At 41.3% G+C, this 72,089-nt stretch overlaps 1 protein-coding gene and 1 gene segment (V, D, J or C); one reads left to right on the plus strand and one right to left on the minus strand.

Moving 5' to 3' along the window:
* Positions 1 to 6,118, plus strand: part of LOC123364510 — a 14,870-nt gene extending 8,752 nt beyond the window's left edge. The window contains 3 exon segments of the C gene segment in view: positions 2,700 to 3,005; positions 4,549 to 4,602; positions 5,434 to 6,118. Coding sequence covers positions 2,700 to 3,005; positions 4,549 to 4,602; positions 5,434 to 5,567 — 494 coding nt within the window.
* A 3,537-nt stretch (positions 6,119 to 9,655) lies between these two features.
* STARD3NL (STARD3 N-terminal like) lies at positions 9,656 to 59,163 on the minus strand. Its single transcript, XM_045005807.1, has 9 exons — positions 59,036 to 59,163; positions 39,564 to 39,861; positions 29,345 to 29,422; positions 26,559 to 26,636; positions 23,578 to 23,631; positions 23,376 to 23,493; positions 20,144 to 20,242; positions 11,360 to 11,431; positions 9,656 to 10,164 (listed from the first exon to the last, which is right to left on the minus strand). Exons 2-8 carry the CDS (start codon positions 39,786 to 39,788, stop codon positions 11,379 to 11,381), a joined length of 705 nt encoding a protein of 234 aa, XP_044861742.1. The 5' UTR covers positions 39,789 to 39,861; positions 59,036 to 59,163; the 3' UTR covers positions 9,656 to 10,164; positions 11,360 to 11,378.
* Positions 59,164 to 72,089: the final 12,926 nt, after the last annotated feature.

A 72,089-nucleotide genomic window follows, 5' to 3' on the forward strand; every position in this document is an offset into this window, starting at 1 on the left:
TACAAGACTTGAGTAAGTAAATCATTTGGTAAACCTACTGTTCAAGCCCAATCCTGTATTCCTGGGTGCTTATGGTGCATATGGAATGTAAGATTGAGCCCCAAAGGTTGAACTAATTGTGCTGGAGCATGAGGATCTAAATTGGAAAGAACAGAAAAATCAATTCCCTTTTTGGTGACAATTTCCAAAATGAGGGAAAGTTCTTTAATGAAGAGATTTTTCTTGGTTAGGTAGTCTTACATCTCAACTATCTTTATTTGCTTCTAATTTCAAGATATTTTAAATACTTTTTGACACAACCCGAATTACAGGGTTATAGTCTGGTTCAGTTCCAAATAGTTTCAGAAAACTCTAGAATAGCCAGACAGCACAAAAATAAGCTGAAACCATTTTAGTAGAACCTTCACAAGCTTTGACGTCAGTGGGACTACTCTCAATGCATAAAATTAAGCACATGTGTAAGACTTTGCAGGAGCAGGGCCTTAGTATTAATCTATTTGTGTCTCAGTTGACTAAAGACAATGACTGACATTATCAAAGGAGCCTGAATTTGAAAGAGATTTGGGCACCTAAATCCCTTCTTACTGCCTTTAAAAATTCCAACTAAATGTTTTGTAGAGTATAGGCCAACTATTTTGTTAAATGGCCTCTCATTTTTCACCTGCAATTAAGTGTTGGAACAAATAGAGAACGCACAGAATACATAGTGCTCATTTGGGGTCCTTTGACACTACTGAAATATCAACAACCTTCCGTTTCTTCTTTGTGATGCACATTTATAACATGAGAACACAGTCGTTTTGTAGAGAATACTTCTTTGGCAGTTAGCTGAGTTGGCAACCTTCTCTCTTGGTTGTATCCCACAGTGACAAACAGGAGACAGAAATTAGCAGCAGTAAAAGTGTTTTGAACCTGCTCACTTCTTGTGATAACTAGTAAAATCAATATGCTGTTTAAAAAAAATGTGTCGTTTACTGTCAGCCATATGAAATGAGCAGACAGATAATGATTTTAGTAGGGAAGTCTTTTCTGGCCTGGTTCAGTGTTATTTCATGCACTTACACAAACTCGGGGATGAAATAAAATCTTCATCCTTTCTAGTTCAAACTTTTAATAAAAAATATTTTTGGTTGTGTTTTATCCAATCCTATAGCAGGCCGCAATCTTTTAAAATTTTTACGACATGACAAAAAATTGATTTTTTTTTTGCAATTTTTAATCTGTATTTCTAGAGTGACAACATTAATACTGTGGCAGAATTATTTTAAAATAATGTAGGAGATAGAGCAGAAATTCACTAATTGGCACTTTGCTAATTCACTCCAGGATTTGGACACAAGCAGCAACATTCCCTCTCTTCCTCAGCAAAGATTTGATAGCTAAGTTCTGTTGAGAGCTCCATTATTAGTAATGCTTCATAATCAAGATTTTCAAAAGTGGATGACTAAAGTTAGGCTCCTAAATACTTTTTGCAGCATTTAAGTGACTTGATTTTCAGAAGCGTTGAGCATTATGCATAACACTCCATTACATTTGCCAAATACATGAACAAAGTCATTTCAGGATGTATCATCCTTGCTAATTTCGTAATTGATATTTGTCATTGAAGGATACATGTTAATGTATTTACTGTAATTTCCCAAAATGGCGGTCAGCAACAGTTCCCCCAAAGTTGTATCATCTGGGTCTGCAATAGCACATATCTTGTATGTTCTTATATCATTATAAGGTGAATAATTGATAAAAAAATGTTTTTACAAAGGTTAAATTTCTTAGTGTGGAAAAGGCTTAAAGATTACTTTTCTAACTCTCTTTTTAAAGGTGCAAACCAAGGTTCTTAAATAGTATATACAGTTAGTCTAGGGCAAATTTATCTCCTGATAAAATAGTCTAGTGATATTTAGAGAGAGGTCATATTAAAAGGTTTGTGGAATCTTTAATACTCTTCCCTTCAGGTACGTCTACACTGTAATAAAAATCCTGTGGCACCAAGTCTCTGAGACTGGGTCAATTGACTTGGGCTCGTGGGGCTCAGGCTTTGGTGCTATACAACTGCAGTGTAGTCATTCAGGCTCTGACTGGAGCCTGGGCTCTTAGACCACCTCTGTCATTGGGTTTCAGAGCTGCGCCACCCTAGCCCTGCAAGTCAGAATCAGGAGACTTGGCCCAGTCGTGGTTGTGCTGCGGGTCTTTTATTTCAGTGTAGATGTACCCTTCCTCTCACTATCACAGTGTCTTTTATACACCCATTTTGGGTAAATAAAGGGGAGATTTTCAAATTCACAAATGTTTTGAAATGAACCAGAACATAAATCTGTACTCAGCATTCATTCAAAAAGTGTTTAATATATTTTGAGTTTGTAAATTTCTGCAATTCCAACGCCCTATAACTGTAACTCATAAGTGGTCAATTTACTCCCATCTTCAGAATTTAATAGGCAGTAACAATATATTACAGACTTAAATAGTTAAAATACATTTGGCAACAGGATATCGTTCTCATGCTCAACTCAGAGTTAAGATTGTGTGCGGGAGTGCAATTTGGAGGAATTGGATGCAAGAAATGAAATTGTCTCTCTCTTCCACTTTCAAATCTTTGAATTCTTTATTGTTACGAGAGCACAGCATACCATGTATACTGCAATTCTGAATGTACTTAATTTCTAACAAATTCATTTCTCTCTCTAAAATGAATCCAGAGACAGAAGCAAAACTCGATCCCAACAAGATCCAGGTTCTGCCTTCCATTACTGAAAAAGATGGGCAAGTAACACACATATGCCTCATTGAGGATTTTTACCCAAATATTATTAAAGTGACTTGGGAAGACGACAAGAAGAATGCAGAGAAAAATGCAGTGCTTGGGGAAATTTGGCCCCCCGATGACAATCGACAATCATACTCAGTGAGCAGCTGGCTGACCCTAAATAAACCTAGCAACAAGAATTATCGCTGCAACTATCAACATGAAAAAGAATCAGGTTCTGTCCTTACCAAATCTCAAGGTATATACACTATATTATTAGAACTAGTTCTATATATATTTAGAGAGTTCCCTGTTTCTTTACAAGAAAACAATAAAATGTATTACTGTTCCTAAAAGGGTTTGCGCTCTCCAGGCCAATATTAGTTTCCATCTCTCCATAAGTTGGCGATCACTGAATCTTGCTTCTCCATCAAAAGCTCAGTTTTGGCTTCTCTCCCCCAGTTTAAAATCTTTCTAGAATGAAAGAAAATGTTGGCTGAGATCCTCAGCTAGTGTAAAACAGCATAACTCCACTGAAGTCAATGGAGCTCTGTAGATTTACACCAGCCACAGACCTGGCCTGCAGTGTTTGGTTTTGGACAAGTGCTATATATTGCAACAAAAGTAATAACACACACAGCATCTAACTTATTAAAACAGACCAGAAGAATTACACAAACTAAAATAAAAGAGATAATGCAAGAGAAAGAGAAAATAAATTAAGAGAATTATCGTACTTTCTATTTGATTCTTATTTGAGATCAGGTGTAGATCTTTAAGAACAAAACCTTTCTCCGTTCTTTTGATTGAATAGGTATTTTTCCAACTTCTATTCACACACAGCTAGATTCTCAGATGGTGTAAACTTGTATAGCTCTAGTCAAGTTAATAGAGCCAGGCCAATGGACACTAGCTCAGAATTGGCCCATAATCCTTACGTTTCAGTTCTCAAAGTGCCTTCTGATAAAAATATATTTTAAGGTTATTTATTGATTTGCAGTATGTATCTTACCCCCAGGTCTCAGTCAGCATGGAGGCAATTAATAAGAGAATATATCTATTTCAAATACAATAGAAAAATAGCCTTATTGACTTTCTCCCTTTTGCACATCCAAAAGGCCTAAGAGATGGGCCTAAGAGATGGGCCTGTATCCTCATCAGGATTATTTACTTCTGTCTCTTGTACAGCTATTAAACAACATTACCCTGAATGCCAACAATCTCAGGCTCCCTCTGACTAGAGACAAAATTAGACGGCCAGGTTTTTATCTGTAGATTATACATAGACATTGCGAAGGGGCAAACACAACTGAGTAATTTGGTGGGACAAAATGCATCTGGCATTACATGAACAGAAACTTGCATACACAGAAGGGCCAACATCCAGACCCTGCAATCAGATCTGCTAGTCCAGGCCCCGGCACCCATGTAAATGCAAAGACTTCAACTGAGCTCCTAACAGGTCAGAGGTCTGCACTGACTGATCTGATTGCAACATCAGTACCTCAATCTCGATATAAGACATACAAGTTCTCACTTGCAGGAGCATATGCATTTTTCCCACTTTTATCTCTACTTGGTTTTGCACATAAATTACATGCTACTGAGCATTTACTCTGGATGGAATCTAGGCACTTATTTTTTAAAATATTAACTTTACAAATTTGAGTCGCTGTAGTTATAATACTTCTACCATTTTTTTCCCTTTAAACTTCTGTCAAGAAAGGGGTGTGTTAATTTTCAACAAGAATCCCATTTGACAATTAAATCCCTCTTTACATGTTATGCTTCTATCCTTTCAGACACCACCATAGTGCCTCAAACCACAGCAGACTGTACCAACAGACTTTTCACAGGTAATTGGGTCCAATTCTCATTTTCTCTACAATATAGTTAAGAATTAAGCACTATTTCATATGCTTAAGACAAGAATGAAAATATTCTTTGTAAATAGTCCACACATAATTATTCTAGATGTGGAACACTGCTGTAAGTTAACATTTGCAGTGTGTCCAGTACCTAATGCCCATGGATAGCTCAGGTTAAACACTGCAGAGGTTCTGCTGAAATACATGCTTTGGTGATATTTGTTATGCTCTGTTAACATGCCATGTGTGTCATTGTTCTTTAGCCTACACATGCAACTGTTCTTTAATCTAATACTTAACATGTTAAATTATAAAAAGCATCCAAGGCCAAACTTTTCAAATGGTGAGTAAAGGTGCTGAATGCTTGATGACCCAACTTATTTCAGTATAATTTGTGGGTGATCAGGAAGTCTTAAAATCAAACCACTTTTATTTAGCGGCTTGAATATGGACTTAGAAGAAACTTGGGCATCCAGGTCTGAAAATTTTGGCCTAAAATCATGGCAACACCCTATTATAAGCTGTCAATGCCAGAAGCATGAGCAACGTGCTTACTCCTTAGCAGATAGTAGCAATACCAGCACTCAGAGTGCCTCCTTTCTATCAGCTCTGCTAGATGGGCAGGTATATTCAGAATGTAGACCTGGTTAGCAAACACAATCATTTATGCATAGTCCATTAGCCACTATAGTTACTGCAACTGAATACCATATAGATCTTCCACTATCAGACACATGGTTTTATACTTATTTTTCATTGAGGTTGTAAAATATGCACCATTAACTGATTATTTCTTTTAATTTTGTGTTGCTATTACAGTGAGTTTCATACACAGGACAGCATATTTAATATACATTGCCCTTCTCCTGAAAAGCACCATGTACTACGTCATCGTACTCTTCTTCATATACAGGCTGCAAAGTCCAATCAAGCGCCAGGGAGAGAAACCTTAAACTTCTTGCACCTTCCAAACTCAGCATTTTTGTCTGAAATTTACTTTGCTTTGCCATAAGCCTGATCATATGAAACACTTTGCTCTAAATATCAAGACATGCATTTCAATTTGATTTTGTTGGTTTATTCTCTAGTTAGCACAGATGGCTTCTTCTGCTTGAGAGCGAACAGTTTTACATGTGTTCATTTTTTCTATTTTATTGTTTTAATTTTGTAACTGTGGAACTTAAAGGCCTCCTTGATTTCAATGAGAATTTTGCATCACAAAGCAGTGCAGGATCAGTCTCTTAGGCTCTTATCCTGCAAAAACACTTGTGCACACAAACAACTTTTTGGATGTAGATAAGCCAACTGCATTCAGGGAAGTCAATGGAAAAAAACTCACCGCTGTAATCATTAGCGGGCATGGAGTCCTAATCTATAATTTAAAATGATTTGTTGTTTCACTTCTATTAATTTCATTTATTTCCTTTATCAAACAAAAACAGGCTTTGAAATATGAGTAATTGTTTTTAAAAATTGAAGGATTAATGTATTTTAAATAAAATTCTGCATTACAAAATATTCTGTCCAGTTTATTTATTTAAAGGAAATCTAAACACTTTTAAAAAAGATTTTTCAAGGCAGACAGACACAAGTCTGAAAGAGAATAGTAAAGCTAAACATCTACACTTTCTTCATACATGGCAAACTTCCATATTATATCTTTTAACAACATACAAGTTATACTGACTGAAATACAATCTTAACTGGATATACCCTCTTCAGAATATGCCTAAAGAATTTCAAAAAAGTGAAATACTCTCTTTAATGCATACTGTACGCTCAAACAGTTCATTTTAAACCAATAAAGGCAAGAGATCTCGGGTATCACTCTGAACTCGTCTCCAAACTCTGCAAGTCCTTATTTTGATAAAATCATTAATATTCATCTTTCTAAAAATGTTGTCCAAGTCTGGGCAAATTATTGGCATAAGTACAAGCACATTGGGCCCTGAATGCTTGCAGTATCCATATAGGAAAAATCATATTAGCTGTATTTTACATATACACAATTACCAGTATATCTTTTACTTTAATAGCTTGTGCAGCTATGTTCTTAGTATTCCCACATCCTGTATAAAGATTAGACGGGTTCTGCATACTTATATTTACTTCTCAAGAGGTTAAAATTCTTTAAAGCAAACAACTGTGTTATTTCCTGAATCATATATAGGATGTGTTTTCCATTACTTAACCAACAAAACAATTTAATAAAAAAGTTTTCTATGGAACAGGGAAGTGGGAAACACATATTGTAAATAAAATAATTCTGTTTTCAAAGGATTACACATTTGCAGGAAAACAAAGTACTTTGTACCAAATTCTGCCATTCCCACTCATTTTTGAGACATTTGCCCAATGAAATCAACAGGGTTAGTCATAGATTAGGATACTATGTACTGTTCAATGTAAGGGTGGAGAGCCTGGCCCTTATTCAGTAGGTAATGTCTTAGCCTTGAAACTTTTCAAACATACTGGCATTTAAATTGGCTAGCTTGGTCTGTTTAAGTGAAAATAAATACCTGCAAAGCTATCTTTGGACCAAATACTTTATATACAATTACAATGGATTCTAGTGCACATTTATATTTTGGAGAAAAACAAAACAAAACACACCTCTATTGCTGCTGTTGCAGTCCAGAACACAAGACGACACAGCACAATCCACTAATGTTAATAAACCAAGTTTGTTCTGATCAGGCCAGACCCTCAGCTGATGTAAATCATCATAGCTCTGCAGCTGAGACTCAGGCCTGAGTTTGAAAGAAAAATATTTGTTTGATGTTGTATTAAAGCACCTACCACTTACCATTGAGACTTATTTTGTACTATGATTTCATTTTGTTTGCACAACACCCTGACCATGATAGCAAGAGGGGAAACTTTTAAAAATGAATTAAATTGCAGTAATTAGATTTGTAGTGCCAATTCTGCCCCCTCCATTCGTTTTTTATGGGAGCTGTGTGCATCGCCACGAGCAGAACAGGTTTTTATGTTTTAAAGCTTCTTGTGGAAAGGCCTTTGTTTACCTCCAGCCCTAAGTGAAGTCACCATGTAGCAATTACTGAGGTTTATCAAGTGTGTGGTAGCAAATTTCACAGCTGCAATGGCTCATGAGCACCTAAGGTGACCTCCTGCTGCACTTTTACATGCTGAACATGGGAGCCGGGGGTTGTTTTAAGTATTATTTTTGAGGCTTGAGTTATTTGTTTGCTGGAAGATGTGGTTATTTAGTGGAAAATTCTATAAACTAAGCTAGTCACTGCTGTTGCAGAAAAGGTAGCTTGTGATTGGTGTGTGTGATAACATGAGGACAGTTAAACCACAGCCAGTCCTGCGCCCCACCACATACGTATTTATAAGCCACAGCTAATGGAAATACAATGTAATACAAAAACATGCGTGAGCTGCATGTAGAGAGTACAGTAACACTTCATAGTCTATCACCATGGTATTTGTAGAAATAGTGCAGTTTACTCTACAGTGTGTTCGAAGCACATTAATACACACAGGCTACCATTGCAAGACTAGGAGGACTGAAGGAAAGCTACATGCACTGATGTTCCTCCTTCCTACCATGAAGTTAGATTTTGTCTAGTGAGTTTAATACCATTCAAGAGTTAACAATCTTCTCAACTGTGAAGGCAAGCATCCTATCATACTGTATCCCCACACATGGTTGAATACATATTTTCTACCAGTTATGATTTCATAGGTCACAGTGCCAGAATGACAATCCACATTCAATTAGGGCAACAGTTACTAAGAATTGTGAATAATGTACAAATTCCACCCACCATACATTGATTATAGAACAGCAATTGTTGACAAAAATGCGAGAAAAATGTCAAGGGAGTCTCAGTCTGAAGGAAACACGTGGTACTTCTAGAGATAAACACCATACAGTCACTTCCTCCAGTAGAGCACAAGTAAGATTCTTACACAGAAAGCCTGAATAATGTAAAAAAGCCTGTGGATTATTTTCCCCCTCAAGTAAGTGCTTCATACACCAACGGAGGTATAGCACATTGGTCTGCTAAACCCAGGGTTGTGAGTTCAATCCTTGAGGGGGCCATTTAGGGAATTGGGGTAAAAATCTGTCTGGGGATTGGTTGGACTAGATGACCTACTGAGGTCCCTTCCAAACCTGATATTCTATGATTCTACCTCTGGATGAAATCTGATCAGCTAATGGCTATTATAGAGCTGTGAAAAAAGCTACTATTTCACTTTGTTTTTCTACTTGGTAATGTGTGGCTAGGTTTTGAAATTACTGCTATCATATCACAGGTCACCTGCTATTCATTAAACCTTGAATAAAGCATGGGCACCCACACAACAAGGCATAGGAGGATGGTTGTTATGCACCTGGGTGTTAAAATTAACAAACAAATGGCACAAGATTTTGAAGTAACTAGTAATTTGGGGGTAGCCAATTTGTGATGCCTTAAGTGCAGGTGCTCAGCACTTTCTGAAAATCAGGGCCCCTTTGAGGTGTCCCATGTTGAGCACCCAAAAACTGAGACTCCCAAAAATCACACCAGTAGGTTTAAATTTTCCTGTTTTCTCGGGCTAATGCTATTTAAAAAGAAGACTATCAATAAAAACTCAATAGATTTTCTGTTTGTGAGTAGTTGCTGGCCTTAATTTCATTTTAAAGTAGATTACAGTTTCAACCCTCCCACAATCCACATAATTATTGCAGAAGCTCATTTCCTGAAACTCTTCACCAAAACAGAGTTGTTTACTATTTGCACTGAAAAACTTTGCCCAAAACATTTATTAGAATAAATTCCACATTTACCTCCTGCTTAAACAAACAGGATTCTACTGTCACACAGGCTATATTTATAAATTATACTCCACCACACTAGTCAGTCACAATAGGCAGCAATAAATTAACTTTACATGTATGTCCCATAAAATCTATACAAAAATTAAAGTCAATGTAGACCCTTTGATTCCCAGTGAGAGACAAGGAGGTTGGAAAGGCAGATCTTCATACTATGTGAAGGGATGGACAAACATGTCACAATATGTCACATTGTTTTTATTAACATTTTTCTTTATTTTACAAAGAGTGCATAAGTCCATTAAAAAAATGCATGGAGTTTAAAAAAAAAGAAAATGTAAAAATTAACAGGACAAATATTTAACAAAGTAAAATAATTTTATCTGGTGAATTCAAACAATCATTAAATATACTTCCATCACACAGAAGTGTTACTTCAATATATTACCAGGTCTACTGATTAGTTACACAAGCACAACACTTTCTAGTAGCTACCTAGCTGTTAGAAGATCAACTTCAAGAATCACTGAATACAATATGAGTAATTGAGTAATTTTTCATAACAGCCATGAGGCAGGCTAATATATATATGTGAACAGAACAAGTTTGTGAGGTATTACAGTACACGGGAATCACTCTTTTTTGCTCTCTAATAAATAAATTCTTTTGTTAGCAGTTCCACCAAAAAGGCAACTGCAGACATTGTCGTTACAGTTTCAATATAAGCAATTCCCTAATGGCCTTTGATTCAGATTTTCACTCTGTAAGAGATAAAACAAGTCAAGATGAATAAATAGAGTTTGATCCAAGACAATGGACATTAAGATAGAGAGAGAGGCATTAAGACAGAGAGAGGCTCAAAGAGAGAGAGAGCAATATCCCACTACTATTCATATAAAAATCAGAAATGAGCTATGAAAAAAAAGACAGGTAGGAACTTAAGCCTCTTAAGAGGATTAATTCCCCATCAAATAGAAACAATATCAGTTTTAACAGAGTGAGCACATTTGAGGGAAAGACTACTGTGAAATAATATAGAAAGAATTCTGTTTCTTCAATAGTTAATAAAATTGATATGTAAGAAAATATTTTGTACTAAGTATTAAGAGAGGGTAACATATAAAACATAAGGAATACACCAAGTAGCCAAGCCCTTCCCTGACTCTGATATGTTCTCCTGTCCCTCTTCTTTCTGTTGTTTAAAGCACTTTAACACGCAGATCCCTCAATGTTCTACACTTGTCATGTCTACACTACAGACACAGCACCATAGCTATACCACTGTAGCACCACAGCATAGATACTACAGCAATGGAAAGGGTTTTTCCCCTGGCTGTAGGAACTTGACCTCCCCAGGGGACAGCAGCATTCTTTTATTGACCTGTGTCTACAGTGTGGTGAGGAGAGCATAGGTGCCACAACTACAGCACTCTAGTGTGTGGATTTTTTCATAGCAATTACATTGACCAAACTTTTAAGTGTAGGCCAGACCTAAGAGAAAGGACTCAAGTAACTTCTGCTCCTTTCTCTCTTCCACACAAAATCCTCTAACTTCTTGTCCTTCCCCATCCTCTAAAGCAAGAAAGAGGAGGAATGTCAGGGGGCCAACAGATGCATGCATGCTGCTAGCCCACTTCCTTTCATATGCTCAATGATAGTTCATCTCAGACCCAACCAGAGTACCCAGTGTGCCTTGCCCTCATCTGTTGCTGTCACCAGGAAGAGAAAAACTGGGATAGTCAGACCTCATTGTAGGTGGGTCCTAATTCACCCTTTCAGCAGTCAAATATATTTGCCTGTGCTCCATAACAGCTAGCTCAGACATTAGAAACAGGCCAGTTCCAACAGTGTTAACCATTTGGATTGTGGCTAATTCCTGGGTGATTAAATGGAAGGAAATTAAAAAGAAACATTAACTTTTTATGCAAGAGACATCTTCCCTAAAGAAGGACTTGCCTGTTATCTCTCATAGTTGCTATACAATTGGTTTTTCACTATCCTGCTTTTCTTCAGATTCTTCATCAGATCCTAAACAGGAAAAAAAGAGTAAAATTATTAGTTTGGTAAGAGAAACTCAGAGTCCTTATTAAAAAATCTGTTCAAATTGTCAAGATAAGGTTTTCCTAATGTAACCCACACACCTGGGCGTGGTGCTCTGTCCCATCTAGTGGCACTGAGGCCACTTAGAGATTAATGAGCTAACAGCCATATGGCTTTTAGCTTATGCAGTAGAGACTCAGATACTAAGCTACAGAAGTCCCAGGTTTGATCCTGCCCGCTGATGACTGGGGTCTGTTGGCATTACAAGTGGGGGCTCATTCAGGATTTCAACTGGGAAGTCTCTGAAGCGCGGGACGCGCTTTCTCAGCTAAGGGAAGTATGTAACCCACACACCACTTGGGTGTGGTGTTCTGTCCCAGCTAGTGGCACCAAGATCATTTAGAAAGAGAGATTAATGAGTCTGCTCTGCAGCCTTAGCTAAGAGGCATATGGCTTCTGGCTCATGCACTAAGCTCCAGAGGTCCTGGGTTCGATCCCGCCCACAGACGACCGGGGTCTGTCGGTGTTTAATCTAAAATCAGAGATTTTAGTGTAAAATGGAAATGCTAGTAAAGGCCTAAGTAAAGTATTTTATAAGCATCAAGTCATTAGTAATCCAAACACCATTAGTGAAATAATGGTATTCATTTATATGACATGTGAAGACTGAACTAATCAGAATTATCATAGCACAGTTGTGACCACCAATGGTAAATTATTAACCCTATTTTAGAGACAGGAATACAAAGAGGTTAAATTACTTACTAATGCATTCTGTGATCTTAGTATCAGAGATGGGGTTAGAATTCTGGAGATCTTTGCTCCCAGTCTGAAGCTCAAACCACTGTACTACACACATCTATAATCAGTAAACCCTTTAGAGTGGTGGTGGGCCCTTTCTATATCCCCACCTAGAACCTCAACCTACTGTGCCATATTGGAGGGAGTGTCCCTTCAGAATCTAGTGCCCACTCAACAGGGCAAGTCCACTTGACTGACCTTTATTCTGTCTCACTGTGCCATCCCATATATGACTAGGATGAATGGTCCTACAGAAGGTTTTTCCAGAGGCTAAGAATTTGTTCTGTAACCAAGCCCAGCTGGGTGACAAGCTACAATTCTAAATTAATTCACTGATGAGGAGATTTTCTGACTTTAAATTACATATCCCATCATCCAGAAAATATTTCTTTAACTTTAAGGCTGTTTCTAGACCAATACTCAAAAAACAAAATGTTGCTATCTAGATTAGATAACATGTAAGCCAATGTGAGGAAGAATCTGTAGCCTAGCATGCAAACTAGACTTTTTTGTTACATAAGGTCCTAGTTTGGACCAAGTGAGAAAAAAGGAAACAAGATCAACATTAGAGCTAATTCACTGGAAGTTTGAAGGCCACCTTCACTGTCTATCAGTCTCATCTCAGGCATCTCCCTCTCCCGGTCTCCCATCATCAGCTTGCCAGCTTTTCATCTGGACCTCATCTCTTTGCCTTTACTGCAAATATGCTGGCATGTCCCAGATGAAATGGCTCAGCTGGACACAGTTCTGTACCTCCCATGCAGCACTTCCTCTCACTAATTGACAGGAGATAACCCTGAACAGCCAGTCACTTCACTAAGGTACAATACTATATTAGCAGAAGTAGGTGGACCTACCAGTGCTGTGTGGATACTGGTAAACAGGTCAGATGAGGACCTGTAGCTACGTTCTGTAGCTATGTTTCGAGTTATAGATTCCTTTGTCCCCATCACACCTGGCACTGAACACTGCCTGTGGCTAGTGAGAAATTTCTCAGCCTCTGAACCATTCCAGCTTTGAGTATGTGTCTTGAACAGTTATTTTTCCTGTGAGAATCTCATTCGATTGTAACTGTTTATGATGAAAAATGCCTGGGAAACTTACTCTGGAGATCTGTGCTACTATCTTAAAGCCAGATTGTGGACCACAAGAGCAATGCTGTATTTTTCACATGAAATCTGTGGTAAAAAGCCACAGAGCCTAGAGGGATTTTTTTTTTAAACTAAACTACTTCAAATCATTAAAATTCTTTGTAGTGGCTCAACTGTTTCCATTATTTTGAAGTTGAAATTTAAAAGAAACTGTAAAAATCTAACTGTTGCCTGGCTCAGTTAGCACCTGCTCTCACCACAATGGCTACTCAGCAACCATTAGCTGCTTACTGAAGCTAAAGGGGCTGTAAGTACAGTAAACTGAAACTGAGCTATTCCTCTTAAAGGGACGCAGCTTTACATTTTTTAAAGGACTAACTTAAAAATATTTCATGTTCCTCTAGGGCACCCTCCAAGGGCTTGTCTACACAGTACCAGAAGGGTATAAACTGTAAAGTGTTCCCATGTGTTGTACCCTAACTGCCCCGTGTAGACCCTGTTGACTCGCTCTAAAAGGTTCCTAATACGTGTTGATGTCGTCCCATATGAAACAGTGCTGCATTAACACGCATTAGGAACCTTTTAGAGCAAGGCAGGAGGGTCTACATGGGGCAGAGTGCAATATTTTAGAGCACTCTAGAGTTTACTCCCCCCTCTGGTGCATGTGGTCATGGCATGTAGACAAGCCCTACAAATTTAAAACAAAAAAGTGTAAAGGGTTTTTCTGCTCCCGTTTGTCTTTTTAGCATAGAAAAAAACTGATTAGCAAGGGAAGCGTTGAAAGTAACTATACGTAAAGCTATCAGACGCACAAAGAAAATAGAGAATTTTTTTAACCATCTTTTAGTTACAATAATCACTGGTTTTACTTTTAACAAGAGTAGGTACAGAATTTTCAAACGTGTGATTTTCAGTTAAGAGTGTCCCTTAAACTTCTATGCTATATTTATTGCACTGCTTTCCCAATGGACTGCAAACTACTTTGTGACATTCTAGACCACCACCTAGATATACACTGAAACATTCTGATTTATTATCTCTTACATTCATTATATCCCAATGCTGCTCTTCAGTCTCTTTTTAGTCTCTCCTCATTGACAATGAAAAATATGGTCATCAATTTATATCTCCAGTGATACTGCCTATACTATTTCTGATTTTTAATTTATTGGCTGACCTTGCAAAGGCCTTACACTCAACTTGGCATTTCTCTATTCATAACTCAATGTCTTTCAATTCTAAAATTTCAAGAAATGTTCTAGGCATCCATGGCGAGACCCCTATTGATTTTGGGGAAAACTGGAAAACCAGAATGGGGAAAACGAGGGATAACGCTTTAACCGCCTCTACAATAGTCCACAGATCAAAGAATTGGTTGCTGGCACACAATAATGCCTTCCAGCATGACAACACCTTATCTAACCTCTGCTTGTCTTTCCAATACAGTAATATATTGACACCATGAATGATACATCTCCCACAAATATCATAATGGTATAGAGAGGAATGTGGGGCATGCAGGTGGGGGAATGAACACAGCCCCCGGTGTGGATGGGACAATGGAGGTTCATATAAAGCCCCCCCAGGGAACATGGCATAGGGGGAGATAAGAATGGCGAGCACATAATTTTTGGAAGAGGGAAATTGGAGGGACTTTGGTATGGGATGCACACAGAGCTCTTGCTATGGGAGAGAATGGTGGACCCTGGCATAGAGGGAAAAAAGGCATGGGGCACACAGAATCCCTGTAAGGAAGAGGTTGGGGGGAGTGCCTAAAGTAGAGAGGGATGGGAGGATGACAGGCAGGGAGCTTGTAGGATGGAACGGAAGAATGCAAGGATCCCCTGGTGTGTGCAATAAACTTGGCCAACACAACCTAAGGAAGCTTTAATCCATGACAGCAGTAAGGATCATTTCTAGAACGCAGACCTTTAAAAATCCCAGTCTCAAAGGTTGCTATCAAATCCCAATTCTCTTGTCTGTAGCAGTAGACTGGACAGCAAATCCGAAAAAAAAAAATTTAAACTCTTTTTTTGCCACTAGATTGGATTAGATCTGGCTGCTTACTTCTGCCAATTTTCCCCAAAATCTACTGGAAGCCAGATTAGACCAGTGGATATTTATGATAATTTTCTAAAATATCTTCTGATTTAAAGTTACCTGTAGGACTTATTTTTACTCTATGCATCTTTCCATGATTCTACAGACAAGAAATAATGCAGCATTGTGGATTTCAAAATAAGGTTACAAGGGTAACAATACAATACTTCCGATACTCAGCCTGTATTCTTAAAGGCTCAGAATTACAACCTACTAGATAGATGATATCGCTCAGATACAACAGGTGACTCAGTATATGGGTACAGGAGCAATTAGCTGTTTTATGCTGTGCTCTATATTGTCCTAATGCCTCTTACAACCACTAGATGGAACTATATGACAGTATAATAAAGATAGCTATGATGCTAAACAGTTTAGCCTTATACTGTACTAAATTCAGTAGTTAATATCCCTTCTTCATTAATATATCATTATAACAAGATCATCCTTGATTATATTGCACTCTTGCTCCTGAGTGATACTTCTACATTAACCTCCACATAACATGCAAAATAACTGTCAATAGTAGCCTTATGAACATAAAATACTGTATTTATTACCAATACAAAAAGTTATAAAAAAGTGGATATGTGATCTTCCCATGCAAGTTTCTCCTTTGTACAGAGATGGCCAGCGTGACCTCTAGGTTGTTGCTCCTTATTACAGGTACCTCCACTCCACAGCTGGCTGTTGAAGCTTTTGTTACCCTGTCTAAATCCTGTACAAGCCTCTCTCAGCCCAGTGAAAGATTTCCTAACCTGTAACACTTCCTCAAAGCACCTGAGAACTAAAGCATTCTATGTAGCTTTCCTTAGTGCAGGAATACAGCTATGAATAACTGCAAAGACTTTCTCCTCTTTGGTTTGCGCTATTGAAAGTGTAACAAAGTTTGATTTCCAAAAATTCAGAGTTTAATTTTAATGGCTTGGAATACATCCAAGTAACACCGTAGGTGCCCTGGGGCAAACATAGGAGAGGCCAGCCACGGAAAGGACCAGGCTCACTCCAGTCACTGGGATGACCACTGCATTGCTCTGATCCTGCTGCAGCAACAAGATAGCAGCAGAGGGACAGATATGGGATTGCTTCCAGGAAGTGTTTTGCTAGGTGCCAAAAGCCATTCAGCCAGCTATCTTCAACAGTGTAAAAAGACCAGCAGTCCAGACTCCTGACAGATGAGCTCCTCACAGAAATCTGAGACAACTGTTTTTGATTTCCTCCCCCCCATGTGACAGGACAGACAGCTGTGAAGAGTCTCTAATGGAACTGTAACGGTAGGAACAAAATTAACCTGTAAAAATAATGCCAAAGTATACCTTTATAAGGCACACCTTACAAGATCGCAGGAAGATATTAATAATATTTTGCAGATGACAATATTTGATTTGCTTTCATATTTTAAAAGGTATGAACAGACAGCATGAAAGTGAAGTCCTATTCTGAAAAATGACTAGCGTGGTATTGTGGGGTTCCATATTTGTTTCTTAAAGAATTCAGCTGTAGTTAATTCTACAAGTAAACAGATGACAGTGTATCTGCACTCCTTGCAAACTTATCCTTGAATCAGATAGTAAAGCTGTTTCTTTCTGTGTCTAGTCACCTCTTACACTGACCCAACTGAGATGCATCATAGGCCTAGTTAAGATGCAACTGAAGTTTGCCTCAACAAAACTTAGCACCTTATCTATCTGTCTATAACACTTCGGCCTAGTCTACACTACAAGGCTACATCAGTGCAGCTGCGCCACTGTAGAATGTCTGGTGGAGATGTATTATGCCAACAGGAGAGCACTCTCCCATCGGCATAATTACTCCATCTCAATGAGAGGCAGAAGCTGTGTTGGTGGGAAAGTGTCTCCTGCCGACAGAGTGTGGTATAGACGCCACTTTAAGTGAAAGTAACTTACGTCGCCCCAAACAACGCAAATTACATCAATTTAAGCAGTAGTGTAGACAAGCCCTTATTTCTGTTCAGATTTTCTGATGATAAGAGAGCAAGAAACCCCTTGATCTCAAGTTCTGATCTGTTTTAAATTTGTTAGCCTTTCAGTTTAATTGAATATCATCTTGCTTTTGTATTATGTATGATAGGACTCGGGGTACGTCTACACTACGGGATTATTCCGATTTTACATAAACTGGTTTAGTAAAACAGATTGTATAAAGTCGAGTGCACGCGGCCACACCAAGCACATTAATTCAGTGGTGTGCATCCACGGTCCGAGGCTAGCATCGATTTCTGGAGCGTTGCACTGTGGGTTGCTATTCCGTAGCTATCCCATAGTTCCCGCAGTCTCCCGCGCCCCTTGGAATTCTGGGTTGAGATCCCAGTGCCTGATGGGGCAAAAATCATTGTCGCGGGTGGTTCTGGGTAAATGTCGTCAGACACTCCTTCCTCTGGGAAAGCAACGGCAGACAATCATTTCGCGCCCTTTTTCCCTGGATTGCCCTGGCAGACGCCATAGCATGGCAACCATGGAGCCTGTTTTGCCTTTTGTCACTGTCACCGTATGTGTACTAGATGCCGCTGACAGAGGCGATTCAGCAGCGCTACACAGCAGCATTCTAGACGGTTATCAGCCGTTCTGTACCGTCTGCTGCCATTGTAAATTGGCAATGAGATGACGGTTACCAGTCCTTCTGTACTGTACTGTCTGCTGCTGTCATGGGTGCCCCTGGCTGAGGTCGGCCGGGGGCGCAAAAGAGAAAAATGGGAATGACTCCCCGAGTCAATCCCTCCTTTATGGTATCTAAAAATAGAATCAGTCCTGCCTAGAATATGGGGCAAGCGTACTAGAGAATCAGTGTATCAGAGAACCAGAGAGCACAGCCGCTCCGTGTCAGATCCCGCAGAAATGATGAGCTGCATGCCATTCACAGGGGGTGCCCGTGCAACAACCCCACCTGTTGCTTCTCTCCTCCCCCAGCCTTCCTGGGCTACCGTTGCAGTGTCCCCCCATTTGTGTGATGAAGTAATAAAGAATGCAGGAATAAGAAACAGTGACTTGTTAGTGAGATAAAATGAGGGGAAGGCAGCCTCCAGCTGCTATGATAGTCCAGACAGGACATTAAGCAGTGTGGGGGAGAGGAGCCCAGCATCCCGCTGCTATGACAGTCCAGGCAGTACAGAATCTTTTCTTTACACATGAAGGGCGGGGGCTGATGGAGCTCAGCCCCCTGTTGCTATGATGAAGACGGTTACCAGCCGTTCTGTACCATCTACTGGGAATGACCGGGAGGCCAGCCAGGAGCACTCATGGGCTGATGATGAGGATGGATACCAGTCCTTCTGCACTGCACCATCTGCCACAAGGCTGATGATGGCGATGGATATCAGTGATATTGTACCATCAGCCACCAAGGAGGGGGGGCGAGGATGCTGCAGTTCACTGCCGCAGTATCGCGTCTACCAGCAGCATTCAGTAGACATAGGGTGACATTTAAAAGAGTCAAGAGACGATTTTTTCCCTTTTCCTTCTGGGGTGGGAGGATAAATTGACGAGCTATGCCCTGAACCACCCCGGACAATGTGTTTGACCCTACAGGCATTGGGAACTCAGCCAAGAATGCAAATGCTTTTCGGAGACTGCAGGAACTGTGGGATAGCTTGAGTCCTTAGTCCCCCCTCCCTCCCTCCATGAGCGTCCATTTGATTCTTTGGCTTTCCGTTACGCTTGTCATGCAGCAGTGTGCTGAGTCCCTGCTGTGGCCTCTGTCTGGAGATTTTTTAAAAATGCTTTGGAATTTCGTCTTCTGTAACGGAGCTCTGATAGAACAGATTTGTCTGCCCATACAGCGATCACATCCGTACGGTCCATGCTGGAGCTCTTTTTGGATTTGGGACTGCATCGTCACCCGTGCTGATCGGAGCTCCACGCTGGGCAAACAGGAAATGATATTCAAAAGTTCGCGGGGCTTTTCCTGTCTACCTGGCCACTGCATCCGAGTTCAGATTGCTATCCAGAGCGGTCACAGTGGTGCACTGTGGGATACCGCCCGGAGGCCAATACCGTCAATTTGCAGCCACACTAACCCTAATCCGATATGGTAATACCGATATTAGCGCTACTCCTCTCGTTGGGGAGGAGTACAGAAACCGGTTTAAAGAAACCTTTATATCGATATAAAGGGCCTCTTAGTGTGGACGGGTGCGCCGTTAAATTGGTTTAACGCTCCTAAAATCGGTTTAAACGCGTAGTGTAGACCAGGCCTCGGACTTCCCTACTCCATTCATTATTTTATATACCACTATCATATCTCCTCTCTGAGCTTATTTAACACAACAGATCTAAAAACCAGATATGTAAAGTACAGGTTTTATATTTCTTGACACTACTAGAAAAGGATTTTTGAGATTTTAAGTGCCAAACTGAACAGCTGACATATTTCAAATTAAATATAACTTCATATTATAAAGATTTATAGCAATGGGTAAGTCTGTTATTTCTGCAGTGTTAAAATGCTACATGGAATTTTACTTGCAACAAGTGCCCAATGTATTGTAGCAAAAATTACAACAGAGAAGCGTAAATTGCAGATTGATCGAATCAGATCGAATGCTGATAAATTAAAGTCACATTTTCTGGTACCAAAACTATAAAATTACTGTGTCACTGCCCTTTAGCTTAGACACTCTCCGTGGGAATCTGCAGGAAACCTAACAGCAACAGAAAATTATTCTCTGCATACACACTCTGAATAAAATTACCTGCTGCAGATTCTGGAGGAGAATAAAACTGCCCATCAGAGAGGAGTCCAGGCTGAAGAAGAGCTGCTCGCTCAGACGCATCTTGCACCAGTAAGAGCCCTAAGAAAAGCAGTAATTAGAAATGTGCATCACTGTTACCACTATCAGTCAGAATATAAGGTGCTATATTATAAAAAGTTTGTTTCCATTGTGGTCTGTGTAAGTTGTGTTACTGCAAGATATTATTTCAATACAAAAGAATTCATAAAAACTTACTCTTTGGTGGGTGGGATTTGGGGAGGAGGGACTATGCATTATCAAGAAGCAAAGAGTGCTGTGGGAAAAAATGAATCTCAGTCCTATTTGTTTTGATGATGAAGATAGGCAATTCTGAGTAAAGCTGAAGGGAATACCACCCAGTAAATAGGGAACACCTTCTAGTTATTAATTTGTGCCAATCATACCACTTTGGTTTAGAAAAAGTTTTTTCTTTTTCTAAAGTCTGAACTATTCACTCCACCAGGCAATACAACATATCCTTGCTAACTAAGTTCTACTTATGGGAATGAATTCAAGTTTTGGGGTAGCGAAGAAAGAAAAATCATGCATAATAAGCCTGCGTGGACTAGTACTGCCATTTGTTCCATTTACGTTCAGCCAGTCTCAGAATCGCAGGTGCTGGATATGGAAGAGATAGTAGAGCTTTTAATGCATTCCCATGCCAATGCAGGAATGCTCCCTACTTTTTTTTTGGTACTTGAACAAATTTAAATTCCCCATCTTTTATTTACTGTCCCTTAGGGATTGCCCTGTTTTTTTTAACGTTACTGTCACTGAATCTGTACTAAACACTGAAATAACAAACGACAAAGGTAGTGTGATAATAGGTTATTTTCTAATCAGAGCTGAACTTTGTTTTCCATCTCAGCCACTTATTTGCAGATAGCAATTTATTCTGCCAACCAGTTCCTTGGGAGGCAACAATGTAGGAAACCAAATATTAGTGGCAAGTGGGAAAACGGAGTGATGAGTCATTAGGAGAATAAAAACAAAGGAGGAATTAAAAATGGGTCATACCATTTAAAACCTCACCTGATGAGTAAACCTCAAAATTAGGCAGCTCAGTGCAGGGAAGCACCAAACACTTTGATGTTTACCTGCACTTCTTGGCTTACAAAACTGTTCTGAAAGTCTTACAAGAAGCAGCTCCCATGAGGTTTCCAGTGCTTTTACTTCTAGCATGTCTGGAAATTCTCTCCATATTTTAGCAGGAACCACAAAATACAGACATATGTGAGAATCAAATATAATACAAAGAGTTAATCTCATTTTTTTCAAATCTCAAAATAAATGTCGGTTCTGTTCAAATAGATCAAGGTAGTTTTATCCAGCTGCTTAGCCCATGTCTAGTTATAATAAATATATGCATATGCATGTTCCTATTTATGAAAATATTTATCTAGAATCATAGTATCCTACTTTCCATCTTTTAAAACACAGAAAACTATTGTATTTTCCGTAATTCTTGCTTTAACTTCGAACACTCGACTATTTTTCTACACAGCAAAGGCGTTGTTAAAAATATATTTTTCTTCCCCAAAGTGGTGTAATTATAGAGATTATAGAGAATTCCTATTGGCAGCAAGATTTAATGTTGTATATTATACATAAAAACACAGAACATATACAACCACAAACTTGGGGAGAAATCCCAAGATGTACTGAGCATCTGCAATCCTCAAATACAAGGAAAGAGTCCCGTGGAGCATCTGAAGTAACTGCACAACAATGCTCTACATCAGGGAACACAGTATTTTCTTTAAAAATATTAGTAGCTCAAACAAGAGCACACTGTACTTCAAAACAGAAGATTCCTTTAGAACAATACTATAACTATTCTCCTTTAACCCACCAAAAATGGGGAAACAAAATTTAGTTTTTCAACAATTTCTATTAACTGAACCTCAAAAAGATGTAGGTTACACATGTCAAATCTTTTCTTCACTTATGAGTATTCATTGTAAAAGATGTACTTAAAAATCTGGACTGCTAATTTTAAAACAATGCTTGACTTTGAATTCACCAGGCTGCTTAGCTGCTGGGATACTGCGTGATCTAAGTGACAGAATAAAAATAACTGGCTAATTAGCAAGGCAAAGAATGATATGTTACATTTTCCTATTTAGTGTCTTGGGTTTTTTTAAATAAACAACCCCGTCTAATTTAATTATCTTCTTTTGGATGGGAAAGGAGATTGAGAGTGTGAAAAGATTTGGTGCTCCAATGTGCTGGATTAACTGTAACGTGCTTTGGTGAGGAGAAACTGAGTTCCACTGTTGATGCCACTATCAAGACTTATTGATCTTAGAGGAAAACATTCACTTACAGTCACTTGTTTCAGACCAGATTTAAATTGTTTATGTAAAGACAAAAGGTTCACTGTACTATAGAGTGCACTTTTTCAAGATCCTGCCCAATTAATGTTATCTCTTACCAAAAAAATATCAAAATAAAATAAAATCAATTGTGAATGCCTCTACCTTTGCTCCATAAATCTGTAGGAAGTCTTCATGCTCCAAGCTTCTCCTCTGCCCCTCACTTGCCTCTTCTTGAAGGAGTTCCTAGGATGTGCTGGTCCCATACTATGACAGAGACAGTGGCTCCAGGAGCACTATTCTCTCCTTTCCCCATCCTTTTTCAAAAACAACTAGTGGCACCTGATCTGTTGTGAACTCTTTTGCTCCCTTCAAGTGAAGGAGCCAGCAGCTCAGCTCTCCACCCCACTCCACTCACCCAGCCAAAAATGTTACTTGCCCCAGCTACATGCAATGTTTTTTATTAAAAGTTGTAAAGATATATGAAAATAAGACATGCTGGTGGGTTCATGGCAAGTTGCCCTCCCATGATGTGTAATTTTGGCATTCCTGACACTTCCTTCTGCATAGAAATTCCTCCTCTTCTTTACAATGGGAGAAAAGATAAGGATAAGACATTTAGTGTTACTGCAGCTGTGTTGGCCCCAGGATATTAGAGACAAGCTGATTGCGGCAACATCCTTTACTGGACTAATAAAAGATATTACCTCCCCGACTTTGTCTCAAGAATCAGATACACTGCTAGAATCTTTGTTTCAAAAATCAGATACACTAGCGGTTTCTGAGTGTGACAAGGGGAGAATACTCTTATCGTAAAAGGCAGAAAAAAGTACAAGGTGGACTGCAATAACTGAGGTGGCTCTAAGAAGTAAACTTACTGTTTTCTTCTTCTGCTTCTTGTGGTAACACTTTAAAATCCAAGAACCAGGTCTCTATCCAGGCAAGTATGAAGGATATAATGGGCAGCACATAGCCAAAAGCACCCTGGGAAAACAACTTGAAAAAACAAAACACCACATTTTTCCTCATGGAAAACCATGATTTTAAATAAATAAATTAAAATTTGATCTGAATACGTACCTTTGAGAGAATTACTTTTGCTAATAAAAAGGCACTGGTCACTGCTGTTGTAAACTGAAAAAGACAGTGTTAAAAACAGTTAAAACTGCACTTATAATTGTGGATTTACTTTCTCAGCATAATACAGTAATTTATTAATCACTAAGGCATGAAATCCAAAGTCACGGCAATCACATTAAAATTTACCCAACAATTAACAAGGTCATAGATTAGTAAGATTGAGGTGACAAGATGTTGAAACTTCAACTCAAATTAGATTGTCTAGGGGTGTAATCATTTTAATTTGGATGCCTCAAAACACCAGGGTACTCATCTATTTCGACACAGCAGAGATGGTAACTTAGAAACTGTGCAGATACTGAGTTATTATAAATTGTAATTTAACTACATATTGATAATACCTTATTTTGTAAATCACCACCCATTTAAAGATATTACACCTACTTCAGAAAAAAAAACAACAAAACCACAGCTATTACTCCAAATACCAACCCACCTACTCTGCTATTCATTTTGCAAGCCATTTTAAAGATTCAAACACTCATACACACTCATGATACTAAACTGGGAGGAGCGGTAGATATGCTAGAGGGTAGGTATAGGCTACAGAGGGACCTAGACAAATTAGAGGATTGGGCCAAAAGAAATATGATGAGGTTCAACAAGGACAAGTGCAGAGTCCTGCACTTAGGACGGAAGAATCCCGTGCACTGCTACAGACTAGGGACTGAATGGCTAGGCAGCAGTTCTGCAGAAAAAGACATAGGGGTTACTGTGGATGAGAAGCTGGATATGAGTCAACAGTGTGCCCTTGTTGCCAAGAAGGCTAATGGCATTTTGGGCTGTATAAGTAGGTGCACTGCCAGCAGATCGAGGGACGTGATCATTCCCCTCTCTTTGACATTGGTGAGGCCTCATCTGGAGTACTGTGTCCAGTTTTGGGCCTCACAGTACAAAAAGGATGTGGAAAAATTGGAGAGAGTCCAGCAGAGGGCAACAAAAATGATTAAGGGGCTCGAGCACATGACCTATGAGGAGAGGTTGAGGGAACTGGGATTGTTTAGTCTGCAGAAGAGAAGAATGAGGGGGGATTTGGTAGCTGCTTTCAACTACCTGAAAGGAGGTTCCAAAGAGGATGGATCTAGACTGTTCTCAGTGGTAGCAGATGACAGAACAAGTTGCAGTGGGGGAGGTTTAGGTTGGATATTAGGAAAAACTTTTTCACTGGGAGGGTGGAGAAGCACTGGCATGGGTTACCTAGGGAGCTGGTGGAATCTCCTTCCTTAGAGGTTTTTAAGGTCAGGCTTGACAAAGCCCTGGCCCTGATGATTTAGTTGGGGATTGGTCCTGCTTTGAACAGGGGTTGTACTAGATGACCTCCTGAGGTTCCTTCCAACCCTGATATTCTATGATTCTATATAGCTACCATATTTGGGTAAACAACCTAGAAACACTTCAAGTATTATGAATAGTGAAGTCTTTTTGGGAAGGTTGGGCGGGGGGGGGGTTGTTGCTAAGTGAAATAGCAGAGAATAAAAATAAATTTGTGAATGAAATTTGTGATCATGAAAGCCAGGGGCTAATGGTATTCACTTGACCTATACATACTGTGAAGAGATACTATGCATCCTTCACTACATAGCTCTGTTAACGCACAATGGTCCAACATCGCTGCAAGTAATACCAATTTGCAGCAAACAATGTGGTTCTCTTCTGATGAGAACAAAGGAGATTTAAAATGAGATTCACTTATTCCAGAAAAAGTCCCAATCGGATTTTGTATCTCCTCTAATGCTTACCACTTGTGATGGGTTTGGCTTGCTATCTCACAGCCCCTTGTGTAAAGATGGAAGATGCAATCTACAAGTCAAAATTATAGGCAAGGGGATTTTGAAATTAACACATTTTAGAATAAAAAAATCACTAGTCCCCTAAAATTCAGCAGCAATTTCTATTAGATGTACACCTGTGGCAAGATGACAATGTACTTTTACTGAATCAAGAGACTCGGGCTCAGAGCCAGTCTAGTGAAAGACGTATTGTATATTGCTCCTTTAAAAACGTTCTACATAGAAATGCAAACACAGCAAATGAAACAAACATAGCAGCACAACATAGAAAAAATTGCTTTCTTGGATCTACAATATAATGAGCCAGCAGTAGGTGCTTTATTATATTACAGCCTGCAGTATTCACTGAAAACCACCATATGGATGGAAGTATGAGTCACATTCATTAAATGTGTTAAATTCCCTCTCCTCTTCATATCAGTTACAGAAATAGCTGTGTTAATGAATTTTACTCCAATACACTCAAAAAATCCTTAAGAATTTCCGATTTTACAGGGGGCCTATGGGCAGCACTTTGAACTGGAGTATAGAACAAGATGAGCACAGTGATACATGCCTAAAATCTCAGGAAAGTGGAAGTGAGTACAATACATGAACTCGAGAGTTGAGGCGGCAGCATGTAACTGAATGTCTGCACACGAACTCTGAAATCAATATGGCGTTCTCCTTTCCCACAACCTTCCCTGAATAAAGCTGCCTAGTTTCCAATGGTTAACTGGATTTTTCAAACTCTGGTCTAAAGAAACCAAGTCAGATGGAAAAATGGGTTGTGAAGTGGCATGGCAAATACAGCAACATGTACTAACCACAGCTTAGAGCATTATAAGAAAGTGTAAGAAAAAAAGGTCTATCTACCCCCTCCCATTTTCACTTCAAAAAGGAATTGACAGTTGGAATTCTTCAAAGAACGGAAATGGATCTTCTACCTTATACTATTTGTATACCAAATAACAACCAGAAAAATGTTTCAAGACCAGGACTCATTTGCTCAGCATGCTACTTGTTGCACATTCTTACATTTATTTTATTATAGATAGATGCTTCTCAACATACTAATGTTTGGAGGCATCTAAAATTTGTCAAAGTTTGACCCATTTCTAGTTAACTCTGTTGTGCTTGGCTACTACTCACAGCTATTGCCCACCAATGGCGCAGTCTGCACATTGCATATGCAAGTATTAACACGTTAAATCGAAAGACTGCCAGTAGCTGTAGAGAAAAGAAAACAATTGTTGGTTAATTCCGAATGTATAAAAAACAGCAAGATACTCAACGGAGTAAAAATGTAAATAAACAGGACACCACAAAGAAAGGAATTTGGTTATTAGGAAAAAGTTTTGAAAGTGGTTTTGCTTATTAAGATATAAACTCAACATTTTGGCTTCTCAGTTATAAAACACTGCTGTCAATGAGACTAAAATTAAGCATATGCATAAATGTTTGTAAGATGAGGGCCTCCAAGCATGTAATGTGATACCCAGCTGAAGTACATTCAATCTGCATAGGTACACTTGTGTACAGTTCGAGACCTGAACATTTAAGCTTTTCAGATAGTTAATCTGCCAAATACCTAATGGGTTATTGTGTAAGTATATTTTAAAATATAATCTTACAAATGATGGGATGGGAAGGAACATATTTATACAATGATTTCTGTAGCTCAAGAATTTAAAAGGTTTACTGAAATAAAGGTATTACAAACATCATTATTTGTTTCCCTTTAGAGAATGCCTGCAATTTTTAATTTGTTTTACTTCTGTTTTCTGTTCCAAAAATTAGTCTTGAGCATTTGACATTTTCACAGATCTATGTAAATATATTTTCCAGACACGGTGTTATCCACATTTTACACTGGAAGAATTTGATGCAGAGAGCTTATGGAACCTGCCCAAGGCCAAAGAATAAGCCAGTGGCACAGGTGTGATTAGAATTCTGAATTAGAGTTCCCAATCTTCCATTCCTGTGCTCATTCCTTGAGACTAGGATCCTATCAAATTCACAGTCCATTTTGATCAATTTCATGGCCAGAGGGTTTTTAATTGGTCAATTTCATGTTTTCATATGTTTATATCTGAAATGTAATGGTGTTGAAACTGTGGGGGTCCCAACCCAAAAGGTACTCGGACATGGCTCTGATCTCTCTTCCGCCCTACTCCCCCGAGAGCAGCCATGCAGGTGAGGGGGAAGTCCTGTCCCTCTCCAGCCCGGCTTAGACTAGCAGCCAGGAGCCCCTGACTGGGGCGCTCCCAGCACCAAGGGGGCGTTCAGACCCACCTCCACAAGCCTCCAGCTGCAAGAACCTCTGGTGCTGCCGTTCAGACCCAGAGCTTCCTGTAGCAGGGGGAGGCACCCAGAGGTGGCTCTGATCTCCCCCGAGAGTGCCTGTGCAGGGGAAGGGCAAGTCCCGTCCCTCCCCAGCCCGGCCAGGACTTGCAGCTATGAGCCCCAGGCTGGGGCACTCTGAGCAGCACGGAGGGGTCACAGTCTGAGACACGTTTTTCATGGCCGTGAAATTGGTAGGGCCCTACTTGAGACCACGTTACCTGTAAAGCATCATCTGTTCACATGAGTTTACAAAAAAAGTTCACAAAAGTTGAAACAGGAAAACACTTAAATTTAAGAGAATTGTCTTTCCCTTGGCAATTAAAATATCAAAGCTGAGAATAGCTCTGGAAGTACAACTGAATCTAATCTAGTTTTAAGTATAAAGTTGAATAAGATTAATTACCTTTGTGCTAGAGGCAGAAGTGGTTTGAATTGTAAGCTATAAATTATTTATGGATTTCAATGCCTCCAATGTCTCCTATCAAGAGTTTTCCATTCCAAGTTATATGTTTTTCTACATAAGCAGCTTTAACTATAGGCTGGATTTATTTGCAAGATTATCAAAATGAACAAACGGATCACTTTTTTAGCTTTATGAGATGGGAGATACAGTGGGGGCACTGCTGAAGGTAGCACGGTGGGAGGCACCAGAGGAGACAACTCTTGGCTGCTGGAGCAGTTGAACATAACAGCCATCTCATCCAAAGTGGTATAGGGCAGCACCAGTGTGGAAATGCAAGCAACATTTTACACTAATTCCAGATGAGTAGTCTCCATGCACCCATCAGTGGTGGAACAACTGGTATATAACAAATGTAACGTCAACAATTGTTCTCTCTAGGGTAGACACAGCCTAATATTACCTAAGAGGAATGAGGGTTATGGAAAAGAAAGGGGGCACAGCCTACAAATCTTGCTGATCCAATGACAAGAAAAAGCATTTATTTGCATGTGAATATCTGCATGGTTCATGCCGTGGAAAATGCTGCTCCCTGACTTTGTCCCTTTTGACACTGCCACAAAGCTGCAGTCTCGGGGGGGGGGGGGGGGGGGAAAGAGAGAGAGAGAGAGAGAGAGAGAGTGTGTGTGTGTGTGTGGAGGGCTTCTGTCAACCCATATGGAGGGTGAATGAGCAGTGGAGGTGCTACTCCCCCCTCCTCCTTGTTCCTAGTGCCTGTGTATAGAGGGAAGCAGCTGGGTCATTATGTCTATAGTCATCCATATTTAAAATAGAATCTAAACATAGATTTTAAATTAAAAAAATTTTTTTAAAATCTATTTTAGTTGAAATACATAAATCTGCAACAAACCTGACATATACAGATGCCAGCTATTGTCCTGTGATCCATTCTTCCCTCACTACAGCTGGATCTATTTCTGGAATATTGCCCAAACATAAGATTATACACCCCAATTTAAAGAGAGATGTGATTTAGAGTACATTTTCCCTCTCTTAAATTACAAGAAAATCTAACCCTGGCACAGGACTCAGACTATGGGATAATAAAAGATAAGGCCTCTCTGGATTAAAAAAAAAATCCCAGTTCTTGCATTAAGCATGTTTTAAAGAAATTCTAAAACAAAATACTTACAAATATATCAAAATATGAAGAATGGTAGTCATACTGCAGGACTTCCTTCTCTAAAGTAGTCTCAATGCCCCCATTTACCTATAAAAGAACAAATGAGTCTTAGTATTTATAGCTTCAGAAAATGGGAAATTACTGAAGTCAAAACACTTGCCATTTTCAACTGTACAAGTAACAGTTTCAAAGCATTTCTCTGCCTGACGCCTAGACAGTAAACGTAGAGGCCAGAAACGTTACTATTCTAGAACATCATTAGGGGAGTGGCATTGTTACAAATGTTCTTTTTTCCATCAAAATGCATTTAGCATTTTCCAAAAATCTAATGGGTCTAAGGCCTGGTCTACACTAGGATCTTAAATCGAATTTAGCAGCGTTAATTCGAACTAATCGCTCAACCGTCCACACCAGGAAGCCATTTAATTCGAACTAGGGGGCTCCTTAGTTCGAATTTGGTACTCCACCCCGACAGGTGGAGTAACGCTAAATTCGCACTTGCTAGCTCGAATTAGGCTAGGTGTGGATGCAAATCGAACTTAGTAGCTCCGGGAGCTATCCCACACTGCACCACTCTGTTGACGCTCTGGACAGCAGTCCGAGCTTGGATGTTCTGAGCAGCCACACAGGAAATGACCCGGGAAAATTTGAAATCCTTTTCCTGTCTGGACAGTTAGAATCTCATTTCTTGCTTTGACATCGGGGCGAGCTCCGCGGCACCTGCAACGATGCAGAGCTCTCCAGCAGAGGAGTCAGCCCAATGCAAGAATAGAAAGAGATCCCCAGCATGGACAGACCGGGAAGTCCAGGATCTGATCGCTGTGTGGGGCGAGGAGTCTGTGCTGTCGGAGCTGCGCTCCAACAAGCGTAATGCAAAGACCTTCGAGAAGGTCTCCCAAGCCATGACACAGAAAGGATACAGCCGGGATGCGATGCAGTGCCGCGTGAAAGTCAAGGACCTGAGGCAAGGCTATCAAAAAGTCAGAGCGGCAAACGGACGCTCCGGAGCACAGCCCCAGACATGCCGCTTCTACGAGGCACTGCATGCCATTCTCGGTGGGTCTGCCACCACTGTCCCACCAGTGACCGTGGACTCAGTGGATGGCATAGTGAGCCAGGACAGTTCCTACTCGATGTTCGCCGATGGGCAAGACGACAAAGGGTCCGTGGAGGAAGGCGCAGGCGACAGCGAACACAATGCCGCTTTCCCTGACAGCCAGGATCTCTTCATCACCCTCACAGAGATCCCCTACCAACCCTCACCGGCCGTGAACCCGGACTCAGAGTCAGGGGAAGGATCAGGCGGTAAGTCGTATAAACAAGAAAATATTTATTTGCTCGAAAACATGTATACCAAAAATATAAATTCTATCTATAAATACTATATCTAAAAGTTTTTAAAGGGAAACTAAACGAACAGTAGGTCTACACAGATTGGGATGGAACAATAGTCCTCCATGGACAATTCCACAAATGCTTCAAACAGTTCCTCAAATACCCTCCGCAGGAGGTTTCGAGGAAGAGGTGCCTTATTTGGTCCTCCGGTGAAGCTCACTCTTCCACGCCACGACATCCTCAGATACAGGGGAACCATCGCCTCTACCAGCATGGCCGCGTAGGGTCCCGGTCGGTGAAGTGCTTCCCTTAACATCCTTTCTTTCTGCACTCGAGAGACACGCCTCAGGGTAATCTCGTTACTGAAGTGCTGCATCTAATTAGGGCAATTAGCGAATAGTTACTGTTCTTAATGGTTTACTTATACTTTGCATAACAAAGCCCCGCGCTTAGCAGCCACGTGCTGTAGGCCACACAGGAAAAGCATACATTGATCTTTCCCCTGCAGTGTCGGGAGTGGCTGCAAAAGGGTCATAGTATCTGATTTCCAGATTGCCTTTAGCACGACGGCACAGCTATCCGTTAACTGATAAGCATAATGTACTGTAAGGCTTACCAGGACTCTCTGCTAGAGGGATTCTGCTATCTCTCCCGACTTCTCCGCTCCTGTTCAATGGCGCAGCCAATCAGAGCGTAGGCCAAAATGTTGTGCTTCTCTGGAGACCACGTGACACTTGTTGTCCGGTACGGTCTTCTTCATAGAAATTGACTAGACGGTGTTCACTGTTCGCCAAAATGTATCTGTACAAGGAAATCACTAACTTTCCCCATCACACAGCTTCGGCTCCTTCCCGGACTGCCCCGGCATCCCCCTCGCAGAGACTGGCAATGATTAGACGGCGAAAGAAGAAGACTAGGGACGACATGTTCACTGAACTGATGGCCTGCTCCCGAGCAGAGGCTGCAGAGCAGAAACACTGGAGGGAGACCCTATGTGAGCAGCATCGCACACTCATGGAACGTGAGGATAGGTGGCGGCAGGAAGACCAGCAGACCACCCAAACGCTGCTTGGTCTCATGAAGGAACAAACGGACACGCTTCGTCGCCTTGTTGATGTCCTGCAGGACCGCAGGCTGGAGGACAGGGCCCCCCTGCAGTGTCTCTGCAATCGCCCTCCCCAGCCAAGAAGTCCTGGCCCCCCCTCACCCAAAAGTACAAGACGGAGGGGTGGTAGAGGCCGTGAGAACTGTCACTGAACCAGAGCAGAGCGGCCGTGTACCCCGCACTTCTCACGTTAGAAATTTGTAGAAGTGCTTCCCTTATAGGCTCAGCCAGTCCCAAATCCAAGGTTCATCCCCCCACTGTTTATTAGATTAATAAAAGATGTTTGCTGTTAATCACTGTTTCCGTCATGTCTTTCCTGTCAGAGGATTTTTCGGTGTATGGGGTGGACAGGGGTTTCATACTTGCACGGTATAGCCTACAGTACCAGGGTACAGACTTGGGGAAAGGATCAACTGCGGGGCACACACACACTGCAGTCAGTAGGCACCAGGGTCATTCTGTGTTGTGTATGCTGCCCCTGATCATTTCGTAATGTGTATGCTTGTCCAGGGTCCTAGCGCCTGCCACGCCATTACTGTGAAGGCAGGCTGCCCTTACGATGCACTTGCAACGGATCCACGAGCCTATCCGCTGCCCTGAGCCCCAACAAGAGCCCTCATCCACGGACAGATAGTCACCCTTCTCCCACACCCATCACCCCTTCCCACGCAGAAACCCGCAGCCCACTGCCGTCATCCAAACCCCTATGCAAAGAAGGCACCACTCGCCCCTTCCTGCAAACCCTCCCCTTCATGCAGAACCACTGTCATCCGTCCCCCACCCCAGGGACCTATGTAGGAGCAGGAGGATGTCAGTCCTCTATGGAGGAAGCGGTCTGTACGTCAGTGCACACCGTGCCCAGCACAGTATGCGTCCATGTCTCAACACCAGAACAGAAATGCAAAGTAAAAGAAAGATTTATTAATAATGAGTGTAACAATTAATTTGCTTAAAAACGTGCTTTGGAAGTGGGGGAAACTTGGAGAACGCGGCATGTAGCCGCAGATCCAAATCGACACAAACTGACACAGGCCCAGGGTCAGTTTCTCTTGAAAGCAAGTGGAGAGTCATAGGTTACCCTGATCTCCGAGGAAACTTGCTTTCAAAGCCTCCCGGATACAGAGCGCTTCCCGCTGGGATATTCTCTCGGCACGGGTGTCTGGCTGAGCGTAAACTGCAGCCAGGCGATTTGCCTCAACCTCCCATCCGGACAAAAAGGCCTCGCCCTTGCTCTCACACAGATTGTGCAGCACACAGCATGCAGCAATAACTACGGGGATATTCTTTTCGCTGATGTCCGAGCGAGTGAGTAAGCTCCGCCATCTCCCCTTGAGACGTCCGAAAGCACACTCCACCACCATTCTGCACTTGCTCAGCCGGTAGTTGAAGAGTTCCTTCTCTCTGTCCAGGGCGCCTGTATAGGGCTTCATGAGCCAGGGCATTAGCGGGTAGGCTGGGTCCCCGAGGATCACTGTAGGCATCTGCACATCCCCAACCGTTATTTTGTGGTCCGGGAAGAAAGTACCTGCCTGGAGGAGTCTAAAGAGACCAGAGCTCCTGAACACACGCGCGTCATGAACCTTGCCCGCCCACCCGACGTTGATGTTGGTAAAACGTCCCCTATGGTCCACCAGTCCTTGCAGCACCATGGAAAAGTAGCCCTTTCGGTTAATGTAATCACTGGCCTGGTGGGCCGGTGCCAGGATAGGGATGTGAGTCCCATCTATAGCCCCACCGCAGTTTGGGAATCCCATCGCGGCGAAGCCGTCTATGACAACCTGGACGTTTCCCAGGGTCACCACCTTTGAGAGCAGTTGCTCAACGATTGCGTGGGCTACTTGCATCACAGCAACCCCCACGGTAGATTTGCCCACGCCAAAGTGGTTCGCTACTGACCGGTAGCTGTCTGGCGTGGCAAGTTTCCAGAGGGCTATGGCCACTCGCTTCTGCACACTCAGGGCTGCTCGCATCCGGGTGTCCTGGCGCTTCAGGGCAGGGGACAGCAAGTCACACAGTTCAAGGAAAGTGCCCTTACGCATCCTGAAGTTTCGCAGCCACTCTGTGTCATCCCAGACCTGCAGCACTATGCGGTCCCACCAGTCCGTGCTTGTTTCCCGGGCCCAGAATCTCCGTTCCACACCATGAACGTGACCCATTGCCACCATGATCTCCACTGCCCGGCGTACCCTGCTTTCTGAGAGGTCTGCGCCACTCTCCTCACCGCGCTGCCGGAGCCTCCTCGCCCGATTTCTCAGCAGCTGACTGTTGCAGAGGTGGACGATAAGGTGCGAGGAGTTGACAACGGCCATAAGTGCAGCGATGATCGCAGCGGGCTCCATGCTCGCAGTGCTGTGGCGTCCGCGCTGTCACTGACCAGAAAAGTGCGCGAACAGATTTCCCGCCGGCGCTTTCAGGGAGGGAGGGCGTTTGTGAGTGACGGTTGAATGATGACAGTTACCCAAAACCACCCTCGACACATTTTTCCCCCAGCAGGCATTGTGAGCTCTACCCAGCATTCCAATGGGCAGCGGGGACTGCGGGAACTGTGGGATAGCTTCCCACAGTGCACCGCTTCCAAAGTCGACGCTGGCCCCGTGAATGTGGACTCAGAAATTCGAATTAGTGTATTTAGTATGGATACACAAATTCGACTTCATAAGGTCGAATCCACAAATTCGAACTAAGTTGATTCGAAATAGTCTTGTAGTGTAGACAAGGCCTAAGATTATCCCTATTTTTAATGACTGTATGGCCTACTGAGGCTGCCTTCCCGATTCTCACCCTAAGGTAACAGTGCAGAAATTGTTGGTGGAAGACGTAGCCAGACCCATGTATTTTGCCACCTTTTCATGGGCAGGAAACCAAAATTCCTTGCACGTCTAACAATCAGAATAATTTATTTCACTCTATCAATGTAAAACAAGAGACCAATAAAAAATTACCAGCTATATTCATGTTGGGACAACAAGTTCTCTTTCCATCTTCATACTCTCAGGATGTATATTTGTTCATTAAGACCTTGTGTTCAGATTATTTTCTCTACTACTCTTTAATGGCCTGCTCCTATTTCACTGTCCTTGTTTTCTTTCCCTTTATCCTCCTTTTATCATCACCTCACTCCACATTCCCCTGCCAATCATAAGTAGACTAGTCCAAAGAACTTTTTAATGTAAAAAACCATTATTTTAAATTCTCTCACAAAGAGAATCAGGACAGAGTAACTTGGAAAAAAAATTCTCTTCCTCCTTCTCTTTTACTGTAGTGCTATCTGTTGTCTACTACCAGGAGACAATAGTGCTCCCTCACTGCAGTGCCATGACAGCAAACCCTCATCAATTTGCACTACTTCCTGACTGCACACAGGAAAGCACTATCACAAACACCAGCACTAAATGACTGTTTCAGCAGGTAGCAACCCTGACTTCCCCTGTTTTCTGATGATCATGATGGAGCTACAGAAAGCAGCTCTAAGCCATCTCCATTTATGGCCCCATTAAAAGTTAATGTCTAAAAATTTACCTCATTTATTTAAAAATCTTAGAGGAGTTTATCTGTTAAAATGAGATCAAGTATTAACATTAACTTCTTGGGCAGATCACGTGAGCGTAGATCTACCTGTTACCCTATCTGTACATGGGGAATGGCTTGGTTTTTCAGTTTAAAATATGGTATCAATATTTTAGTATACTTATTTAGTATTTAGCTTTTCTGTTGATAGCACCTCGGAATTTAAAGATTTTAGGTTGACTCAGTAAAAGCATTCACATCATACTAGAAAAAGGGAAGCTGCAGGAGTCTCTTTTACTAGCACTTGGGTTCAATGAGTATACTTTTTGCATTTCTGTCATGCTTTTTATCTATCAACCTCAAAGCTTTTTGTAACGGCGAATAAAGCACCATTTTAAAGCTGGGGAATTCAGGAAACTAAACTCAGGTCTCTATAGTCCTCTCCCTGTGCACTATACTATGGAAATGGAGACAAAAAATAATTTATAATGAAACTGAAATGTTTGCTGCTTTAATATTCATGGCAGCAAAAGCAACAATTGCTTTTCAAACAAACAGTTGATCATCTTAAATTTAAAAAAATCACAGCCCGACAGGACGACAAAATGCCTGCACCATTTATCTTCCCCAGACTAGCACGGTATTTTTAGTTCAATGAATTGTTAATTCACCTACTGCAAGCTACAAGCATTTGGCTTCCTCACACAGTTCTTAGTACACTATATTGAAAATCCAGCGCAGGCCTTCTCCCTAGGCTTCATTTCCCCCAGCATTCCTTCCCCAGGAATGCTCAGACCCAACTCTAGGTCCTCTTCTCTCTAGAGAACCACTCTTACGTGCCTTATATTTGGCTGGTAAATACGAATGACTTCCAAAAGACTTCTCAGAGTCACCACCTGGCAACAGAGCAGGGTTTTCAAACACATTTTTCCAGTCTTTTACAGGTACTCTACTCAAATACTTTAGCTGTTTCAGAACATACATTGGAAATGTGTATGCTAGGAGGAAGAAACAAGGGGAACACTGCCTGCAAGATATATAGCAGTTTGATAGGTCATTTTATTTCTAAGATTAAACATACATCCCTACAGAATTTAAAATATAAAACTAATGAGGATTTATTTTGGCTATGTCTCAACGCAGATATTAAAAGCATGTATTCTGATGGGAAAGAGAAAAACAATTCTATTCAGACAACAAGACTGATCACATGATCACTACTGGAATTAAATTGGGATGTAGTACAATGAAAAAAACCCATGTAGGTACAATGTTGATGTATATGCAACACAAGCAAGTAACAGCTAGCTCATGTATCAGAGATGAACAAGTTACATGGCTACATTATTACACTGTTCATAGCGTAAAAAAATTGGTATGAATAAACGAACAATTCAGAGTGGGTTCTAAATCCAAGATTTTGAAAACCTAAAGTCTGCATTCCAGAGAGTTATATGTTTTCAGGCCAAAATGGCTCAGTATGATCATCTGGTCTGACCTCCTGATGGGCTTGGAGAACAAAGCTCCTTTTGCCAGGCAGGACACATGCCTGCCAATCCAGACTCATGAGATTTTGGATGTTTGACAGCTGGAACAGGATGTTTGGATTCTCACCTGAACCATTCAAGTGTAACAGTATGTTGTTGCAAAGCCAAAGAAAAGTCCACATAAAAGACAATTATGTTAACCACTTAATTCCAAAAAGTAGCACAATCTGAAATCACAGAGGCGGTCCTGACAGGAAGAGTGCACTGTTAAACTCCTCACATAGGCACAGGACCGGAACTAAAGTAGAGAGAGTGCACAGATATTATAGACAAAGGAGGCTAAAGGGCAGGGAACAGAGGGAGATTGGACGCTTCCCAATACTATGTCATCAACACCCATCCCATCCTATCCCTCACACAAGCCAATGCAACCCCAAACACTTTCATCCCCTTCTCTCAATTTGAGCTCCAATACACTCTTCCAATTCTCAGAGACAACTTGCCAAAAATCCTTCCTTCTGCACACTGTCCTCTTGCATCTATCCACCTTTATGATAATTAATAAAGATGCCATGTTTATAATATAAAAAAAAACTTGGGGAATGCTACCCAGCCTGAACAAAAGCCTTTGGAAAACAGAACTAGGGGAGGAGGGAACAGTAAGAAAAACAAGAGATAGCTAATATGCCATTTTATCACTTGACATAATCATAGCACCAAAAGTTAAAAAATATCCTGATGTGTAAGCACTTCAGCCTCAGGAAGGGAAATAAGCAAAAAAAAAAAAAAACCCACTTCCTCTTCCTCCTCCCTCCCAGCACTCCTACCAAGCAATCCGCTCTGACTTTTGCTGCTACTTATATTAAGCTACCAAGTGTGCAGCAACAACAACTGGTGATGCTAACCAGTCCGGGTCCAAAAGTGGAAGTCAAGTCCAAGAAACATTTTCTGGTTTATGAAAAGTCTGGTATCTTCTCCAAACCCCAATAGTTGTCCACCAGTGAGGAAGACAGAACACAGCAGACGTTATCAATTGCACCAACACTCAGTGTTTAAAAATCAAGAGTTGACCACCCCATCCCCACAAGTCATGAGGCTAGCTTTAAAATCATGATATTTTAAAACTTAAAAAACAAAACAAAACAAAACCACGTTCTTTTTATCTTGTGATGTTGGAGGGTTGAAGGGTTTTTTACCTGAGGAAGAATTACAATAAAACATTACCATACTATATCATACATCACTTATTCAGGATCAGGTTAATAATCGAAGAACCTGGCTAAAGATTCTGCCTTGCTGGCTGAGGAGCCCTCCTCCACTGAATATTCTAGAAAGGGCAACAAAATTTCTAAATATCTATCCTCCTTTTGGTGCTTCTCTTCTGTATGCACTTGGTGCGCAAACTTATCTATTACAAGGATAGTCCACATTTTACTATACCACAATTCCATAGGAGTGCTCACGTTTCCAATTATGTGCAGTACAAAGATTAGCTGCTAAACAATTAAAAAAAATAATTTGACATTCTGTTTAAAATGTAGATCCTTTTACTGGAGCATTAAGTAAGCAGGACAGGGGATCTCTAGGAAGTCAGCATTTTGTCATAATGCTTTAATAACTCTTTAATAACTTCCTCCCAAAACAATCTAATTTGGGACACAACCACCACATGTGCAAGTATGTTCTCCTTTCTCTGCAACTCCTCCAACAGCGCACCTCCTTAATTGCAAAAATATGGATCTTAAATGGGTAAATGTCATTTATAGAGTAATTTATTAAAAAAATATTCATAAGCTATAAAAATTGAAGACTGGATATCCCCTTTCCCACAAAGATCCACTCATCTAAATCAATCTTTTCATCTGGGTTGTTTTCTTATTGACATCTTTTACAATCAAAATAGCGTATCTCTACGAAATTAAATCTTTTGTTTCAGCTTGCTGCTGGATCAAACTCCTCAAAAATGTGGTTAAGGTCTAGATAGAGTCACCTCATATCCATATTTCACAATAAAATGTAAATACTGAACATATGGGATCTTTACATTATTACATACCTCTTGGTATGATTTCAAATCCAGGACCTAGGAACAGCTGTTTGAATTGAGTAATCTCAGTGCTTACCCACAGCAAACAGCCACTTTGATATTTCTGAGGATACATTCCAGATTATTAATCAAAGCAGTTAAGGGAGAAGATCTCAGCAACAGCAAAATTAATATATTTAAAAAATTAATCTTAGAGTAAACTTGGCACAAGGAAAATATTTTATGTGAAAAACCAAAACAACTTTGGCCGAGAGCACCCCTGAGGGAAATCTCTCTCAGGAGAGATAAGCAATGCAGGAAAATATTCTTTTCAATGTGTCACGTGGTAACAAGCTAAACCCTTGTTAGATTGAAATTCACACTTAATATCCAAATTCACGGAAGCGTGAATCTTTTTGATTCTTTGCTCTCTGTTAAGTACTCTGCACTTTCCTTGTTCTAGTTTGACATGGTTAATAATTAGAATTCAGACTGAAGTGTTGTCAGAAAAGATTTAACAATACAAATGGATAATAATGAAGCGTAAATGCCAGTGATTTAAAAAAAGGAGTTGCCACTGCTAAGCTAAATGGGTATCTGTTTTCACCGACTGTTAGATGGCAAGACATTTGTTATAATGTAACATGTCAAACTGGGTGACAGTACACACTTTGAGTGGGAGTGAAATGGTGGCAATTAGCCATTTCTGAGCCCACCAACCCCTGATGGAAAAAACAAATCTAAAAAAGTTTGAAAAACAAGACTCACATTTAGCTCTATTATCCACAGCAAGGTTACGAATAAAAGGTCAAAGGTAACAAACAAACAGAAAGTCCTTCTGACATCTGATATGCCTTTCTTCTCTCTTCCTTCATATGACTCGATCCTTGCCATCAGCTGCGCTGGGTTGATGGAATGGACATCCTGCAAGGAAGGACAAGAGCCCCGACTGCTGCTCTGAGCATTTTCACCATCATCTGGCAGCCGATTCATCCTGGCGGTGGTTACAGTAGCCTTTTCCCAGCTTCACCATCACTAGCGGGCTGATCCATATAGGAGGAGATGTCTCTAGAAAGAACAAATCCAAAATGTTAAGTCATAGCAAACTAACCGCTACTAAGCAAACTTCATCTAATCAGACCTGAACTGTTTTTTGTAATCCAACAGTTGAGTGTCTTTGGCAACTGGGTGCTGAAAAATGCTTTTAACATGTTTTCTAAGCTCACCCATAAATTCCCTTTTTGAGACAGAATATTAATATTTAAATACACCTCAACCTCGATATAACGCTGTCCTCGGGAGCCAAAAAAATCTTACCGAGTTATAGGTGAAACCACGTTATATTGAACTTGCTTTGATCCACCGGAGTGCGCAGCCCTGCCCCACGGAGCACTGCTTTACCGCGTTATATCCGAATTCGAGTTATATCGGGTCGCGCTATATTGAGGTAGCGGTGCATATAGCAATATGAGCCATATTTCAGGAAATGTAGTCTAGAGTTGGAGGTTTCCAAACTCTAATCAGCTTTGCTACTGATTGACTGGGTGGCCCTGGGCAAGTCACTTCAGCTTGTCTTGCTGTCTCCATCTGCAAAACTGTGGTTAACACCTCATATGGATGTTGTGCAGATTGATTAGTTAATGCTTGCATCGTACTTCAAATTTAGAAAGCACTCTAAATGATTAGTAAAAGTAGGTTCTCTAGCTGGGCCTACTCTTTCCATCACTTTCATCACTGCTTCATGGAATGATTACTTGATTTTCAAACATCAGCATATTGTATCTAAAACTTTTATGCAGTAAGTCAAAGTACTCAGGCCCAGGTCAAGCTTTAGATAATTTGGGGAAAGGGAATTAGGGGCTTGCTGTCTGCAGACTGAGGTTTGGTCTACACAAAGAGTAGTACTGATATAACCAAAGATGTGACGTTAGATTGATTTAGCTAAACCGGTCTAAACGTACACAAAGTTCCACTGGTTTAGCTAAATTGATGCAACATCGCACCTTTAGATAAACCAGTGTGACTTCTGTGTTTAGACAAGTTGTAAGAGAGCAGAAGTCTACTTAGTACAACTTCTTAAAGACAGAAGGGTGTCTGCCACCCACACTTATCACTGGCCAGGGTATGACTGACTTGGCTGCGAAAGAAACAGGAATAAGTTAAAGGTTCATTACAACCAACTACTGACATCTCTACTTCTGGGTATCCTGCTCTACTGAGCTGATACGTTAAATCTTGCCCCATAGTTTACACCATGTTACATTACCAGTATGTGTGTCTCTGTGAAGCTATAATACATAGAACTTAATGGTGACATATAAAGGTCAACAGATGCCCAAGTCTGTTCCACTACACTGCATTTGTATATTAAGTGCTCTCAGGTGTCTCAAACTGATACATTTCTTCATATACAAGCAGCTGCAGGGGTTTTTTTTCCACCACTTGCTGTGGCATGAGATACTTTTTTCTGGAAAGCTTCCTCAAAGACAGCTGACTAAGGTGGTCAGATGTTTCAACAGATATGAAAATCAGATTCGTTTTCTCCAACAGCATTCGTTAAAAATGTGTTACATTTATTCCAAAACAATTTCTGGAACTGAAGATTATGCAGCTTTCGATATAAAACAGGTGTAGCCAATTTAGGCAGTACAGTATGTTCCCAACTATCTGAATAACATGGGAGACACCGATTTTATTCAAATAAGTGGGCAGCTCAGATAATCGAGAAGGCAGGAGCCATTCAGCAGCAGGGTTGCCTCCTCTGTTTCTGGGGCCTTCTCCTCCTCACAGTCCTGGCCAGGGGTCTCTGCTCTGCCCCATTCCTGTGACGCGGGGCTGCAAAGGACTCCCTATGTTGCTGCAGTGCCAGTGATACCACCTCCACAACCTTGTGCCTGCAGGAATCAGGTGTTACCAGCCCTGTGGCAACAAAGGGAGCCCTAAGCAATTCCACTATCATGGCCCTGCTCATTCCTGTGACAGCCCAGCAGGAGAGGGCTCCCTGTGGTCCCTGTTCTGTCACAGGAGCCATTCAGCAGCAGGGTGGCCTCCCCTGTAGCCAGGGGCTTCTCCTAGCCTTGGGTGCAGGTGAACATTTCTGCTCTGTTATTCAGACCTTCACGTTATCCAAATCCCTGCTTTGTCCCCTCTGCAGAGGGCATGTATCTCCTGCTGGTGGACAACTAAGGGATTTGAATAACGTGGAGGTTTGGATAATAGTTTTTTGGATAAACAGGAGTATAATGTACTCAGTATATTCTTTTACAAATCAAAGACTGGCGGGTTTTTTGTACAGGTTGTTCTCTATTAAGTCACACATAGGGTAAAGTAGTGAAACTTTCCCCTCCCCCTCAATTCCAAAAAAAACTGCAACACTTCAACCCCAGGGAAGTTAAAACTGTAGAAATCAACAAGGTTCCCCCCCCACACCCCCCAAAAAAAGGAAGTAACAGAATCCATGACTTCTGAAAGCCTTATGACAAACCATTTCTTAAAAGCCACCTAAGCATAAATAAAACTAGTGCAACTGAAAATTTCCAAGAGGAAATCCAGTGCTTGAGATCCTCAAATTCAAGAATCCGAGTCAAATGAAAAATAATGGAACTAATTAAAGTTAGTTGAGTCAGGGTTGCAATATTTTTTCAGAGTCAGATACAGAGTTGTTAAATGGTCTGTTATATGAACTCTAACTTGGAACTTCATAAACCCTCCTAAAACCCACTTAAAATAAAGAAATATGTTCTCATCAACTGCTGCCTAATGACTACAAATTAACTTTTGCTTATGCTCAAAAAAATGGCATCTAGTAAAATCCACTGACAATTAATACTGAAGAAAATAATCACAAAAACAAAAACCAATTAAAAGATAAATCATGCTTAGAAAAAACCCCAGGTCACATTTTTAATATACTTGTTCCCATACCAATACACCACTCCCCCCAGTTTTTCCTATTCACTGTACATACATGATGCCTCAAGTTGGGACCTATAGTACAACTTCTTATAATACTAAGACTCTAATCTTCTACAATTCTGTCTCTTACACAAAGTAAAGGACACAATATTAAAGTAAATTAAAAACAACCAGGAAAGCATTTTTCATCAAATAATAAAACTATTATTATTTTTAGAGAAAGAAGAGGTCAAAGGCCGTATCAGCAGTTCAGCCAAGTGAAAGTAAAATTAAATAATTATTCTAGGAGAGGAAGGAAGTGGTATTTAAGTATTACATTTAGATTTATGCTAAAAATATAAAACTAACACCACCACAGAAAGGGTATAAATATACAGTAAGATATTTAGCACTCATACAACTTTGCATGTGAGAGTTTTTCTACAGCACTCCATGTCAGCACTTCCAACTTCCGAGGACTACCAGAAAACAACACCTGGGAAAGAATTAGTAGGAGGAACAATGTGTTTGAGGTGGCTCTTTGTTAAAGTTCCACCACCAAAATGAAGGAAGGATTAGAGTAACTTTTATGAATCTAATGAGAGCTCACCCTCTCTCCAAATACAGCCTTTCTTCCCTGCGATGACAACATCCCCAGAGATGGTTGTCTACTGAGGCTCAAAAAATTCTAGAGGACCAATTTTGTCTTTTCAATGCCCAAAATTGCACTAGATCCAGTACCTTAAAAAAAAAATGTAATGAGGAAAATATCACAGCTGCCTACAAGATTTTCAAAACCAACCCCTTCCTCTTTTCAAACAAGAAAAGTTTAATGCTGTGGTGTAGTAGCAATAGATGGTCTCATTGTCTCTCTCTCTCTCACCCTCCACCCCACATTTCCAAATCAAACTTACTGTAATATAAGTTTGATTGCTAAGAGATATTCTCTTTAGTTAAGGGAACGCTTTTGTTTAAATAGGAAAACAAACAAACAAAAAACGACTTACAATCCTTCAGCCCTCTACAAGCGCACAGTGTTTCTCAAATGTGGCCACCAGTGGCTTTTTGTGCAGCCACAAGTCTCCTGGGTGGTGATGGAGTGGGGCAAAGCACTGGACCCTCTCCCTTCCTCCCTTTTGCTCCTGCATCGTCTCTGGAGACAGGTGGGGCACAAAACTGCAGGAGCAAGGTGAGTTCTCGACCCACTGGGGTGGGTGGGGGCACGATGGGGCTCAGCCTTCAGCCCTGGGGTGGCTGGGCAGCGAGCTCCAGTGGCTGGACTTCAAGATATTGGCCATGCAGTCGACCCCTGACTCCGATTCCTGTGTCCAGCCATGTGGCCCCAGCCTCCAGCTGCGGAGCTTTGGACTCCGGCCCCCAGCTTTGGCTGTGCAGCAGCATGCACTGGTCCCCAGCTCCAGTCCCAGGCTCCAAGGTGCTGGATGCTGACCCCGGCCCTGGCCATGCAGTGACGGACGCTGACCCTTGGCTCCAGCCATACGGCCCCAGCCCCGTGGCAGCAGGTGCCAACCCCTGGTGGCAGGAGCTGGCCCCGGGTGCAGACCTCTGAGACGCAGCAGCAAGTGCCAGCTCCAGCCGTGTGGCAGCAGGCACTGACCCCCAACTCTGACAACGTGGCCCTGGACTCTGTCCCCTAGCTCCGGACTCTGGGCCACGCAGCAGTGAGCTCTAGCCCTGGGTGCAAGCCTCCAGCTCCAACTGTGCAGTGGCGGGTGCCAGCCCGGCCTCCCAGCTCCAGCTGTGCGACGGCAGATGCCAGCCCCCAGCTCCAGCCACACGCGCTGGCTTCCAGCCACACGATGTCAGGGCTCACCCCCCCCGCCCATCAGCCCAAGCCCCTGCTGCCTCCTCTAGGCCCCACATCCAATCCCCCCACCATCTCCTGACCCCACATCCAGGGCTTAATTTGTCCTGTAGCTTGCTGAGAAAAGTGATATTAACAAACATACAAATTATCACTTTTCACGTTTTTATTACTGAGTCTCCAAAAAAAACCTACATAAATAAATTACAATGATTTGGATGTGTATATGTGCATATTCATTTGTTTTTTTCTAAAGTTAATTAAGTATTTTAGGAAAAACCCTAGCTATGTTTTATGGCAGATAAAGGGGGAAAGTCCATGGGTAAATTTCTTACTAAACATTGGGACCACATCACTGGATATGTGGCAGCCAATATAAAAACGAATTAGATACAAAAATTGAAATGAGTTAGTAGGCTATATTTAGACAAATTTATAGTTGGTTTTGTTGATAAAACTGCAATGGTGAATAACTTGAACGTACCATCCATTGATAATATTCAGGTAGTACTTTGGCCTCCTGAACTTAAAAAAGAATTTGATAAATAATAGGAAGCACTATGGTTTTCAAACGTAAAATGCCACTTACATCTATATAATAAAAGACAACCTAGTTCAGTGGTTCTCAACCAGGGGTTCATGTACCCCTGGGAGCATGCAGAGATCTTCCAGAGGACACATCAACTCATCTAGATATTTGCCTAGTTGTACAACAAACTACATTAAAAGCACTAGAGAAGTCAGTACAGTAACTCCTCATGTAAAGTTGTCCCAGTTAACCTTGTTTCATTGCTGATCAATTAGAGAACGTGCTTGTTTAAAGTTGTGCAATGCTCCCTTATAACATTATTTGGCGGCCACCTGCTTTGTCCACTGCTTGCAGGAAGAGCAGCCCATTGGAGCTAGCTGGTGAGGGCTTGGAACCAGGGTGGACTGGCAGCCCCCTATCAGCTCTCCGTTCCCTAAGTTCCCTGTGTGGCAGCCGCCCAGCAGGCTATCAATTGCCAGCAGTTCAGCTGTCCCTCCCCTCACTGCCATGTGCTGCTCCTGCCCTTTGCCTTGGTGCTGCTCTCCGGAACCTCCTGCTTGCTGTGCGTGTGGGGGGGAGGAAGAGGAGGGCTAATGTCAGGGTGTCGCCCTCCCACCTGCTCCTATACCCTGCTTACCCCATTTCCAAAGGGGTGGGGGGCGACATGACAGGGCTCAAGACGGAGGGAGCTTGCTGGCAGGAGCTGCTGTCTCAACTTGCTGATCTATTTAAAAAGGCAGTGTACTTAGAGTGGGGTCAGCAGTACTTAAAGAGGCAATGTGCATCTCTCTCACACGGTGTGTGTGTCTGTCTGCCATGTTGTCTCCTCTCCCTCCATTTGTGCTGCCTTGTAGAGTGTGAGGCTACATTAACAACGTGTTAACCCTTGAGGGCTCAGCCAATTGCTAGTTCATCATTTAGCAGTAAGGCATTCCCTGGGAAATATCCCACCCTCTGATTTCACCACCTCAACCAAGCTGCACAATCATGATTGTTGTGTACCAGTATTAAATTGCTTATTTAAAACTTATACTCTGTGTGTGTGTATTATATATATATATATATATATATATGCACATTTTACACACACACACACACACACACACACACAGTCTTTTGCCTGTGAAAAAAATGTCCCTTGAACCTAACCCCGCCCATTTACATTAATTCTTATGGGGAAATTGGATTCGCTTAACAACATTTCGCTTAAAGTCGCATTTTTTAGGAATATAAATGCAATGTTAAGCAAGGAGTTACTGTACAAACTAAAATTTCATACACTGACTTGTTTATACTGCTCTATATACTATACACTGAAATGTAAGTACAATATTTATAGTCCAATTAATTTATTTTATAATTATATGATAAAAATGAGAAAGAGCAATTTTTCAATAATATGATGTTGTGACACTTATGTATTTTTATGTTTGATTTTGTAAACAAGTAGCTTTTAACTGAAGTGAAACTTGGAGTATGCAAGACAAATCAGATGCCTGAAAGGGGTACAGTAGTCTGGAAAGGTTGACTATTTCTGACCTAGTTAATCTAAAAAGAATTACACACTAGACTAAAGTCTTAAACAATCAGCTATTGTCTTTATTGAGGAAAATAACAAAGGTAAAAAAATAGCATATGCATCTTGATAAACTAGCAGAAAACTACCCAACATTCACTTAGGCCTTGGCTACACTGGCGCTTTACAGCGCTGCAAGTTTCTCGCTCAGGGGTGTGAAAAAACACCCCCCTGAGCGCAGCAAGTTACAGCGCTGTAAAGCGCCAGTGTAAACAGCGCGGCTCCCAGCGCTGTAAGCTAATCCACTTGGGGAGGTGGAGTACCTGCAGCGCTGGGAGAGCTCTCTCCCAGCGCTGGCGCCGCGACCACACTTGCACTTCAGAGCACAGCGCTTTGAAGTTGCAAGTGTAGCCATACCCTCAGTTTACAAATTGTTGATACCAGAATTCTTAGATCGTTGTAGTCATATACATGGAATTGTGCAGGGTACGCTGGACCTAGACATAGAATTTGCTAGATTGTTTACGCAAAATGACATGTCTTATATAGATGTTGTTATTCCCTCTTTCTCCCAAAGCCACTTACGTGTTTGGGAAGGCTGGGTAATACTTGAGAAGGTGGAACTGTTGAGCTGCTTAGAAATGCACATCTGGGGCAGCTGGGCCACCTACTCTTGCAACCAAGAAACAGGCTATCAGCTCATTTAATAGGAAATGGTGGTGTGGCTAGGTAGATGGCGTTGTTTTGTATTAAAGACAAGCAGAAGATGGAGCTTTTCCTCTGAGGATGAAAAATATTACCCACATAGGACATGATCCAAAAGACAAGGGGACCTCAAGATTTTAAATGAAGGGTCTTCTACCTGACTGAGACAGAACAAATCCAGGTAAACCTCTGAACTGCTACCAGGTAGCAATTTGTTTTGTACTGGGAAAATTTGAGGGTATGTAGTTAGTTTCTTCTTTAATGCTAAAGTAGATTTAAGGCATTAAATCAAAATCACTTATATGCCTTATTTATCTGGAAATTATTTCTATTAAATATTGTGGATCTCTCAGCTAGTACACTGGTAGTAGCTCAATTACCCTTATTAAGAGAGCTGATCAATTTTCCAAGCAAAACCAAATGTTTCTGACAAAAATGAGGTTTCACTGAAGAATTCCCACAGGTAAGTAATTAACAACATTGATTTCTCAATAGGAAATTTCATAACTAGGGCCCTACCAAGTTCACAGTCCATTTTGATCAATTTAACAGACAGAGGGTTTTTTAACTGATAAATTTCACATTTTCAGCTGTTTACATCTCAAATTTCACAGTGTTGTAACCATGGGGGCCCAAACTAAAAGGTACCTAGAAGTCGGTCTGAGCTCTCCTTCTCCCCGCCAGAGCTGGCATGCAAGGGAAGGACAAGTCCTGTCTCTCCCCAGCCCAGCATGGACTCAAAGCTAGAAGTCCCCTGGCTGGGGAGCTTCCAGGAGCACAGGGAGATCGGACCCAACTCCACAAGTCTCCTCCAGCTGCAGGAACCTCCGATGCTGGTCAGGGAGCTTCCTGCAGTGGGAGAAGGCATTCTGAGGTGGGTCACTCCCCTCACACAGGAGACTAAGAGCGGCAGTGCAGGGGAAAGACAAGTCCTGTCCCTCCCCAGCCCAGCGGGGACTTGCAGCTAGGAGCAGGAGCAAGGGAGAGATCAGATTTCAAGGGGAAGGGCTTATTTCATGGTCTGAGACAGGTATTTCATGGCCCTATTCATAACTAAATAAGTTTGTATTTTGTTTATTTTTAAAAAACAAAACACTTCCAAAATTCATATTGTTTTTGCCCCCTGTGCTTTTTTTACCACTGAATTTAACAGACCAAACATCCCCCCTCTCCATTCAACTTTTTAAAATTTCTCTAACTTTCAAAAAGACAGAGCGGTAAAAGGAAAAGTTAAACATCATAACATAGACTACGAGTCGATCACGGTTTCCATGATTTTACATGACCTCCATGATTTCAGCCCCGCGTGGTGAGGCTTCAGCTCCTGCTCTATGCTGCAAGGCTCAAGTTTCCATGATTTATTGTTTATTGCCCATGTCCTGTCCATTACTTTTACTAAAAATACCTGTGACAAAAATCTTAGGCAAAGTTATGATTAAAGCTTTCTCATTTTTCAAAAGTTGAGGAAATGTTTCCATGCCAAACCCTGCAAAACAAGTTTTTAAACATATCTATAGATTTATTTTTTGCAGGAATTGTTCTTTCATTCCTCCCCATCACCTCTATTTACTAATATTCTGTCCATCAATTCTACTTACTAATATTTTGTCCAGCTGGACCATCTTACAATAGGATATGCATCAGCTAAGAAATTAAGAGCTGGAAAAGACTTGGTTGTGTCTTGTGTTTCTTCAGCCATACAGACATTTCCTGCAGGTAATTTTGTAGTGTTTTATTTAGTTTACGTTCACTTGTCCAAAATAATAGGAATTTCACCATTTCCCTTGAATATTTCATGGTCCTATAATGTAGATCTCACCATCAACAAAATCTTCTTGATTTTGATTCTCATTTTTTCCTAATGTCATCTCATTACTTGATTTCTCCATCCTTGGTACTGTCAACCTTAGGCTACACTACTGCAATACGCAGCTCTTAGTTATTCCTCAGAAATCAAACCCTAATAGTTTCTGATCCTCTTCTCTGATCACTTCCGAGTAGTCATTTTGGTACTGAAGTACCTACCAATGATAATATTATGAGTTATTACACGGTTTAATCTAAAAATGTCTATATTTACCTGCTTATACCTTTAGACTAAGTGTTTCAGGACAGGAATTCTGGGATGGGTGCACTGGGGAACACTGTAAAATGATGTACAGTCATAGCAAAGTAAAAATGCAGTCTCACTAATCATAAAAAGGGACTACTACTTCCCTTCCCCATGACATGCCTGTAACAAGACTGCCCAAAGTCACTCTGGCCTGTTTTACTGTCATACGGCATTAAATAATTACACTTGGACCCCATTTTATGGACTAATTGGGGATTGTTTTCATAAGATCAACAAATTGCATCAAAGTTGTGATTGTGTTCATAAGATCAAAACTGAACATCTCATAATTACAGTGTATACAGTGAACAATTTAACTTAATTGTTCAATGATAGTGTACATAACGAATAGTAACAAATGAATAGTCTGCCTGATTTCTTTAAGAGAACTACCTCTCTTCTTTGCCATCAAATCTGTTTTTTCAAACCTGTACAGCTGCTTGAACGTTGGCTGAAGGACTGAAGTCACAAACTGTTTTTCTGCTGCTAAATAACTGTTCATTAATATGATCGATGTTCATAAAATTGGGACTCTACTCTAAAATTACTGTCCATTATCACATCGAGGTCTCTAAGCATTACTGCTTTCCACTTTTCAGCTTGCCAGTGAATCTGTATTCCAGCCTATTATATGTTATACCTATTAGTTTGTTGCTTTAATTTGAATTTCACTTTGGTTGTTTCATGCACATATTTCTCACCTCTAATTTGTTCTGTGTGGTTATCTTCACTGGTATGGAGAGCACATCCAAAAGTAATATCTGTAGTAAAACCCATAATATTAATTTTGTGCTTTTTACCCCTTCCAAATTTTAATGAAGATGTTGAGACCGAGCTTGCCACCAAGCCTTGGGGAATCCCACTGGACAAATTCCTCTACAATTTTATTCACTATTATCTATCAATAAGTCATTCTATGTTGACTATATTTTTAGGATGAGTTAAGAACTCATTTTTAGAGAAATCAGCTTATAGTGAATAGTAGCTACACCTCTACCCTGATATAACGCAACCCGATACAACACAAATTCAGATATAACGCAGTAAAGCAGTGCTGCGCACTCCGGAGGATCAAAGCAAGTTCAATATAACATGGTTTCACCTATAACGCAGTAAGATTTTTTGGCTCCTGAGGACAGCGTTATATCAGAGTAGAGGTGTACTAGTAACATTACAATAGTCACTTCTGCCCAAACCAAACTACATCTAAATCACAAATATTCCTCTTCAAGACTCTCACCCCTTCCCTACTCAATACATAGCACTTTCCTAGGCTAGTCTTAATCTTTAAGGAAGGTTTTGACACTGCACTAGTTATGTGCTAAGTATCTTTTCCTCTTCCCCAATAACTGTCACTTCCTCAAAATACTTGCAAAACAATTTTTAGAAACATGCTTCCTAAACTTAGAATTAGATTCAATTTTTGGTTGGTATTATAGCTTGACTATCAAAATATAGAATCTAGATATGGGAATGACCAACAACCTACTCTGTAAATTCAGGTTTTAGCCTATCTATGGAGGATACAATAACTATTCAAGTAGGAACAGATACAACTTTTAGACACAGCACTTGTACTGATCCACCCGGAAAGCTCCATGAAAAAGCAATAGAAAAACCACTAGAAATATACAAAAAGACGACAATTACTGATAACAGCCTAAATGGAACAGGAAATGAAAGCTCAAACCATGCAAACTCTTAACAGCACAAACAGAAGTAAAGAGGTAACAATTACAGAAAATGGAGATAATCACTACTTGATCTCTTGTCCAGCCACTGATTAAAAAAGCTCTGTTGCAGGCATTCTAACATGTCCCTGATGTTTTTAGCAAAATAAAACCCTACTGGATTATACTTTCCAAGATGTATGTTAACTCTGAGTTCATCAGTATGTCTTGTTTACAAAGTAGTCTTAAATGCATTGATTAAAACTGCATTCTTCTCTAGAAGCTTCCCTTGTTTCATCCTAGACCTCTGTCCACAATAGCAAAAATACCGGAACCCTGAAGTAGTTTAAGACTGGCCTTTGTCTCACATTACAGTTTTTCTGGAAAGTGCTAGCACTAGCAGAGGGAGGCAAAACTTACAAAAGTGTTGAGAACCATGATTACAATAACCATCATTTTAATGTATTTTGTCCTGTCCACCTAGGCCAATACCTAATCAAGACTTGAAAAACATTTTAGGCTATCATATACAATGAGTCAAGACCTCAAAATAACCAATATATGTGCAGCATGCACTTAGTTAATATTTGTAAAGGAGTAAGAACTAGGCAAAATGTTAATTCCAATCAGGTTTTTCTATTTGATCAGACCATACTCTATCATCTAAAGATGACTGGAAACATGCAAATAGTTTACATACAGTTAAATACAACAATGGTTATGAATCAGAATCCACTGGGATGGGCTACTGGTGGAAGACAGCGGTGTAAGAGTCACCATAAAGGTTCAGAAGATGAGATCTAGTACTAGAAATTTTTATACAGCAGATGCCACTCCTGACAAGCACTTCAGTCTAAAGAGATTTTTCCCCTCTAAACAAAAAGGAAAGATTTTCTGTATCTTATGTAGTCACTTAGTGCAGACAAAGTTGGATTGCCCAGATTTCTCTGTACATTTCCCTCTCCCTTTGTGACATCCCTTCTGTCAGATACCCTCCAACAGATTACTAGAGTTTCCCTTCATGCTCTGACTACTTTAAGGGACAAATCCAAGGTGTTAGGTCATTCTAAGAACACTACTATAGCGACTTCCACACTGTCTCCATTGCCATGGAGCTTTCGGCCAATTAAGAGGCATGGTGAGGGACATTCCCCAGCCTCACCCGTGTCTTTATCTACCTTTATTCCTCAGTTAGCTACTTATCAGTGAAAATGTTTTAGGTGCTGATGCCCATGGGCCTGTGCATGCTACTTACACAAATACCCATACTTACCTTATCCAAATGAATCCAAAAACAGGGGTAGAAAGAACGGGTTAACGGAATACAACAGCGGTTCACAAACTTCCTTGCACCATGATCCCCTCCTGACAACAAAAATTACTACACGACCCCAGGAGTGGGGACCAAAGACCAAGCCTGACCAAGCCCCGCTGCCCTGGGAGGGGGGGGGCGGTAAAAGCAAAGCTGAAGTTCAAAGGCTTCTGCCCTGGATGGTGGACACGTAACCTTACCCCAGGCGGTGGGGCTTGGACTTCAGACTGGCTAAGGACCAGGGCCAACACCAGCCTTGGTGACCCCATTAAAATGGGGTCCCAACCCACTTTGGGGTCATGTCCCACAGTTTGAGAACCCGGAATACAGCAATGCAGGACATTACATGTAATTTACAGTGTAAAACACTATCTCTCCTCAATCTTTTACAACTGTTCAATAAAGGAAATGTGTGGGGATTGTTGATTACGTATATGAAGACTTTAAGGGGGGGGTGTTAAAAAGAGGTGCTTGGCAGATGAGAACAGGGAGACTTTTCCAGCAATAGAGCATGGTATAAGATGTAGTAGACTTCAGAAGAGTCTAAGAACAGTAGTGGAAGTCCTATCACTTGGAACACTTAACAGTGAACCAAAATAAGCTACAAGCATTCCATATGGAATAATCTGCTTTGGCAGGAAATATGACATGTCTTTTTTATCTGTAACATCCTACGATTTAAGGAACATTCCTTATCCAATATACAGAGTTTAAGTACACCTCACTGTGAGAATACCTTGTAAGGGTATATAGACCTTATAAAATATTTGAAATTTTATCTTTCAAATGGATTTTCATCTTGATGAGATTTAAAGAAACTTTTCTTTATCAACATGTAGCTTTCAGAATATAAGCTGTCTGACCTACAGCCCAGCTCCAAAATAGAAAAGTTATTTTAATTGCCTTGATTGTCAGAAGAAAAAGATCATTTGTTTTTAGGTCATATACAGTGGTTTTCGTAGCTGTGCTGGTCCATGATATTAGAGAATCAAGGTGGGTGAGGTAATATCTTTTATAAGATGAACTTTTGTTGGTGAGAAAGAGAAGCTTTTGAGTGTTCTTCAGGTCTGGAAAATGCACTCAAAGTGTAACAGCTACATTCAAGGTGGAACAGATTGTTTAACCTAAGTAGTTAATACATTCCAAGGGATCATTCAAGGTGAAGTGGGTTAGCAAAGAAGAAACAGGAGCAAATAAATTTGTCTTGACTGAATTTATTTTATTTTGCTGATGACTGAATGCTGAGAACCTGGTTTTGCTGTGCTAGGGTTTTTCCTATTCATTGTTTTCACAGGGTTTTATGTTGAATACTTTTGTAAACTTGTAACTTAATGTCTTAAGACCATGTCAGCTTCCAGAAAAGTAGTCTTATGTGTCTGGATTTTTGACATTTTGAGGGTGATTGCAGATGCATAGTCTCTGATGTGGACCACAGTATTTTTTTAAATTGCTGGTTTAAGTGGGATTTTCCAACTTGATGCACCTATTTTAAGCTAAACAGTTGAATGTCTCCATGGTAAGCCTCACCCTTGATTTGTCTGAAGACCTCAGAGGAAAGAGTTGCAAGGTGAAGCAAGCAAAATTTGTAAACCATAAGCATCAGTGGCAAGGCTGAGAAACCTTGACTTCCAAATTAATAAGGCATCTAAGGGAAGACTGATATTCCAGAATCAACAAGGCTGATCATCTTGGTGAGAGAAAGTCACATCATCAACAAACAGCCCAAACTAGCCTTTGACTAGACCAGAGGTAGGCAACCTATGGCACGGGTGCCGAAGGCGGCACGCAAGCTGGTTTTCAGTGGCACTCACACTGCCCAGGTCCTGGCCAGAGGTCCAGGGGGCTCTGCATTTTAATTTAATTTTAAATGAAGCTTCTCAAACATTTTAAAAACCTTTTTTAATTTATATACAGCAATCATTTAGTTATATATTATAGACTTATAGAAAGAGACCTTCTAAAAACGTTAAAATGTATTACTGGCACACGAAACCTTAAATTAGAGTGAATAAATGAAGGCTCAGCACACCACTTCTGAAAGGTTGCCGAATCCTGGACTAGACTTTCCCTGCACCCAAAGGAAGCCCACTAGTGATAATCACTGTGCCAGGAGAACATCACTGCCTGGCTCCTCATCTGCAGTTCCAGTTCCTATTCTACAAGAAGCCAGAAGAATGTGGAAGGTAAAGAGCTCACAAACCCATTATCTTAATTATCTTTTTTCTATTGTTGGGTTGTTTTTTATTAACCGGGAGTCATCCCAGCCTTTCTATTTTTTGGGCATGAGCATGGCTGTGTGTATGCATCTGTGAGAGTGCACCAATAAAGTCCACATGGGGAAAGACCTCACAGATATGCATTAAAGCATGTTCCATGTTTACAAATCCTCAGAGACTAAACTGTCATATGTAATTTCCAGTAAATAAGAGTTTTTAAACTTCTGTTTATCAGGAATGTTCTGTTGAAGTCTGTATTATAATATTTCTGTTAGGATGGAGGGAAGGAAAGGTTAGCCACCACAATAAAACTTAAGTCTAAGAAGGCAGCTTTATCATTGGCATTGAGGTTGAGACAAATTTATTTTCACTATTACAATATTTAACTCTTTTCAAATTATAGATCGGACTGACTTTGATAAAATTCTTTAGCTGGGGTTTATAACCAAGTAGATAGCCACCTTCATCAACTCCTGAGAACATACAAGGACTGGTTATTTTTGGTATTTATTTGATCCCAATCCAATACTGAGACTAACATGTTTGATTTTATCATGATATGATTCTGATCTGATAGTGTTCGGGGGTTTTTAGGTTTGGTGATAGGTTTGCTCAATTTTATTTTAGTTTGAGTTTAAATAAAATTTATAAAATAGATATTGAGCACAGGTCAATATCTATTTTATAAATATTTTTGTAAGCAGCATGGGCCAAGAACCCTTGAAGGCTTGAGGGGATTACCTGGCTAGCTCCCCCTTATAAGCCTATGGTTTTCAAAAGATACAGACAACATAAGGCAATAACTACTCATGAACATCATAACAAGCAGCAAACAACGCACACCAAACAAAACAGTCTATGCAGAAAAATGCCACGGACTTCATCTAGTGAGTAAGAAGGAATTCCAGAATCCTGTGTTTGCTGCAGTACCTCTCTCTCCTGCTTTCCCAAACCTTTCTTATAGACTGACTATCATCAGTTTCAATCCATCTGATCACAGCTGAAACAACAGTTGGTCCTTTTAAGGAGAATGGTCCATTAAGGCTTTACATGTTAAATATTAACTAGTAAAATCTTGAAGTCCACTCAATGAATTAGTGAAAGTTAAAATAGTAGTAGCTTTCCTCTCTATGACTAAAGTTATTTTTCTTTGCTATCACTACTACATGCTGACCTGAGAGGCTATATTCCTCAGAATGTAGATAAGCCACCATTATTTTTCCCCTAGTGAGCCAAGTTAGTTGTATTCCTACTTTCAGAAATTCATGAAACTGCATTCATGAACTAATTCAAATTTAGGAGCCCCAGGCTACCATCCAAACACTGTGTGGGCATAAGAGGCTTTTATTGTGTTTTCCTGAGTAGGATTAGGGAGTCTTCAATACAGCAACTTTTACATTCAATAGGGATTACGTTTTAAGGGCATGGGGAATCTCTCAGGCCGCTGGTCAGGTGCATTTTCCAGGAAACCAAAAGAATACCTGTGGATTCTTTAGAACCTTTAAAGAAATATTTGATTTTAGAAATTCTGAGCCATTTTAAAATGTGACAAGCTTTGCAAGCATTTTCACACTTAAAGTCATATTTTATAGCTATGAAAGAGATCCCTAACAATAACACAGTTGTAAGATATCCCCTTTTATTTTCTGAAACTTTAGCTTTATAACCGACTATTTGCCATGCCGGATCAGACTAATGGTACAAATTGAGTACACTGTGCGTGGCAGAGGATTATACCTGATCTTTAGAGTAAGATATTACCACCACACCACATCCCAAATAATAATGTACCTGGCTATTTTTGCAATGCTGCAATACGGAAAAATCCTTCCTGACCCTGTGGTGATCAACTGATACACTGAAGCATGATGTTGGATTATGTAGTTTTATAACAAATGTATTGATCATACAATTTTTAAAACCTGCTAGAGTATCTCTTACATATTTAAATTCAATTTTCAAAAATATTTTTAATTGTTCTTATTCCTAACTGTGAATTTAACATACTGTCCTAAAAGTAATGTCTAGGTTCTCTCACTCACTAGAAATCAAATCTGGTTATACAGAACATTTCAACAAATAAAGTTGTTAAACATCCAGGCAGACCACTAGAATTCAACTGGGAAAGTCAAGTCTAAAAAGATATTAGTTATCAAATTAGCTGATGGCCCTAGATAATGGTATAGAATGGATTTCAGAAAGTTGGGGCAAGAACTTGTGAGACTGAATCAAGTTAGAATTCATCACCAAGAAGACAACAACATTTAATCCCAATGCACTGATACATGAATTTAGAATTCATGTAAGACTAGTTTAAAGCTACAGATGTTATACAGTTCAGTTATTTTGACTTATTCCTAAAGAAGTCAAGAGGCTTATTTTTCAAACACTAACCTATCAGCAAGCTAAGGAACAGTAATACCAGAACAGACCACTGGTCCATCTAGTCAAGCATTCCACCTCCAACACTACCAATACATATGTTTCAGTGTTCCAGTAAGAGTAAAAAAAGATTACTTTAACTGTTGATTAAATCTTGGCATTATATCTGCTCCCAATCTCCAAAGTGAAAAAGTTAAATACAGAGACATTTATGATGTAAAATGAAAGCAAAGATATTATATATTACTAAAATGGATGGCAACTCAAATGCTTAACCATTCAATGCATAGATACAGTGTATTAATCTATGCTTCTGGCTCAGTAATATGAATCCTTTATTTTAAACTTTCTTCAAGGATAAAGGTTACCAACCATCAACACTAAATTAAATCAGTGTATTCACTTGAACATGGCTGTCACAAAGTAGATAGTTGACCAAATGTTGCTGGTAAAAAAAAACAACCAAACATATAGACCTCCTCTTCTTTTGATTCACTGGTATAAGTTAATTGAAATGTATGTACTGTGCTGTATAGCTTCGTCCATTAATGTTCTTACATATACTTTGGATAATGATCCATTTCATCTTGAGAGGATGACAAAGATTTCAATCTATTTTAAGCTTCACTAGTCATCCTGCTTACATCCTGCTAGAGAAGTCCATAAGAGTTTGGCTGAAATCTCAACTGACAACCTACTTCTGAATCAATTTTGAACTTTCCTGATGTTGAGATAAGAAAGTATCTCTCAGCAATTGACATACCTATTCAATGGGTGCAGTTTGACATTAGAATTATTCACTTTATGATCACATTGTAGGGTAAATCCAAGAGTTGCCCACATTAATTTGTTTTGGCTGTTTTCAGAGACAATACACTGAGATACAGAATTCCTGGGGAATTGTATATGCGAGAGCATTTGTTAAAGTGGTTCTCAATCTATTTACCATTTGGGGCCACAAATGCAGCTCTCTATTGCATCCACTACCTATGTGACCCTGAGGATATCACATATCTGTGTGCTGACTGGGCTGCAAGCCGCCAGCAGGTTGAGAACCACTGTACTAAATTGACATGCAGGGGCACCAGAACAGGGGGGAGGGTCAGAGCCCTCTTCTTACTGTCCACAAGGGCGAGCGGGGCATCGGGGGGAAGGGGCAGTTCAGGCATTGGTGCCCCCCCCCAACACACACACACACTTTTAGGAAGCTTCCACCACCCCTGCTGACATCCCCTGGAAAAAAAAATTAAGCTTTAGATGTACAGTACAAAATTCAAGTATGACTGATCTGCATACATCATAGATGTTTCAGCTCAAGCAGCGCACAAACTGTTCGCTGGATGTTTCTAGAGGAACCTCTACTTTGATGAGCAGACTGGCCCCCTCCTTTATTCAATGCTGACTCTGGCACAGAAATGCCCTGATTCATAAAGCAGAGGATGGGTCACTGACTTTTCAATGACACTTTCTTAACGCTATGGCTGGGCTAGGGTGACCAGACAGCAAGTGTGAAAAATCAGGATAGCGCGGGGGAGGGGGGTCACAGGACCCTGTATAAGAAAAAGACCCAAAACCAGGGCTGTCCCTATAAAACCAGGACATCTGGTCACCCCAGCTGCTGCTGCTGCGCCCCGCCCCCAACCAGCCACTCTGTGAACGGACACAAAAAGGAAACAGCCCCAACCCAGCTGCTGGCCCAGGAGCTACCGAACCACCCAGGCCCCAGGAGCCGCGGACCCTCCAGGGACGTGTCCCGGCATCTCACAGCTCCCCGCGCACCGCAGCCGGGCGGAGCGGCCTGAGGCCGGGACCCGCTCCAGGCCTGCCCGGCCCTCAGCGCCTCGGGGGCCGCAGCTCCCCGGCAGGCCCGGCGCGCCCCCGGGGGCTGGTCAGACGGGCCGAGCCCCGCAGGGAGGGGATCGCGGCGGCGGGCGGGCGGCCGGGGCGGGGGGATCCAGTCACGGGGGGGGGCCGGGGAGAAGGCGGAGGGATCTAGTCACCCAAGCGGGGGGGAGGGGGGAAGAGCGGGATCTGAGCCCACCAGGGAGGGGATTCCCATGGGGGGGGGGCGCGCTTACCTCAGCCGCGGTGGGGGGAGGGGGCCGCGCCGCTGTGGCAAGGGGCGGCCCCGGCTGGGGGGCGGCGGTTCAGGGCCGCGCACCAACAGAAACCGCCGCGGGGCCTGGCAACTGCCACACACAGAGTGACTAGAGCGGCAGGGGGCGGGGCTCGCGTCGGCAGCGAATGGGGGCGGGGCCGAGTGGGTGTGGGCGTGGCTTATAGGCCAGGGGGCGGGGCTTCAGACTCCCTAGGCAGCGATGGGATGGGGGTGCTTGGGGCAGGGCCATAAGGAGGCAATACTGGCACAGAGGGACCGAAGGGTACAAGGGGGCATGTGGGTCATCACGTCCCTGCTGTCACAGGCAACCCAGCCACCTAACCCCACTCACACAGGGCCCGAGCTCCATCTTAAAAGGAGCTGGGTTATCTGCACCCCATCTACTATTGAAACTGATCGTATGAGCCTAGCAGCTAATTGTCACCATTTAGGACGGTGCCTACTTTACTACATTAGTGCAGTGGGTTACACAACCCTTAAGCATGGATTTCTGCCCAGTTCCTGCCCCCCCCCCAGAATTACCAGATTTTTTAAAAACCAAGTCATCAGATTTTAACCTGAATTTGGCAAGTGCAGGAATACCCCAGACCTAGGGTTGCCAACGCCTGAGGATTGCTCTGGCGTCTTCAGGAATTAAAAATCAAAGTTTAATTAAAGATTATATCATTTGATGAAACCTCCAGGGATGTGTCCAACCAAAATTGAAAAACCTACTCAGACCTGGCTCAGCCTCACACAGGCGCTGCCTGACAGCACAGCACACCTGAGCAGAGGAGGGTCACTACCAGTTGCCAGCTGCCGGATGTGGGGGAATGAGATTGGCAGAGTGGCCGATGATTGCCACCATCTGCTTTCCCTGCCCGACAGATGCCTTTCCTGACCCCAGCCCTTCAGCACAGCTGTGTCAGCTTCCCCCAGTGCAGTGAGGGAGGGAGATGAGCCCCAGCAGCAAAGATCACCTGGCCACTGCAGCAATAAGCCTGTAGGAAATGGAAGGCTCCCCTCATGCCACCTCCTGTGAGTACTGGACATCCCTATCACACTTCAAACACCTCAAACACTGGCCTTCCATTGTCAGTTTTTACTGATTTTTCACCTATTTTTTAAACACTGACATTCCCAGGACACAAAATAAAAACCAAAAACAAAGGGCCTTAAATTATATATAATCCAAGATACAAAATGTGCCCCACAAGTTGCTGATACACCACCCCAATTCTACTCCTCATGCTGCCAAAGTGGCCCCTCCCAATCTGCCACAGATTGGGAGGGGCCACTTCCAGATCTGCTGTAACCAATGAGAAGACCATCCCATGCCTCTCCACTATCTTGCACTGTACAAATTCCTTTTAATTTGAATGGGGAATTAAGCATTGAATATGTATAAATAAAGTAGTTCTCAGCTGGCTCCAAGTACAGTGGCCACTCATTCTATATCTGCATATTAGTTAACATTTCTTATTAGATGCAGATAATGGGGGTGCATTTGTGGGGGAAAATCTTTACAATAATGATGCATGCTCTGGAAATGAAACAAAACTTTCATATCCCATACCGACCCCAATCATCAGGACAGATGGAAAGAATGAATCGCACCATTAAAGAGACACTGTGAAAAGTGGTAGACCACTCTGGTAGAACTGGCCTGAAAAGCTGCCCTTAATCCTAGCTGCCATCCATAGCAGTGACAGGCTGAGGACAAAAATCCAGCCATACCAAATCCTGTTTGGGCAGTAGGTGCGGTTAATGATTAATACTGAATGCCTCACTGAAGAACACCCTACAGCAGAGGTGGGCAAGCTCCGGCCTGGGGGGCCGCATCCAGCCCTCCAGACATTTTAATCCAGCCCTCAAGCTCCAGCTGGGGAGTGGGGTTGGGGGCTTGCCCTGCTCCGTGTGGCTCCTGGAAGCAGCGGCATGTCCCTCCTCCGGCTCCTACATGTAGGGACAGTCAGGGGGCTCCATACACTGCCCCTGCCCCAAACGCCACCCCCGCAGCTCTCATTGACGGGGAACAGTGACCAATGGGAGCTGCAGGGGGGGCGCCTGCAGATGGGGCAGCGCACAGAGCTGCCTGGCCACACCTCCACATAGGAGCTGAATGGAGGTCATGCCGCTGCTTCTGGGAGCTGTTTGAGGTAAGTGCCGCCTGCACCCCTCACCCCCTCCCATGCCCTACCCCCCTGCCCCAGCCCTGATACCCCTCCTGCCCTCAAACCCCTCCGTGCCAGCCCAGAGCACCCTCCTGCCAACTCCTGAAAATATGAACCGGAAAATAGTAAGCCAACTCCTCATCCCCACCCCAGAGCCTGCACCCCCAGCTGGAGCCCTCACCCCCTCTCTACCCCAACCCCCAATTTTGTGAGCATTCATACAATTTTCCATACCTTGATGTGGCCCTCGGGCCAAAAAGTTTGCCTACCCCTGCCCTACAGCAATCCAGCATGACTACTTTCAGTGGCTTAAACAATTGCAAGAAAACAAAACTACCTTACAATACAGGGTGAATCAAGCTATTGAACAAATGAATACAAAATTGTACAAGCAAAAAGCCACTGATTCCGATTTACAGGAAGCCGGTGACCAGGTAATGTATTTAAAGCTAGGGAAAAAGGATCATACCCTGGATTCTAAGTGGACAGGTCCCTATTCCATAGCTGACTGTCTTATCCCACTAGTGTACCATATTGAAAAAGACGGCAAACTAAATGGGTTCGTGTGTCACAGATAAAATTGTTTTCTTAATCTGTTTGAGTTTAATTATAGATATTGTACATGGACTAGAAGTATATACCTGCCACTAACCACATGAATTCCTGCACCCCAATGGAGATTCCCTCACACACTACCTGATCCTAAGGGAGTCCTGCCAGGAATCTGCTAAGGGCAAGAGGTTGTTGTTTTTGGGGATATTTATAAGCTTTTGAGGTTCAGGGATAACATACACAGACTGGGGGCTATAATGGTTTAATTGGAGCGTGGAACAGGATTCAGGAAATATCCATGCATAACAATACCCTGTATGGTCCCTTCATACAAATTACATTCCAAGCCTGGGTTAATATAACCAGTGAGAATTGTGACTGCGTGATTGAGGTGACAACCCCTATGGAGCCAATCATGGATTTTAGTCCTTTTTGCGAAGCCAGTGAACCTGGTTCACACACCTTTCCACCATTAGAGGTGCACACAATTACGGTGTTGGTGAACAAAATGATTTTTGTGTGCAACATAACAGTGCTACTGTTAAATGGTCCTCCAATAATGGAAAGATCCAACTCACATTTACTTAAAAAAACAACCAGCCGGTAAGGCATATGTGGCACCCATGATAACAATGCTACACAGCACAGTTAACTGAGCAACAGCTGTTAGCCATTGTTTTAATAGAGAGATGGATTGGATCTGAGCCAAGTATATGTCTGCCTTACCCCCCCTCCGCCCCACACTTCCCAACAGACACAGAAATAATCTTTTCCTCCCTTATGTTTTAGAATGGTATAAGCCTATGGAATCATACGTATACACAAACCCTAACAGGATATATTACTATCCAGGTAATACAGGTTCGCCCTGCCATGCACCTGAACACCTTATGGTCTTTCCTAGCACACCCTACAGGGAAGGCATATTTGGGCCCCACAATTGGCAGGAATGTATTTAAATGAGAAAGGAGATTACCGTATGAAAAATGGACTAGCCAACAGTGGGTATGCCCCACCTTGCCGATTTTAGAGGAGCCTTGCTCCATGCAAAACAAAAATTTAGCAACATGCTACTGGGATGAATTGGATAATAGCACCACGAAAGTATACTATGATGGAAAGAATTGTGTTTGTATTCTTGGATTGGAAAAAATTGTGTGGCAGGAAAAGTATACTCAAAGGCCACCTGTACAACAATGTATGTGCAATGTAACAATATTGCAAACTCCCACCTTGACTTACTATTTTCCGGTTCATGAAAACAAGGATGTTAACCCAGTAGATGCCAATAATGCTTTGAGTTTTAACTTTTATTTGGGGGTTAATTGGACCACCTCATAGCAATGGCTAGCAGGGAATAAGCAAATTAATCCACTGACTGCAGCAACCCGGACAAAAATACTAACACGAAGTCTAGCTATTTTGCACCGAGGAACTGAAATTCTAATTATATCCACACAAGCTCAACAAATGATGGTGCACCATTGGTATGACATTTTTAGAGGCTGGTCCCCGTCATGGACATCAGTTTTAAATATTATGATTCATCCCATATCTTGTTTTCTTTGTACTAATTGGAATAATGTTTGTCATGTGTTTTATGTGCTGTTGGATGAAAAGAAGGGAGGGATAACTCAGTGGTTTGAGCATTGGCCTGCTAAACCCAACATTGTGAGTTCAATCCTTGAGGGGGCCATTTAGGGATCTAGGGCAAAAATCTCACAGCACTTGGTCCTGCTGTAAAGGCAGGGGACTGGACTTGATGACCTTTTAAGGTCCCTTCCAGTTCTATGAGATAGGTATATCTCTCCAGATATATATAAATTCAAACCACAAGCCCAAATTGTTTTGCAATACATTACCTTAAAGCAATTAAAGAAGATGTGACCCATTTAATATATTGATATTAAAGGGTCAAAAGGGGGACAATGTAAGCAAAAGCCTAATGGGAAGAAATTGTCTCAAGTAAAATTGTACTCCATTTTGCTTATTTTGCTTTATACTCCATTTTGCTAGCTCTGAATTAGTAAGAAGAAATTGTAGCCTTGAATTAGTAAGAAGAAATTGTTCTGAGTTGCTTCTTTATTGATTGTGTTAATGATTGTTTTTAGAAGGATAGAAGTTTTATGGCTGTTACTGCCTTATTTACTTTTTGGTGGGAGTGAAGAATGTATGGTAATTAACTGAGAAAGGACAGCTAGGCCTGATGGTCAAGAAGGAAGTGGAGGAATCGAGAGGCGCCAACTTTCACCCGGATGGCAGATTGACGACCCTAACACAAAGGCATACAACCCCAAGGACAAGATAAAGAATGTCGCCAGAGGGACAAGATAAGAAACAGCTGCGGATAACTCCCAATAACAACCCAAATAATGCTGATTGGAGCAACCTTGAACAGCTCCCAAGTAACACAGCAAGGCCCAGAGACTTGTGTGGGAGCTCATCACTATAAAAGAAGGGTGTAAAGCCCTGGGACTTTGGGTTCGTTTTGCATCAACATCCAAGCTTCGTACGCATTCCACAGAGGCCCAGCTCCCCGCCCTCGTGTGCAGTTTCAGGTGGCTGCTGGAACTGACTGAGCAACACTGAAAACTGGTAACTGTAAAATCCAGCCGCAGAACTTTTTGCTGTGTGTGGGTGTGTGAATGGAAGCATGCTGAATTTAATGCTTAAATTATACTCTCAATAAATGTGGCATATTGCCTTATCCCCTTTAAAAGATTCTGTGTGCTTCTTATAAGCATAACATGTCAACTCTATCAATAAACTGTAGTATATACACATGATAAAGCATGTTAACTCTACCTTTGTCCAACAGACATATGTTTGTACAACACACATTTGTCGGAGAAAAACAGAGTTCTCTCTCTCAGGTTGGGTGCAGCAAGTCAGATACTTTATTATCTCTAGCAATTGCGTGGAGGGAGACAGCAGAACAGGTCTCTCTCCAGGTAAACAATTACAGCAAGCATTTATACCTTTTGTTACATACAATAATGGGCGACAGCTGCATTTTGTTTATACATATGTCATCCTGATACCTTATTTTCCTCAACAATTTAGACTATAGTCTACATTCCATACTTATCTAACACAAGGTCACAACTTCTCATACAGTTCTTTCCCACTCGCCTCACACAATCCTCGCTTCTACAAATCTTGTGTTATTAGGGTTATGGCTAGCATGACTCTTGCTTACATAAGGGGACTGTTTGAATATGAAATCCCCTTCAAATGCTTGTCAGTTCTTTCTCTACTTCCACACATTTGTTACTGGTTTGGTGAAATCAAATTATAGAACATACCACCAGTTTGGGGTATCTGCCCTTCTTCTGACAGTCTCCCTAAGGTAGGAATTCTCAGTCACGAGCCACTCCAGACAGGGGGATACCATAATATAAATATTTACTACTACTGTCAAACACAGTTACACAAAACATTGTTCTGTCTGTAGTGTAGATAGGACCTTTGCCACAACTCTTCTTTTCATTTGTATATACTGTACATATGTCCATAACCTGAGCTATACACATGTAGTTACAAAAGTATCAATAGGAGAACACTAAACTCTGCCCAGGCCTTTACCTGTCTGTTATTCAGTACTATCACAAAAGCTAACAGAATTTACTAAAAACAATGGCATGTTCATTAAACACATCTAAACATATTTACCCCCTCCAATAAAACAAATGGTTTTCTGCACATTTTCTTTAGAAAACAACAAATCCAATAAAAAACAATGTAGCATTAGCAAAATGGTAAATATTGTTTTTAATCTTTTACAAATCAAAGTGCACTCCAATAGAGAAAAATGGTTCCAAGAACATTTGCCAATTATGTTTGTTTTTTTGTTGATTGTAGAATAACTGATTTCTTGGCTGCAGGTTTCTCAATGCAGTTATAGTAAGTGAAGAAACAAGTTCTCACTATTCAGAGTTGAATACATTTGTTAATGTTTATATGCCTGAAAAACGCATAGATTAACAAAGTGATCTGGTACTCTTGCTCTATGAGTAAATTCCAAGACAATCTCTTGTATTATTAGACTAACTCCGCCACCCTCTCCTTTTGCATTCGAAAATGTCATTTCAGAAAATAAGCCCACTTTCACTGTAAGCATGCCTATAGAAACAGGCAAAACTATTTCCAGCAATGCAGATGAATCCAACAACTTCCTAGCTGTACAGGACCTTTAAAAAAGGTAAAACAATATACAAATATGTTAATATCCTCCAGAGAACAAATCAGTATTGGCACAGAGATTATTTGGGGAGGAAGCAAAACTCCAAATTAACTGGGCACTATCAATTTGTAATTTTTCAGATTAATTTATTTCAAACTATGAATTATTCTATCAGAGAACCCTTGAAACTATATGGCCTGATTTTTCCAGTACTGTTTAAAGGGTATTTGGGTAGGACCAAGTGCAAACATGTTCGGGTCCACTCCTCCAGCCCTCTCCCTTTCAGTCTAGGCACTCACCTGCCTGCTGACCCTTCTGTTTCATGTTTGCTACTATTGTTACTGGTAAGCACACTCTTGCAGGGCCCAGGCTAAAATGTTCATGAGAACTTTACCCCGGCCCAGCGCAATGCATAAGACAGGAAGTACAATGGACCATCAACAAAACAGTGAAAATAATTAAACTCAAAGTGTAAAATCCAGGCCCTACTGAAGACAACAGTGTGATGGGTGAGATCACAGAAAACCCCTTGGGAACTGCCAACTGATGTGCCAAGACTACTTCTGCCCCTGCTTTCCTGCCAGCTCAAGACCCCAGCACCCTGTCTTGCTGAGCCAGACACGCTCGTCTGTTCCAACACTAAGGTGACCAGATGTGCCGATTTTATAGGGACAGTTCCAATTTTGGGGTCTTTTTCTTATGTAGGCTCTTATTACCCCCCATCCCGATTTTTCACATTTGCTGTCTGGTCACCCTATCCAACACAGACCCAGGATCTGAATTACTTGCCCCAAAGCTGCAGGCTTGACTGAAAGCAGCTAACAGAAGTGTTCTTGCCTTTAACAGTCAGATGTCCAAATTCCAAGGGGGTCCAAACCCCAAATAAATCCGTTTTACCCTGGTATAAAGCTTATACAGGGTAAACTCAAATTGTTCATGCTCTATAACTCTGATAGAGAGATATGCACAGCTGTTTGCCCCCCTCTGGATTAATTAATAAGTAAAAATATAAAAAATAAAATAAAAATATACTCTGGATTAATTAATAAGTAAAAAGTGATTTTATTAAATACAGAAAATAGGATTTAAGTGGTTTCAAGTAGTAACAGACAGAACAAAGTGAATTACCAAGCAAAATAAAATAAAACATGCAAGTCTATGTCTAATACAGTAAGAAACTGAATACAGATAAGATCTCACCCTCAGAGATGTATCAATACATTTCTTTCACAGACTGGATGCCTTCTGAGTCTGGGCACAATCCTTTCCCCTGGTACAGCTCTTGTTCCAGCTCAGATGGTAGCTAGGGGATTCATCATGATGGCTCTCACTTTGTTCTGTTCCACCCATTTATATATCTTTTGCATAAGGTGGGAATCCTTTGTCCCTCTGGGTTCCCAGGTGTTCCCCCCCCCCACCCGCTTCTCAATGGAAAAGCACTAGGTTAAAGATGGATTCCAGTTCAGGTGACATGATCACATGTCACTGTAAGACTTCATTACCCACTTGCCAGCACACACGCCATATACAGGAAGACTTACAGGTAAAACAGAGCCATCTGCAGTCAATTGTCCCGGTTAATGGGAGTCATCAAGATTCCAAACCACCATTAGTGGCCCACACTTTGCATAATTACAATAGGCCCTCAGAGTTATATTCCATATTTCTAGTTTCAGATACAAGAATAGTACATTTATACAAATAGGATGATCACACTCAATAGATTATAAGCTTTGTAATGATACCTTACAAGAGACCTTTTGCATGAAGCATATTCCAGTTACGTTAGCAAATTTTCGTAAAATCACAGAGTGCAATGTCAAACAGGAGCTTTGCCAATAACGTCAAGTAGGGCCAAGATTTCCCCCAAAGTGTTGTCAAGTGTACAATGTAAGTAAACTGGAAAAACAGAAATTATTTGTAACAATATTATGTACAAAATTTTGAAATGGAAATATGATTTTCAAAGTGATGGTTTGGAACTAGTAGGAACAGGTGAAAGGTTTTTTGAGGAGTTGAGGTAGAAGGTGGGGAAAGAATTCAATTCTCTGTCCCAGGGCTAAGTTGTTTGAAAGGAAATATTTCCTGAAAATTAAGCTTTTTGAAATAGAAAGTACATTTTGGTTAATTACTTGGTTATTTATGCAAACTTATGATAAAATTGCCAATAGGTCAACTATGCCATGGCCAGACTTAATTGCAAATATAATTAGTATGATCCATGGTTGCTGCCACTAATGCAATATACTCGTCAATAAAATACATTGTCCTTATTCCTTTTGACTCGGAAACTGCAAAACAAACACAAAAGGCCAAATTCAGAGGTGAATGTAAATTAATTCAAAAGGAGTCTGTCAGTGTTTATTATGTTACAACTTCTAGCCCCTTTATGTGTGTTTTATCTGGACTTACACTCCCTCATACTTGCAACTGCCAAAGCACACCTTCTGAAGAGTCAATGTTGGACTGCACCATGATTAACTGAGAAGATGTTTGAGCTAGCGGAAAAACTATGCAGGGTGAAACAGAATGGCCTAGGGATGGAAGAACATAGGATAGAACAGGGGTCGGCAACCTTTCAGAAGTGGTGTGCTGACTCTTCATTTAGTCACTCTAATTTAAGGTTTTCGGTGCCAGTAATACATTCTAACACTTTTAGAAGGTCTTTTTCTATAAGTCTTTAATATATAACTAAACTATTGTTGTATTTAAAGAAAATAAGGTTTTAAAAATGTTTAAGAAGCTTCATTTAAAATTAAATTAAAATGCAGAGTCCACCGGACCGGTGGCCAGGACCCAGGCAGTGTGAGTGCCACTGAATATCAGCTCGTGTGCCACCTTTGGCACGCATGCCATAGGTTGCCTACCCCTGGGATAGAATGTAATGAAATTAACAGACAGATTTATAGGCAGACTAGATGAGACGAGAGCGAATATCTGAGGGCCAAGTGTATGGAACTGGAGAATTATAGAGAGAGTAAAAATAAAAAAAGTAGGTTCACAGTGGTCAGACTTCTTACCAAAAGCTTTTCCCCACAATCAAACATTATAAAAGATCACAAGGGCAGAGTTCCCACCGAGGGTGATGATATTAAACACACATAGAGAAATTATTGTGCCATTCAGTGTGCCTTGCCAAAGTCACTCATCATGACAAAAGAGTATCGAATCTGAGCCATCAAACCTGTGAGAAGAAGTAGGGCACACTATTATGGAAATGAAGGCTGTGAATGCACCAGAGGTAGAGAATATACCTGCAGAATTGTTAAAAGCAATTGATGAACATGGTACCACTCTTAATGTGGAAAGTTTGTAGTGATATATGGCTGACTAGATATTGGCTGGAGGACTGATAAAGGGATTTTTCTGCCCTTATTAAAGAAGGGAGACAGAGTACTAACTACTGTACCATCTCCCTGATACTGCACGCCAGCAAATTTCTGCTTTACATAATTCAGGATTGCATGGAATAAAGGTTAGAAGCAGAACTGGTTTTAGAGAGGGCCAATGCACATGTGATCAAATCACAACTGTTACATCATTGAAAAATACACAGATCATGTGCGTCACTGGCAACTCAAAAGCATTCAGTATCGTCCAATATGACCATGTTGGAGGATTCTAGAAAATATGGGGATTGCAAAGCATCTCATTGAATCCATTGCAAGTCTGCTGCCACCAGAAAAGTGCTTTGATATTGATGGATAAACAATGCTACGGAAGAGCTAAAAAATGTGTATAACACAGTATTCGCACACCAAGTGGTGAGAGAGTGACAAAGTGGAACTGCAATGTAATACTCTAAGAATCCATTGAGGATTTAGATAGAAATAAGACTGTCATCTTGAAGAAACATTCAGAGAGATCACAGCAATGATCGCTACTTAATATTCAATGCTGTATCTGTGTAGCACTGCTCAGCATATTTTATAGTAGTGCAATGTTTAAACAGTTAACTAAAATGCTATTTTTGCAATTTAATAGGATTCACCTGGATGCCATGAAATCAGACACTTGTACATAAAGTAACAAAGATAATGAAACTTAGAGGATATCATCTGGCCCCTGCACCATCTAGTGGCTGGTGTTATTTGAACAACAGAAAATGAAGGCAGTAATTGTTTCACTTCTAACAGTGAATGAGAGAAACAAGATTAATACAGGATTTTTGAAGAACTGATCATCATTACTTCTTCAAATGTTTGCACATGTCCATTCCACTGTAGGTGCCTACAGACCTTGTACACAGTTGGGGAATTTTTTCCCTCAGCAGTATCCGTGGACCTGTTTGCAGCACAGACCAAGAAAAAATACCTTCAGTTTTGTTCCTAAAGAGGTCTCAGCACAGGCACACTGACTGATGCTTTTTTCTTATTCTGAAAGAATCTCCTCCTGTTGACCTTCTCTCCGATTCCTTTCCTAACTACAGTCTTGTTCAAAGCAAACAAGACCATGCTCGCCTCATCCTTGTAGCACCAACGTGGCCTCATCACAACTGGTACTTGACCCTATTAGCCTTCTCAGTCGAGCCTCTGCTGTCTCTCTTGCTGGATCCAGATGTCAGTTCCCAGGACCACAGTCGCCTGCTCCTCAGAGCCCTCCATCTGACAGCATGGATGCTTCATGGTTAACACCATTTGAGAGATCTTGTTCAAAGGACATTCAGAAAGTGCTTCTGGGTGATAGAAAACCATCAATGAAGAGCACTTACCTGACTAAGTGGAAGCGTTTCTCCATTTGGTCCCATCAGAAAGGCATAGTTCTGGAGTGGGCATCCCTGGACCTCATACTGGCTATTTTCTACCTTTTAAAAAAAAGACATTCACTATTAGCACTATGAAAGTGCATCGGCAGCTATTTTGGCCTTCAACATCTTGGTGGATAGTAGATCATCATCAAGATTCCTAAAGGGTTTGGTTAGATTGTATTCACACATGCAAGATCCCATCCCTCCTGGGATTTTGAACTTGGTCCTGGCAAAACTGATGGGACCACCTTTTGAACCCCTTGCAACTTGCCCTCTGCTGCACCTCTCTTCAAAGGTAGTATTTCTAGTGGCCACTACTTCAGCCAGAAGGGTGGTAGAGTTAAAAGCCGTAGTATCTGACCCTCCCTATACAGTTTTCCAAAGGGATAAGGTTTATCTTTGCCCTCACCCAAAATTTATTGCTAAGATAGTCTCTAATTTTCATGTTAATGAGGCACTCTATTTGCCAACTTTTTTTTCTGAAACCTCATGCTCAGAGAGATGAGGAGAGACCGCATTTGCAGGAAGGTCTCTAGCTTTCCATCCAGATTATGCGAAGGCCCTCTACTCCATTGTTTATTGCAATGGCAGATCAGTATCTACTCAAAGGATTTAATCCTAGATTTCTTTGTGCATTTGTTTATGCAGCCAGTTGGCTAATATAACCCCACCAACTAGGGTATTGGTGCATTCTACTAGAATGCAGGCAACATCAGTGGCTTTCTCATAAACATCTATCATAAACATTTGTAAACCAGCATCTGTCCACACTTTTGCTTTGCATTATGTGGTCCAGGGAAGACACCAGTTTTGGATGGGTTGTCTTACTATCACTGTTCAGGCAGACTCTGAACCTATCTCCATATCTGTCTGCTCCTGAATCACCTACAGTGGAATGGACATGTGTAAGCACTCAGAGAAGAAAAACAGTTACCTACCTTCCTGTTACTGTCATTTTTTGAGATGTGTTGCACATGTCAACTCCACAGCCTGCCCACCTTCCCCTCTCTATCGGAGTCTATCCAGTAGAAAGGAACTAAGGGGGGGGGGTCAGGGATGGCTCCACCCTCTAATACTAGCACACAGTGGCACATGGCAACAGAGGGCACCCGGACCACCCCGATGGGTACTGCACAAGGCACGCACACACCTACAGTGGAATGGACATGTACAACTCATCTTGAAAAACAACAGTTACAGAAAGGTAGGTAACCTATTTTTGTTGTTGTTCTCACTTTGAAACTGTGAATATTGCACAGTATGGATAACAATGAGTATCTAGAAGTCTTGGTAAACATGAGAAACCTTCAGGAAAGTCAAATGGTTGAGAAATTGCAGGGAGCTCACTTAAGTTTAACGTAAGAATAGCCCTACTGGG

This window comes from Mauremys mutica, chromosome 2 (genome assembly GCF_020497125.1).
Source record: "Mauremys mutica isolate MM-2020 ecotype Southern chromosome 2, ASM2049712v1, whole genome shotgun sequence".
Taxonomy (NCBI): Eukaryota; Metazoa; Chordata; order Testudines; family Geoemydidae; genus Mauremys; species Mauremys mutica.

Coding starts and splice junctions, on each gene's coding strand:
- STARD3NL (XM_045005807.1), bottom strand. CDS start 39,788: ATGAATCGGCTGCCAGATGATGGTGAAAATGCTCAGAGCAGCAGTCGG. Junction 29,423..39,563: donor TGTGGATAATAGAGCTAAAT/GTGAGTCTTGTT, acceptor GTTCTTTTATAG/GTAAATGGGGGCATTGAGAC. Junction 23,494..23,577: donor CAAAAGTAATTCTCTCAAAG/GTACGTATTCAG, acceptor TGTTTTTTCAAG/TTGTTTTCCCAGGGTGCTTT.